A 72089-nucleotide genomic window follows, 5' to 3' on the forward strand; every position below is an offset into this window, starting at 1 on the left:
ATAAATTACTAAAACAAGTTGTTTCTTGCACAATATTTCTATGTTATCCAGATGGCTGTTTTGAGTACTTGAGGTTTACATGGCTTGTTAACAGGCCTAACACAAGTGGGGAGAAGTGGGAACAGTGATTGTGACGGATTTGCAAACTATGATCAGAGAGGGATAACTACTGTCAAAATTTGAAAATAAAATGAGGCCATCTTGCTCAAAATCTTGCTTAAATGATATGCAATCCATATGCTTAAACAAAATATAATAAATAAAAAAATAATAAAAAATGAAAATTGGTACATGCCCGATTTGTTAATCATTTCTGATTGAAAACTAAGAAATGACTGTCTCCCATACTTTAATCTTCACACTCTAGATTCAACATCAGTGGATGTATTACATGACCAATCGATCAAATAAAAATGAGCATCAATCCCAATACATGACATGTTGAGTATTCACGTGTGGTGTTACCGACTGCTTAATGTCACTGAGTAGAGTTCGGCCCTTCTTTTCAAATCACTATGCCTCTACACGCACAGTCACAATGTAGCTGATCTAATCGCCTAAATGTACATATTTCATATGACAGTCATTTTCTTTGCTCATATATCCATCCCTACATGACACGACATGAACTGTGAGAAACTGATACGTTTAGTCAAAGGAGTAGTTTGTGGCATCCTGAAGATGAAAAGTATCACAATTGAAATATAGTTCAGCATTTATGGACTGAAATCACAGGTTTATTGAAAACCACAAGTAGTCAAAATCTTAATCAGAAATTTTAGATGTAGGTCCAGGTCCTAAATTTTAGCCTAAAAAAATAATTTGTTCGAGTGAGAAGGATGGCGTATCTTAAACCTAAAGGTACCAGTGCTGTAGTAGATCTTTTCTGGATTGTGTTAGGTGGACAATAGCTATCCGCAAATTATTATTGCTGCTTACTGGCGCTTTTATACAGGTAAGGTGGTGATCTGTTACTTGAAGTGGTTTGCAAATGGGGCTTACGTGTTTCCAGTTCTCAGTGCTTTAGTTGTTCACAGTCTCTTATTCTAAATTTTATGTTGCTCTTTCACATGTATGTTGAATCTGGGTGGTAGTCACTGAAGGTGAATTGATCTATGTCTGCTCAACTTCAAATAAATTCAGCACAACAAAATGTTTGTAATTTTACTGTTCCAGGTCACCAGAAATCAACTTCAACATGTAAAGCCAAAAATCTGTATATTAATCAATTTTGGATAATGAATGCTAGTTTTGAGTATTTGTAGAAGTGCAAACTGAGCTCTATTAAAAAGCCTGAACCTCACATTACACATGCAGTCATAGGTCAAATAAAATTAGAAGTGGCACTTTGATATTTAACATCTGATGATTACATCTTTCCAATATTTAGGTCTATACCACAATTTGAAAAGTACAATTCCAAAGTTTTTGTGCGATATGTTGCATGTTGCTTATGATGCCAAGAAGACTAATTTTAAAGCTAATACTTTCACTCTTGCGCCTCAAATATTATGAGACACTGTATTAATATCGAATTTTGGAGCTGTGCAAGTGCATTAAAAGACACCATAATATGGTTTGTTTCCTTATTAAAAGCTACAGTCAATCTGAAAATGACACTGCCACCAGAAACCTTGTTACTTTTTTTCTCAAATACACTAAGCAAGTGTTTAAAGAGCATTGAAATTTCTGGTACTAAATCTGATTATCAGAATATACTACCAGTATTGCATTAAGTTTCACCATTTTTAGAATGCTGTGATATCACAAATCAGCCTTTCATCAACTAAATAAGACTTGCTTGCTCACACACACATTTTATTGATTCCTTGTATAATAGAAACATCATTACTTTCACCACGTAAATTAATCATTACATACTCATAACCTCACTGGCAAAATCTTCATACGCCAAAGTCGCATATCCTGCCACTTTAGCATAGTAAACCATGCTCAGAACATGTTTTGGAGCGGTGATGTATCACTGAAGCTATACACTTTCTCATCTTATAATTATGAAAGATGTCAGATACTGTATGTTACCTTCTGATGCTAATTGGTGATGGGAGAAGGAAAGTGGTGTCACGAAGTTACGGTGTTCTTAACTATTGTGGCATGGCATTTCTCTTTTCTTTTCACATACTCATAAAACTTGTCCATAATTCCAATAACTGAGGACCAAGTGTGCAGTACCACATGCGCAAACTAAGTTGACACTCGGCGCCGTGGCCAAAGGGAATGACCATAAAGGCATTTCCCATTTACCGTCACTCCCATCAACATAGAAAGATTCTAACCAAACCTAACCCCTTGACCCCATCAACGACTGATGGAGGAGATCGGATGCACTGTGACCATCAGCTGATGTTATCAGGTGACCTCTGGTAATAGCACCTGATGACCGTTGTCAGTGCCACAGTGACTGCAGCTCTGCTTCAGCACCACTGCTGGCAGTAGTCCACCACTGAGTGTAAGTGCTACAAGTGCAGTGATGCTATAGTCTGAGGGCACACATTTAAAACAATAAAACCATTTAAACCAGCAAAAGTGCCACCCAGAAGCACTCCTCAGTGGCTCCATGTGAAGGAGCAGTATGTCACAAAGCCACTGAAAAGGATGCCAGAGGGCAGAACTGTTGTGTCTGTAAGAGAAACAATAAGGTGGTCACTGCATGACATGCAGGGATAATGTCTCAGATAAAAGATTTCAATGAGGATGCTTTATTACCAAATAGGATAACTAGATTCAACACAGAATACTAAAATGCAAAAACGCTTTCCAGATCAACAATTTCTGTCCCCAGAATGGTAACATTTTCTGAAACGTGAGTCTCATAGAAACTTCTACGCAAAGTATATTCACTTGAAGTTCACAAGCAAGAAGACACTACTATCCCATGAACCTCACCACTGTCCCATCTATTTCTGCACCTGTTTCTTCTGTAACAGTTTACATTAGTTTTGAGGTCTCAGTGGTTTGCTAATTCTTCACTGAAACTGATCCATCCTTGCAATACTGTAAAAATGTTTGTCAATAATATTACTCTCTTTATTGGAATTGCCTGTATTCCTCATCGTGGAATTTTGCATTTGTAGATGTTTCTTCAAACGGCAATGTAATTCATCAAAATTTGCAACATAGCAACATACATCAGATAGAAATTAAAATTAATGGTCTTCAGTACTCCTTAGCTCTTCAAACATGAGCTGAACAGCACCAAACCATTCACTTTTTCTACTGCCGGGTCCTTATAGTTAAACCGATGATGTTCCAAGTGCTGCGGTACAGGCTGTGTACGTTGCAGGAGAGTGAAACATTGTACTTATCTTCATTACTCAGTTCACTCACAAAACACGCAGCAAAAATAATAGTTCCACTTTCTGCCACAATGTGAAAACATGATGATGTAAGCAGTCAGAATGCAGTGTGGGTGCAGCAAAAGGGGAGGAATGATTACACACATGATAATGATGGTTCTGGCACGTTTATTGAGATACAATCCCAAGTTACAACTTGTGTACAATATGGCCTCCTGACTCAGCAACATGCTGCATCCATAACACAGCATGGTCAACTTTTGCTCACAGCATATCCCGTATAATCAAAGCGATATGTCATCGTATGCTATCCCACAGATCAGTAAGAGTCTGAATACATCCCAGATAAACACAATCAAGAGTCACATGGAGTTAGGTCAGGGGCTCAGAAAGCCATACATCTTGAATTTGCCTAGAGATGATGTGGTCTTTACTGAAGGTTTCTCGAAACAAATCTCTCACCTTGCATTAATATAGTGGTACGGACAGAATTGTGTTCTTGCAAAGCTGGAATCATTTGTTGCACAGGGAGGTCTGTACAATGTGCAGATGTCACAGTGCACCTAACAGGCCCAACGAGATGTCATCTCCTTGAAGAAAAATGGGCTGAGAATGAAGAAGCTTTTGAAACCACATCACACAGTTACATAAACTGAGTGCAGTGGCCGTTCCTGTGCAACATGTGGTGGAGTAGAACTCCATATGCAATAGTTCTGTGCATTCATGACACCATGCATAGTAAAATGTGCTTCGTCCCTCCAAAGAATGTTCCCCAGCCATGCCTTCCATTTCCACATGTGCCAGGGTAAAATCATCGCATTGTAGCCTTTCTTGGGGCTTCATTTGTTGCACGTTCTGAATCTTGTAGGGTTACCAGTGTAAAATGCACTGCAAAATCTTTTGAATTGTTGACCAGGGGAGAGAGAATTCCCCTGACACAGGAGGTCGATCACTGGCTGCAGAATTTGAGGCATCTACTGCACAGGCGGATATAGCTACACCAACTTCAACAAATACCATGGGAATGGGCCATCTCCCTCTCACAGCTGCATCAAGCTAATTCAACTGTTTCTTTATATTTATTCAGCATTTTCTTTAGAACATTTATTGACATGGGGCTTCTCAACAGTTATTTCTGCAGTGCAGCCTGTGGCTGCCATCCTGATAAAACAACTTTACCAGAAGTGCATGGTCTTTCTTCTTAATAGCCATTGAATTTCCTGTGGAAAACTTAACCTTCTTAACCCTTGACAACAAGTCACTTCACAAAAGAAATCAACACAGAATGCCAAGTGACGAACAGCGTATTGACGTCAAACAAGAAACATTTCACATTTCAACTGCTTAAGGTGCCATATTTTCATCTGGTGGCACAAAGTGGAACTATTACTTTTTTCAGCATACTCTGCACGCACACCAATTAATGAATGTACTTACGCTGTTTCAGCATTGTCTGATGTATACAGCCCATACTCCAGTAGTCAGATCACTGTCAAGTCCAGTTATAACAACCTGGTATCATTAATTAAATGAACCCAATGGATTCTCTGAGGCTGTTGTCCATAACATATGCACAAAACAAGTAAATGCCTTTGATTGATCTTCATTGAAAGCTCACTACAGTTGTCGCAATAAACAAAAGGCTGTGGAGAGCAGAAGCCAACAGTTGTCATGCAGCTGAGGCTATCCACCTACAGCTTGTGAGGGTGTATGGAACTAATGCTTTTACATCACATGCCCTTTTCATGTATGAGATAGACATCAGTTCGATTTTTTGAAGCTTTGGTTACATTTTGTACATCATAATGTAGGGTCTAAAACGTAGTGACCGGTAAGTTACATGTAATCACATTTTTCCAATATATCATTTACCTACGTTTTAGACAGAACTGAAGTCAGACACTCTCATTTCTAAAAAACTAAACTAAACTCCTCCCAAACAGGCCCTGAAGGCCCAACAGTACTGACTGGCCGCCATGTCATCCTCAGACCATAGGCATCACTGGATGCGGATATGGAGGGGCATGTGGTCAGCACACCGCTCTCCCTGCCATATGTCAGTTTCCAAGACTGAATTACATTTCTAGCTGCTGAAAAAATTACACAGCTGTAATGTGTAAGAAGTGAACAGTACATTAAGGCCAAATGACAGCAACAAAAAGTTATCCTGCTGAAGGGTGTCATTGCTGTAGGGGACCTTCATGTAATCTGCAAAAGTCAGGGTTCTTTCAGTTACCAGCAAAATTGCACAAAAGCCCTGGTGAACTTCTTCCATAACATAATATTACCCTCACTGGCCTCCGTACATGGCACAGTGGATGTTTTGAGCATCCATTCACCTAAATGACAGTGTATGTGGACACAAACATCAACTTGGTGTAACAAGAAGTGTGGTTCATCCTACAGGGCAAAGAGTTTCCGTTTATCCAATCTCTGTGATCTTGTGCCCACTGAAATTGTAATAGATGATACCCTTGAGAGCCCCTGTTCAACAATGTCCACTGAGCAGGTAATCCTAAAATCTTATCCTACACCAGCATTGTGTTCCACAGTCAGATCTGTGACAGACTGCCGCCTATCGTGCGTCCCCTGGGATAGGGCTATAACAATCTGTCCACTGTCAAATTCGCCTATGTCACTAGATTGCCTCATCTGTGGACCATGTAATCACTAGAATAATTTCTCCTTTGTCTCTACCCTGCTTATATACTTTCCTTACAGTGGCAAGAACCTGCAACACCACAAGACTGCATTCAGTCTTGCAGAGAGCAGTGGTCGTAATGCTTTGGCTCATCAGTGTGTGTGTATATATACATAACATTTGCACATTGATTTTCTAAAGGCCCCACCCAAAGATACATTGCACAAGTTTGTGCATGTGCTGCCCCCCCCCCCCCCCCCCACACACACACAAAAAGAATAAAGAATCATAGCACTGCGATTTCATTTTATGACCATGAAATCCACTTAACAATATCATGCATGCTGACAAGACCTGGATGACGCTTTGTCCATATGCGAATTGATCATTGTGATTTGTACTGTTGGTGGGATCATTGGTGGTCCTATGACTATATGCAACTTTTGAGGATGTCAGTAGCATCACTTGGGTTTAAACATATTCAAAGTTCTGCACTTAGTGAACTCAGGAAGTGTATTTGGACACCGAGCTGCTTCTGCAATGGGACCCTGCAGCAGGAAGTCCAGTTAAAACAAAAGACCATGACTCATAAAACTTAACTGCTTCCACCACACTTCATGTAAGCAACCAAAAATTTCAGGACACTTAGGACTGAAGACAGTCTATTGAAACTGGAAGCAAGCCAAATAATATGAGCAGTATGAAGGAAGAAAATCAGACAAGGCTGCAGTCAGGAAATAATTTTCCCATAGAGGCACGGACTAAGAATAAGGTTTAATCATTAACAAGAAAATCCTAGACTGAATTGTTAATATTGAAGGAGTGTCAGAAGAGAATAGCAAGAACAGCATTAAAAATAAATGAATGATATTGACTAGAAATAGTACAAGTTTATGCCCCAACAACTTCACACACTGTTGAAGAAATTGATCTTTATGAGGAGTTGGAAGAACTGTTAAGCAAAGGTAATTAACACTATGCAATAGTAATGGGACACTTTAATGCAGAAATGGGGACAAAGTTGTAACCTACCTCTTTAGTAGGGAACTTCAGATTTAAAACAAAGGAGGACAGAGATATGCTAGTGGAATTTTCTGATAAGAGCCAAATGTGCTTCCACAATAAATTTTTCAATACAAAGCCACATACAAAATGGACACAGAAAGGACCAAACAATATATAATATTTTTACAAAAATCCTTAATAATTTTCTAGAAAAAAGGTTTGGGCTTAACCAATGGAAATAACAAGTGAGCTTTAGAAGTGGGTGTACCACAGTGGACAATCTATAAGTTACCAACGAAGATCCAGAAAGAAGCAGTGATATCAGTTACCAGTCTGTGTGTGGTTTACATACCATGAGAAAGTATTTGTATGGCACAGTAAAATATGTACTGGAGCACTTGAAAACCTAAGAATGGACACCTTCTTACATCAGGTTGTTAAGGCATACATAAAACAGGGCTACAGCTTCCATTTGATTATATAGAGAGACTGAAAAGTTCAAAACTGAATAAATTGGACAAGAAGACTCCGCTTCATCAAAATAGTTTCTGTAGCCTTGGAAGACGTCTTTAAATCATCAAGAAAGAAAATCCATAAATGTGCATCATCTGAACCACTAATTTGCATATGACATTGTCTTGTTTGCTTTGGTTCCAGATGAACTTCAGCAAAGGCTGGAGGATCTCAACAAAGCTAATGTGACAGTAGTCCTGAAGATTAATTTCAGTATGACATCAGTTCACAAATTTGTAGACTTAGACATGTGGAAACAATAAGAGGATAGACACTTAAAGAAATACAGAGATGAGTAAAAATGGCTTGAGTTCATTTGGGACACTGAATGTTGTATTGAGAAGTAAATTCCCAATGCTTACAAACTTACGGAAATAAAGAATGCACACTAAATGTTCGAACATTTCAAAAATTGACGGTTGCCTGTGAGTAATGGAAGGATGGATGTTGGGCATTACAAGGACAGAAAAGAAAACATTTGAGAACCTGATAGTGACTGTTCAAAACTGAAATGGTGTGTGAGGAGGAGGGGTGGGGCTGGGGGGGGGGGGGGGGGGAGGCATAGCAAATTGAAATGATGGGAGATGAGCTAAAGAGATTCTATGTTGTATTCATTGTGATAAGAGGATGACCTAATGGATGACAGATTGACAACATAAAGAAAGAAGCAGGACAAATTTGTGTTCAAAAAGCTAAAGATTGTATTGTATGGATAAGTTTGGACAAGTCGATAGTGGCTGAAAATGATAATATTCCACTCTGTACTAGATATTAAATTCAGAGGTTTAAATTCCTAACAAAATGTTAGCAACTGGCTGTGTGGCTAACCCAGGATTACAGCATCAATTCTGGACAGTTTATGTCAGTCTCAAGTTACCTTCATCACTGACTGTTCACTATTTGTAGTGTAAAAATGATGTTGCATTATAACTGCAGTATTATCTGGAGAGTACTAAACGGCTGAGTCAAGACTTTCCCTGAGGGTATTAACATGCTTACCCTTTCATGCATGAAGGCAATGAAAACATATGTTTACTTTCATTTTAGGTATCCTTTAACAGTTATTAGAAGTTTACATGATGCTTTTAAGTAATGTGATTTTAAATTTTGTGTAGTTGCCAACACTACACACATCCTGCCATGGCATGCACCTTTCCATCCATTTCTGGTATGAGGGCGTCGCCGCTGGTTACATCTGATCACATTCACTTTTCAAACAACAAACAACCAAAAGAGAGACACACACACACACACACACACACACACACACACACACACACACACTGATATGAGTAGCAGTATAACTGGGGTGGGCAGGGGTGGTAGGGAAAAGGCAGGAGGTGGGGAGGGGAAGGTTAGCAGGACAGAGGTGTGGGATGATGGTAGTGCTGCCTGTGAGTGTGTTCAGGGACATGGTGGGGACAGGATGGGACTCATAAGTGCAGTGTCAGTAGGCTGTACTTGAAGGTGGGGAGGGGAGATAAAGAGGAAAGGACTATGTAGATACATTGGTATGACAGAAGATGAGTGATGGTACTGGAGTGGGAGCAGGGAAGGGGCTAGGCAGGTGGAGGTCAGAGACTAGGTTGAGTTGAGGTCAGAGGGGTTACGGGAACAAAGGATATGTTGCAGGGAGAACTCCCACCTGTGCAGTTCAGGAAAGCAAATGCTGGTAGGAAGAATCCCAATAGCACAGGCTGTAAAGCAGTCATTAAAGTGAAGCACATTGTGTTAAGCGGCATGTTTAGCAACTGAGTTATCCAACTATCTTTTGGCTACAGTTTTGTGGTGGCCACTTGTATGTACAAACAGCTTGTTAATTGTCATGAGCACTTAGATAATGGCACACTGACTGCAGTTTAATTTGTAGATCACATGGCTGGTTTACATGTAGCTGCCATTTGTTGGGGCAGAAGATGCCAGTGACAGGACTGGAGTAGGTGGTGATTGGCTGATTTATGGAACCCGTCTTGCATTAAGGCATCTTGCAACAAGACGTCTTGCATGAAGGCCTATTGCAGGGATATGATTTACGACACAAGGCACTGCGAGCAGGTGTGGAATATTGACAGTCAAGGATACTGTACAGATCTGCATGGGCATCAGAATACAATTGTGGGAGGGATGTCTCATCTTTGGGCACAAAGAGAGGTAGTCAAAATCCTGGTGAATAGTGTGGTTCACTTAGTCCAGACCTAGATGGTACTGAAGTCATGAGAGGAGTGCTCCTTTGTGACTGGATAGTGCAGGTGGTAGGTGACTGGAGAGATAAGGCAATTAATGAGTGTGTTGAAATAGTAAGGTGAGCAAGACTGAATAATAGGGAGTCTTATCTCCTAATCAGACCACTTTGTCACCTGATATCATGGTAAAGAACCAGCAGAACATTGCAAGATTGTAGGTTTAGAATCAGTTGGCTGATGTGGAAGGGAGTGTTCAAAATTAGCAAGGCCATGGGCGCTGGCAATGTTCATGTAGAGCAGGACCGACCAGAAATTCTGCACGCGTGCGGTGCTCCTGCACATGTGCAACTTCGGGTCACAGTGTGCACGCCACAGCTGTCAGTGTTCACGAAGTGCATGTTTCTACACACAGATGTCACTTTATCCACTTGCTGGGATACTCTGTACCGGCGCATTCTAGTGCTCTTTCCACAGCTTGCAAGCCAACCATGGCAAGGTATTTCGCGTATTAAACATTTAAAATACTGTCATAGTCTACTCATTGAGACTTCTACTTTTATGTTAACAGTTTAACCCAGTAAGACAAGTAATACAGTTAACAACCGTGGGTTTTTATTAAGGCACCTTGACTGATGGCACGTAAATAGGCGTAATCTTTGTGATCTAGTATTTAAGACAGAGAGCACTTAGCGACTTCCAACGAACCTTATTCATGATTTCAAATACCATTAAACTAATGCAATGTTTCCTATAACTAATTCTCGGTGCCCTCAGTTACATCCGCTTAATTTCTATCTCACTGACCTCTGAACAGAGTAATAACCGCAGACCTCTCAATGATCATCTGTTATTTCAATACCATTATTGCTATATCTTTCATCAGTTCCGTCTGAAATCTGCATAATAACCGACAATTAGATGAATGTTATATTTTATCGACTTCACACATTAAAAAAAACCCTAAATGTAAGTATACATTGGAACAATCAGTTTAATGACCAATTTTCCTGATGATAATGTAACATGGGGCAGAATGAGGCAATAATGCACAGTCAGTAAACAATAATTTTAATTATGAAAGGAATAAATCCAAACAAGTTTAGCCGGCCACTGTGGTCGAGCGGTTCTAGGCGTTTCAGTCCGTAACCACGCGGCTGCTACGATCGCAGGTTCGAATCCTGCCTCGGGCATGGCTGTGTGTGATGTCCTTAGGTTAGTTAGGTTTAAGTAGTTCTAAGTCTAGGGGACTGGTGACCTCAGATGTTAAGTCCCATAGTGCTTAGAGCCATCTGAACCATCTCATCTAAACACGTTTATCACTGGTCATGAGAAATGATATAGTTAATATCAGGCACAAAAGCACAGCTCATTGACAAACGTAAGCAGTTGCGAAGATTTTCATCACTTATGCTTGATCAAAACCTTGATTTATTCATTTTCATCACCGAGAAAAATCTTTCACAAACATATGTTGACCCGAACATGAACATAACTCTCGCTGTTTCTCGGTGCAGGCGTGGAAATTCTTGTTGTGAAAAATTTTTGTAGAATTCTTTTGTACTTCGCACTGCAAAGAACTTGTCCTTCAGTCTTGTATTGCACTGTAGGTCGATCAGTTCCATCTATAGATCATTCGGAGCATCTTCAACTGACGGTGAGAATGGTCGAGCAAAGAGCCAAATGACAGGGGACAAACTCGTAACATCTGCAAATGGTGCTCGAAATTGTTCCTTAATTTTTACAATTATTTACACATATTCTTGAAATCTAGCACTTTCATGGACTAGTCCAAGAGTCGGGATATGTGCAGTGTTTTCTGTCGATAGCTGGCTCTCCCAAAGCGCAAGCTCCCTTTCAAAGGCATTTACTTTTTCCTACATGTCAGAAATTAAATTATTTTCACCTTGGAAACTGACGTTCAGGCTGTTCATGTGAGATGTAATGTCCACGAGAAATGAAAGGTCTGATATCCAACAAGGGTCTTCCAACATAGGTTCACTTTTTCTCTTCTCATGTAAGAATGTTACTACGGCCAAACGTAAATCAAAAAATATTTTCAGCATTTTACCAAGACTGAGCCAGCGTACTTCGGTATAGTAATGTATGTCGCCGTACTCTGCTCCTAATTCCTCCAAGAACCGCAGAAACTGGCAATGCATAAGCCCATGTGTCTTCAGATAGTTTACAGTGTGCACAACAATTTGCATGACGTTTGCCAACGTCACTCATTTTGCACAAAGCGCCTCTCGATGCAGAATGCAGTGAATTCCATACAACGTCTCGTCTGTGCACCCTAGCTTTTTGCGCACCCGTGCTATGAGTCCTCTCTGATGATGGCATTGCATTGATGGTGCTCCATCTGTGGTCACTGAGACTGACTGATTCCAGTCCATACCAACACCATCAATCGCTTGCTCGACAGCTTGGAGTAAATCCGCACCTGTATTAGTCCCTTTCAAAGGTACTAAGTCCAAAACGTCCTCTGTTGCACAAAGTGCGTTATCGAGACCTCGTATGTATATCACAACCTGGGCTGTATCTGTAAGATCTGTTGCTTCATCGAGCGAAACAGAGAAAGCAACAAAGTCTTTAGCCTTATTTATTAGCTGGCCGTGTGCATCGCCAGTCATAGCACTAATACGTCTTGTCACTGTTTGTTTGGATAGACTGATTTCTTGAAATCTGCTAACGTTCATGGAAAACACAAGTTCTGCAGCATCAATCAGACACCCTTTCCCAAACTCCCCTTCGGAAAGGGTTTCCCAGATTGTGCAATTCTTAATGCGATTTTAAAACTTGCTCACAGTGAAGATTTAGTGTGGTTGTCATTCCAGAAAATTGAAAACAGTACATTGTACAGCATACAGTAAAATAGACATAAATGTAACACAAGAAACTAAGAGTTCAAAAACTATCAGTTACTTTGGCCGGCCCTAATATAGAGGGTGCTGACACTGACAAGCAGGGTGCTGTTGGGTAAAAGAACAGGAAATTTGTATCACTTGATCACAACCTTCTCATACGTGAAACTCATAACCTAAATCTAAATGAAGTGGCATTCAATAGAAAGAGAAAGAATGCACAGCAGACTTGCTACAGGAGTAATCACAGGTTTTTATGTGAAGATGGAAATATGGTAAAATAAACATGCATGATAGAACGAAGATTTATACCAACCTCTCCCCTTCTCAGATACAAGTCATATGACCCCCACTTTCTGATTACACACAGTTTTGCCGGTGTCAGCATTTTGTTACTGCTTGCAGTTCTTGTACATTACAATCTTAAATATCATAATGGACGCTACATACGTAAAAAGTTTCTCCTCCACCATCACCGCTCATGGTGGTTACCCCAAATGAGCAGGTTCACCTTTTACTTTGAGGCATGTTACTCAAGATTGGTCAGCTAGCCATGTAATTTGATCTGAGAAGGCTATCCACACAGGAAAGTATATCAGTAACAATGTGGTATTTAGGTTGGTTTGGGGTGTAAAGGGACAAAACTACAGGGTCATCAGTCTCTTTTTCCAGATCCAAACAAGTCTCAAGTTAAAAAAATTCCCAAAAGGAATTGGGGAAAGTAGAAGGGCATAAAACTGATGGGGAACCACACCGAAAGAGAAAACGAAAGAAGTGAACCAAAACATGAATACGTACACAAAAAGGAAAAGTAGAGGAAGGTAACAAAAATCTTATAGCAGATGGCCTGGGCAGGCTGATCACAAGAATAAAAAAGGATGAGCCACCCACTCTGCAACACACTAAAATCTTCAGCTAAAAGATAAGGCCAGATGAACACACGTAGGGAAAAGATGGACACCAAGGCAAACAAAATGCAAAGAAAGAGCGATGAAGAGGTAAAATGGAGGGAAGGTGCAGGCCTGGGAGAGAAGGGCAGACACTCACCCTTAGATTGTATGATAAAAACCTCCCTCATGAATAAAACGTAAAATGAAATCAGCCATTGAGGCACTGTGACCCCACACTTTAGTTAGGGTGCTGGGAAGGTTAAAAGTCTGGCGTAGAGCAGCAAAATTTGGGCAGTCCTACAAGATGGAGACGACAGTCATATGGGAGCCACAGCGACACTGAGGTGAGTCCTTGCGACGGAGGAGGTGAGCATATGTCAGCCAAGTATGGCTGATGGGGAGCCAGCACAGAACAACAGAGTCCCTGAGTGTGGCTCACATAGATAACTGCCACACTTTTCCCATCTCCTTGATAACATGGAGTTTATTTGGTATACTGAATGTGCACCATTCAGCATCCCAGATCACGAAAACTTTACGGCGGAAGAGCAACTGGAGATTATTCTCTGGCAGGCTGATCTCCAGAGTCGGTTTACTGGTAGCCTGTTTGGCTAGGCTGTCGGCAAGTTCATTGCCTGGTATTCTGACATGTCCTGGGCTACAAATGAAGGTCACTGAATGTCCACTGTTGCCGAGGGCATACGCAGACTCCCGTATAGTCATTATCAAAAGATGTCAAGGGAAGCACCAGTCGAGAGCTTGTATGCTGCTTAACGAATCATTACAGATGATGAAGGACTCACTGGCGCAGGAGTGGATATGCGCAAGAGCATGGAAGATGGCTACCAACTCTCCACTGAAAACGCTGCACTCATCTGGCAAGGAGCGCTGTTCAGTCTGTCCAACGTGAGTGTCAGCGAAGCCAACAAGACTGTTGACCATTGATCCATCAGTGTAGACTATTTCTGAGCCCTGGATCTTGCCGGGAAGAAAGAAAAATTGCTGGCAAAGGTGCTCAGGTGGAACTGGGCTTTGTGACAGGTCCAGATGACCGAGGCATGGACCATGGAGGTGTACGTAAGTGGACCCATAGAACAGGTGGTAACGCGTCAAGATTAGTAAGAAATGACCAGGATTCCCAGTTCTGGGCCACCGTTGCGGGAGATGGATCACTGCATTAGGGAAAAGATGTCGGTAATTTGGATGGTGAGGCGAACCAAGAATGTGGGTGGTATAATATGCGATCAGTAGTTTCCACCAGAGCCACAATGGAGGAATGCCAGCTTCCACAAGGAGACTGTTCACTGGGCTCTTTCGGAAAGCTCCCACCACAAGCTGAATTCTACAGTGGTGGATAGGGTCCAGCAGACGTAATGCGGAGAGAGATGCTGAACCATACACCAGGCTCCCATAGTTAATACAGGTCTGTACAAGAGCTTTGTACATCTGCAGCAGTGTAGGATGTGCAGCACCCCCATCAGTGTGGCTCAGGTGTCGAATAATATTAAGATGCCACCAGCAAATGTCCTTAATCTGTCTAAGATGGGGAAGCCAAGTTAAGTGAGCATTGAAAACCAGTCCCAATAAGTGGTAATCCTCCACTAAATCAAGTAACTGGTCATCTTGGTAAAGTTCTGGAGGGAGGTGAACAATACGACAATGACAGAAAGAGAATGACGCAAGCCTTGGTGGCTGAAGACTGAGAGCCGTGACTGAGGGCCCAAGACTGCGCCTTCTGTATGGCTCTCTGCAGCCAACTTTCAGTCACACCAATGAAAGAGGAGCAGAAGGAAATACAAAAATCGTCAGCATATAGGAGGGAAAATACTGAGGACCCTACTGCTAGTTCGAGACCATTGACAGCAATTAAAAATAGTGGGATACTCAGGACAGTGCCCTGAGGGACCCCATTCCCTTGTATATGGGATGCACTGTGAGAAGCACCTACATGAACTCTGAAAGTGTGGAATGACAAGAAGTCCTGTATAAGAATCGGAAACGAGCCTCAGAGACCCCGCTCATGCAGAGTAGTGAGGATACGATGTCACTAAGTGGTATCGTAGGTCTCTGTCAGCCACGAAAAGGCTGATCAAATGGCAGACTCAAGGTGGACCAAGTTGTTGATGGTGGAGCGCCCTTGGCGAAAACCACCCTGGGATGGAGCCAGAAGGCACGGAAACTCAAGGAGCCAACACAGCCGCCAGCTCACGACATGTTTGAGTAGCTTGCACAGAACATTGGTGAGGCTGATAGGACGATAGTTATCCACTTCTAGCGGGTTCTTACCAAGCTTTAGCACTGGGAGCATTTGGGAATGGATGCAGTCTGGGCCATGGGATGCATCAGGGCATTCGGCATGGGCACTGAAGTGAGCATTACATGCCTTAGGGTGGCATGGAGCAAAAGATAGGTGTTGTCATTCCACCCACTGTTTGAGGAGGCAAAAAGCATGGCAGTAGTTCTCAGAATCAGAGGTGTGAGCATAATGCTCGGCAAGAAGCTCTGCAATAACATCTGGATCGGCAGATGCAGCTCCATGTGTAGAAATTCCAGGTACACCTGCATGGGTCCAGTAGCTGTAAAGTCATCGGAGCTTGGTCCAAACCTGAGAAAGAGAGGTTCATGTTCCAGTGATGGAGACATAGCATTCCCAACACTCCTGCTTCCATTATTTGATGAGTAGGCAGACCTGGGCATGGAGCCATTTGAAGGCAGTAGGTTCTCCAGGAATGGGTGATGCTTATGACATTGGAGGGTCAGCCTGTGGTCTCTAATAGCCGCAGCGATTTCTAGTGATCACCAAGGCACTGACTTCTGAGGAACAAGGGATTGCCAATTCAGTTGCGGCAACAATGGTAGTAATGATGGTGTGGATTACCTCATCAATGTTGCCATGCAACGGAGATTCAACTCCGGTAGCAGAGGTGAAAGCATCCCGGGCACCCTTGGGAAGAGCCTTTCTGAGCAAGCATCCAGATGAGGGATGTTGGAGTAGGGACAGGGAGAGCTGAAAGTAGTCACTATCACACTAGTTATTGCGAGCTCTCCAGTGGATAGACAGGAGAAGGCCAGGACTGCAAACCAAGAGATCAGTGGCCAAGTGTGTACCATGTGCCACACTGAAATGTGTGGGGGCACCTGTATTCAGGAGGCAAAGGTCGAGTTGAGTTAGTAGATCCTCGACATTTTACCACAGCCATTAACTTTGGTTCCACCACAGAAAGGATTGTGGGCGTTAAAATCACCCAGAAGCAGAAAAGTGGGGGGAGTTAGGAAATTAGTGTAGCCAATGCATGGAGCGGCACTTCACCATCTGGAGAGAGGTAGATGTTACAGATGATAATTTCCTGCGTTGTTCTCAACCTGACAGCAACAGCTTCGAAAGGTATTTGGAGAGACAGAGGTTCGCTTGACAGTGGTAAGGACATAGATACAAACTCCACCTGAAAGTTTGTTACAGTCAGTACGGTTTCCACAGTACCCCTGACAGCCACAAAGGGCAGGGGTCCACATTGCAGAAAACCAGGTTTCCTGAAACGCAATGCAAAAAACAGGTGTAATGCTTAAGAGTTGTAACTCAGCCAAGTGAGAGGAAAAACCACCACAGTTCCACTGGAGGATGACACTTTCTGGAGTCGGGAAGGGCATGAAGTGACCAAGGAGGCAGTTACACATCACCATCACCAGCTGAGTATTTGTATCCATTGTCATTGTGGGTGAGGTGTCACCGAGATCCAGGTCCTTGGGGGATGCTAAAATACCCACCTCGTCCTCAGACACAGAACTGCTATGGAGTGGTGGTGTTGGAGCCACTGGAGGATCCTGTTTCATAATAGCAGACTACTACTTCATTTGCTTTCTTTCTTTCTTTCTTTCGCTTACACCATAGTCCTGCAGTGACCGCAGGGTCAGCGTGGTTAGAACAGATTTGGCAAGGTTAGGTTTTAGGGGTGGCCGGATGCCCTTCCTGCCGCCACCCCGGACCCCCAGGGAGGGAATCAGTGTACTCCAGCTGTCTGCATCTAATGTAAATCGTGAAACAGTGCAAACGTGCTTCAAATGTCTGCAACGTGTGTAACTGAGACGGAACGTGGGGACCAGCCTGGTATTCAGCTAGTGGGATGGGGAAAACCGCCTTAAAACCACATCCAGGCTGGCCGGCACACCGGCCCTCATCGTTAATCTGCCGGGCGGATTCGATCCGGGGCCGGCGCACTCACCCGAGTCTAGGAAGCAGCGCATTAGTGCTCTCGGCTTCCCTGGCGGGTACTACTACTTCGTTTGCTTGACCTTGCATTTCTCTTTAGGGGCTTGCTGGGAGAACTTCTCCAAAGTAGCTTCAAGCACGGAGGAAGACCATGAAGCCCTTCGTCCAGCAGATTGTGGCTCTTTCAGCCACTGGTGAGTGTCCACTGTGGCATTAGTGGAGACCTTTGAAGGAAGAGCCTCAAGAGACCCCTTCCATGTGATAGGAGCCAGAGGAGGCTGTGATCCTCCGGCTTTGGGAAGAGGACTGATGCCCCCGATGTTTGGCAGGGTTTGCTCCCAAAGCAGGAGCTATGGGAGCAATGGAAGAGGAGATTCCCCAAACCAACAAGTGGGCAGATGTATTCGAGTGGGCCTGGAGAGCCCACTGTATGCGGCAGGCATGTCAGAATTACCATCACTAAGGGCGATGTCGACATAGCTGCACTAAGTGTAGATGTCAAGCAAGTGGGGTGCAACCACCAAATTTACATGTAGCCTCTTGGTACATCAACTGGTCCAGGGTCTTTTACTCTATAATTTTCCACTCCTTTTGGAGTACTGTGCAGTCTGTCAAGCAGGGGAGTGGTGCTCTCCACAGTTGACACAAAGTGGGAGGAGGTGCACATGGAGTATTTGGATGCAGTGGACGTCCGCAGTCTCAATATGTGGTGCTGGAATTGCAGCGGGAAAACATGTCCCTGAATTTCCAGCACTTAAAGCACCACATAGGTGGAGGGATGTATGGTTTTATGGCACATCATAAACCATCACTTTGACCTTTTCAGGCAAAGAATCACCCTCAGGGCTGAGATGAATGCACCGGTAGCAACCCTGTTGTCTTTGGGTCCCCTATAGACACACCGGATGAAGCGAACATGTTGCCATTCTAAATTGATATGGAGCACATCGTCAGACTGCAAGAGAAGGTCATGAAAGAAAATAATTCCCTGGACCATATTGAGGCTTTTATGGGGAGTGACGGAAATGGTAATATCACCCAGCTGATCACAGGCAAGCAATGCCCAGGACTTATCCTCCAGATTTTCAACAAAAAATAAAGGCTTTGTAGCTAGAAAGGAGTCCCCATCTGTTCTGCTGCAGACTAAATACCGAGGTGAATGTGGTTCTCTTCTTTCTGTTGCTCTACGTTCTTCCCATGGTGTAGCGAGGAAGGGGAACGATTTAGGGTCATACCTGTCAGCAATGTATTCTATCTTTCCCTACTTAGAGACTGCTGGCACCATTCAGTCACCAGCAAGAGATGACTTGGTCCGCTTCATTGCGGGTCATCTGGCCTGATGCCACCCACTCCTATCAGAGGCTTTCCCCCAGCCACAGCAAATGCCACCTGACATGCTGGCCATTGCTGGGAGTTCTGATGCTCCAAGAAGATAAGCATCTACTCCTTGGCACAGGTGAGGAGTCTGCAACTCAAGCATCGGCAGTGTGATCCCTGTGTTGTCAGGGAACTACCACTAAATGGGTACATGATGGCCCTACCACAATGTACTGGCTACCATGCTCAATACCGGATGCAGAGAAATCCAATACTGTCATGGGGGCAAAAGAGGACAGCAAAGGTGATGTAACCCGGAAGGCTTCCTTGCCCAAACAGCTGAACTGCAAGTAGAGTCACAGAGCCATGACAATAAGAGGCACAGAAGATCTGATGGCACGATGGATATCTGCTGCATCATGTAAGGCATCCTTTTCCAAATGGCTTGTACTTCTGTAGAATTTTGAAAGTGTGAGGTCAAACCCTTAAAGGGGATCAGAACTTATTGGGCCAAAAAATGGGAGACTCCTTTTACTCACCTCCTACAACAGGCAGGAATACCTCGGGCCTGTTCTAGCCCCCGAACCTGCAGGGGAAGTGGTAGTTACAATACCTCAGGAGTCCTAGTCACATCACAGAGGCAGTTAAAACAATTACGATATTTTGCAACAGTAAATGTGTTACAGTAGGCATAGGTGGGGGTTGCTGCCTGTCAAGAAGGGGTCAAACAGGTTCAAATATGCACCATCATTCTCATTAACGAATCTGGCAGAGGACACCTTTTTCTATCCTCCCAGTCATCTGTGAATCACTAATGTCGATATGGCGTCCACTTGGGAAAAGTGACTAAGATGCTCACCCCAATAGGAGTTAGTTGTTTCTCTAAGTCGCCCATAATATACAAATCAGAATGATTTATAAACCTTCTTATATACAAAGGTACCATTCCTAAGTCTATTTCTTTGTGGTGAATAATTAGTTAATTATTTTTTATTTAATGTTGTCTATTCTATTATAGTTGACCTAATACAAAAATCTGATTGAAAACATTGTGCTCCAGCAGAAAAATGCATTCACTTCTATATATTATTTTCTTTTTCATTTAAAAGTCTGTGGAGTGGTAACATAGATTTAAAATGTGTAAGAAGCAAGTTTGTATGAACAACAATGGTTTGGGGCAAATTCAATTTCCTTTTGAGTAGCCACTTTATCTCCACCTTCCTCCCTGCCCTCCCTCTGAAACATATTCAGAAAGAGTCATGTTGACTAATTGCCAGCCTTGCACTTATTAGGAACTAGTAACCTTACTTAGGTTTTTCTGGCTCCTTAAATCACTTACAAAAAATACTAAGGTAGTTCTTTCAAAAGTGCCATAGCTGACTACTTCCCACATTCTTGTTAACTTACTGTTCTGTCTCTAATAAGCTCAATAACAATAAATGTTAATCTTTTAAAGCTTTCCACTATATTTATGCAACAAAGTTATGTGAGAGTTGTGCTTCACAACATATAAAACTCAATTAACACCTTTATTACCTTCTCACAAAACTGAGGCAGCACCAATGAAAATGAAGGAAAATGCAGTCGAGAAAATGGACAAATGCTGAGACAGAATTGGTGGCCAGGACTTACTTTCAGCAAGTGAAATGTGTAGTAGTGCTGATAGACACACAAAAAAAGTTATTATTACTTAGCTGTTGGGAGTAATATTTCTTCACTGACAAGGGAACCTCTCCATCGCACCCCCCTCAGATTTAGTTATAACTTGGCACAGTGGATAGGCCTTGATAAACTGAACACAGATCAATTGAGAAAACAGGAAGAAGTTGTGTGTAACTGTGAAAAAATAAGCAAAATATACAAACTGGTCATCAGTCTTGGCCACATAGGCAACATGAAGGAGAACGTGAGCTCAGGAGCGCCGTGGTCGCGTGGTAGAGTGAGCAGCTGCAGAATGAGAGGTCCTTGGTTCAAGTCTACCCACGAGCGAAAATTTTACTTTCTTTATTTTTGCATAGTTATTACCTGTCCGTTCGTTCATTGACGTCTCTGTTCACTGTAATACGTTTAGTGTCTGTGTTTTGCGACCGCATCGCAAAACCGTGCGATTAGTAGACGAAAGGACATGCCTCTCCAATCGGAACCGAAAACATTTGATCGCAAGGTCATAGGTTAACCGATTCCTCCACAGGAAAACACATCTGATATATTCTATACGACACTGGTGACGGCATGTGCGTCATATGACAGGAATATGTTGTCGACCCACCTAACTTGTACACTTGGCAAATGGGTGAAAAGATTCTTCTACCTTGCCTGATTTAGGTTTTCTTGTGGATGTGATAATCACTCCCAAAAAAGTGATGAAAACATAAGAGTATGTCACATAAACTGAAAATAAAAAATTAAAGTTTTCACTCGATGGAAGATTTGAACCGGGGACCTTTCGTTCCGCAGTTGCTCACGTTACCACGAGACCACGGCGCTGCTGCGGTCCCAGTGTCCTTAATGTTGCTTATCTTCCCGTGAACTACTCAGTTTGTATATTTAGCTTATTTTTTCACAGTTCCACACAACTTTTTCCTGTTTTCTCAATTGATCTGTGTTCAGTTTTTCAAGGCCTATCCACTGTGCCAACTTATAACTAAATCTGAGGGGGGTGCGATGGGGAGGTTCCCTTGTGAGAAGACAGGAATTAGTGCAGGTCATTCATCTTGGAGTGACGGATAGATCTAGTAACTAATGAGGTGATACTGGGAGGAGGGGAAAGGAGTGGGGGAGGGAGGGGGGTGTAGAGAAATTTATGGCACAACCTCACTGAAAGAAAAGGTTGGTTGATAGGACACATCCTGAGGCATCAAAGGACTGACTCACTGGCACTTAAAGAGGAAAGCATAGAAGATGAAAAATTGTGTGTAAATAAGCCTGAATAAGATTGATTAGTGTGGAGAACTAGTCAGAACCAGTCTTTGGACTCAAGACTGCTGCGACAGCAACAACAACACTGGCTAGTGCATTTGATATGGACAGAGTTTAAAAAACATATATAACTTGTACGATTTTCCCACATTTAGGTGTGCATATGGGCCACTGTCCAAGCCCTGCACTTTGAATAGTTGCCTGCCCATATTTTTTTTAGTAGTTTTACAATAAAATAAAACATACAACAAACATAGTTAATGTGCTCCTCAGTCATAGTTGACACATGGCATCTCCAGTTGAATTCCAAATCATTTTCATGAACTAACATTCTTCTGCAAATAAGTGAAGCGTCTACTGGGAAATTCTCTGCTTTAACATCATGGAGTCTAATATGGATTGGCAGTATCACTGATGATGTATCTAACTTGATCATAAAAAATTGTTTATAAAAGTTAAGTGAACCCTTAAATGTGGGTGGGCATTATGCTGCAACAGAATGATACCAACCATCAACATTTGTGTGCGTTTGGACTTGATGGAGTGCTTCAATTTTTGAAAAGTGCCCATATGCAACCGTGTGTTAATTGTGGCACCTGGTTATGTCAATAAGCAATAGAGAGAGAAAGAGAGAGAGAGAGAGAGAGAGAGAGAGAGAGAGAGAGAGAGAGAGAGAGAGAAAATTCATCATGACTTGTTTCAACCATACTGCAGAAGCTTCACGAGGAAGCTCTTACACGTCCTCCATACAGTCCTGAGCTATCATCATGCAATTTCCATATTTGTGGTGCTCTAAAGACAGGCATTCATGGTTATCAACTTGCTTTGGATGAAAACGTGCATGTCTGAGCACAATCTTAGTTCCACGAGCAACCACAAACATTTTTCCATGAAGGTACTGACGATCTTGTCTCAGTGGGATAAATGCGTTAACAGTTCTGGCAATTACTTTTGAAACAATCAATCAATAGTTTACCTCCTTTTTCCCACATCTCGTTTTCATTTGAATGCCTCTTATATAATAGGTATTCCACGAACTTTCGGGATTGCAGCTGGATGACTAAGACATCCTGTCATGATATTTAAGGTGACAATTATCCAGCTATCTTCAGGTGAGTGGTTTAAGCAGGAGATTGCTAGTACACTTCACAAACATTACACCGAAAACTGGTGCAGATACACATGCACACAGGCAGCCACTACAAGTGCATCCACTGTAGAGTTCAGTGTCTTTTTTGGTTATTGCTATGACAGGCAGGCATGTGTGTAAAGGTGATACCACATGTGTTTCTCTCTGTCTGACTGAGTTCCCAGTTAAAATCCATACGTCAAATTTATAAAACTGTTGACATCTGTTATTAAGCAAAAAAGTTTTCTTTCTGATGATATTAAAGAAATCACTGTGTCCCATGCCTTACCTAGTTGAAACCTTCCATCATGATCAGTAAGATCTTCTGACAAACTCATTTCCACACATTCCTTAATAACTGAATCCCAGAAGGCTCTTGTTGAGGCCAATTTTTCTGTGGAAGACTAATCCATAGAATGTCCTGTGGAGATACAGTGCTCAGCTATGGCTGACTTAGTTGTCTGTGAAATGAAAGGCAATCACGTCTGGTGCTCCTTTCACATGCTGATCTGACCAATGTAGGCATTGCCACATCCTGCCTACTTTCAACAAAATATTGCTGACTTTGCTCGTATGAAAGGTTCACCCATGATTTTAACAGATCCTTGATCTTGTGGCTGGTCATGTTCCCTCCTTCTTAAAGCTAGGCTGATTTTATGTGGAGAATATCCATTATTTTTTAATACAGACTGTACATGTTCCAGCTCCTTTGCAAGGCTGTCTCTATCAGGCACAACATGTGCTGGGTGCACCAAGGTTTGAAGGATGCTTGTAGTTTGTGAATGGTGGTGACAGCTAGATGCCTGCAAACACACATCCTTACCTACAGCTACATAAATAATCTGTAAGCCACTATACGGTGGTTGCCAAAGGGTATCCACGATTTCCTTTTCTGTTCCACTCGCAAATGGAGCAAGGGAGAAACAACTATCTATGTGCCTCCGTGTAAGCCCTAACTTCTCTTATCTTCAGGGTCCTTACACAAAATGTACAGTGACGGCAGGAGAATCGTCCTGCAGTCAGCTTCAAACGCCACTCATCTAAATTTTTTCAATAATGTTCCTCAAAAAGAGTGCTGTCTTCTGTCCATAGATTCTGATTTGAGTTCCCACAGAATCTCAGCAATATTTTTGCGCTGTTCTAACCTAGCAGTAACACATCTAGCAACCCACCTCTGAATTGCTTTGGTGTCTTCCTTCATTTTGACCTGGTGCAGATCCCAAACACTCAAGTAGCACTGAAGAATAGGTTGCACTAATGTCTTATATGTGGCCTTCTTTACCACACTTTCCTATAAATCTCCCAATAAACTGAAGTGGAACATACGCCTTCCCCACTGCAATCCTTACAAGCTCATTCCATTTCATATTGCTTTGCAGCATTACACCTAGATATTTAATCGACATCACTGTGTCAAGCAGCACACTACTAATGCTGCATTCGAACATTAAGGGTTTGTTTTTCCTATTCATCTAACTTACATTTTTCTACATTTGGAACGAGCTGCCATTCGTCACACCAACTAGAAATTTTGTCTAAGTCACCTTGCATTCACCTACAGTCACTCAATGATGACACCTTCCCAAACACCACAGCATCGTCAGCAAACAACAGCAGGATGCCACTCACCCTGTCTGCCAGATCATTTATGTACGTAACAACATTCCTATCATACCTTCCCGGGACACTTCTGACGATACTGTCTCCGATGCACACTCACTAGCAAGGGCAATGTACTGCACTCTATTACTTTAAGAAGCCTTCGAGACTTCAGTCTATTGATACAGTCACCACAGTTGCAAATTTGATACAATCATTTTCCCACAAAAGGACTCAGTATTGAAGCAGTCTCTCTTGCCCAGTTATACATCAGAGCACCGATATTGTTCACGACAGGACATAACGCTAGATTTTCTTTGCAAATGTTTGGAAGGCCACATGTCCTTGGTGGAACACAGCTGCAAGCGCTTAATCTTTTCACACCCAATGTCTTATGGGAGAGAGAGAGTTAATTCAATAACAACGATGTTGTTCTTCCTAGTCTCCCCGTGTGGTCTTTATTGATGTTCTGGTACACTGGTTCACTTGACAAGCTATAAATCTTCTGAACATAGATGTTATGTGGCAACAGCACACTGGCATTTCCCTTATCCACTGGAACGACCACAATTTTTCTCGAGCACCGATAGTGTCCTGTTGTAAAAAACCTTATCCGTACAATACGCCACAAAGTGTCGAAAAGTGACTGCTTGCAGTGATGCAGCTGACACGTGAGCAAACGTCGCCGATTCCCTCGAAGCCGACTCCTTATAGACCCGGTCCACTTGTGCCCAGGTCACACCGTTGACCCACTCCCAGGAGAGGGATGGGATATTGGATGCAATCTCCGTGTGCAGATAAAACAGCTATTTTGAAATGTTATCCAGTTCACAATAAGTAAAACAAATCCTATTCTTCACGAGTGCTAGGTTTGCCTTACACGGGATGAACTTCACTATGGGAGACTTGTAAAATGTGTCACTGATGCAAACTTTGGAATGAGTTCAGTGTGCCAGCACTTCAGTAAGAAACAAAATGCAATCGACAATCTTGTTCGTATGTTCTGTAACTTTTGCAGCATCTCAATGTCTGATGCCATTCTCCTTCCCAAAGAGATATCTGATGTGATTCTTGAATTTTTCCTGGCATTAACCGTATTCCACGAAGTTCTGGGATTTCGACCAGATGACATCAACATCTTGCCACGACACGATTCTTCAGTTTCTCCCAGCATATTTGTTGATCAAATAGTCCACGGGGCCACTGCCGGTTCGTAGAGTCCGACGGGCACAATATTTCGGTGATCAGATATGTTACCGTGCACTAACAAACTGAGCTCCCGAGGGCACACACAGACTTGTAACCCCACTACCTGCCAGCTGTTTCTCCGCAGTCTGCACCCACAGCCGAGCATCGGCAGTCGCAGAGATTCTAGCATCGGCGTCTGTGATGGCACTGACATAGGTGCTCTGTCCGATCTGGTTCCCAGATCGTGTACTTTGCTGAGAGTCTTCTTAATTCAACTCAGTGCTGGTACTCAAGCCTCGTCAAGATTATAGCCACAATCTCAGTTGATGAGATCACCCCTGGTGTGAATTTCTATGGCCTCTGTAACAACAATGTCCAAGTATTTGGAAGTCTGTGCCAAGATTCTAGTACATTTGTACTCCTTTGCGTGACTGTCAGACAAACAATGCTCTGTGACCGCTGACTTGTTGGGATACGATGGTTGAGTTTGCCTCTGGTGTTTCCAACCATAATCTTCTATGTGTGTCCACTATATGTCTTTCCACATTGACACGGAATCTGGAATATGGCAAACGGGTTTCCATTTGGATGTTGCCAGGAGACCGCCAACCTTTTCCAGCATGTCCTGACCTCAAGCTATTTTCTGTTTAATGGACTATGAACAAACAGGAGGAGTTGCAATGGGCAGCCCATTCGTGCCTATGGTCACAAATTTGTATATGGAGTACTTCAATGAGGAAGTCCTTGCATCATCCAAATGGAAAACCAGGTGTTTTTTCCATTATGTGGATGACGTGTTTGTCATCTGGCCCCATGGAAGGGACAAACTCCTTGATTTCCTTACACATTTGAATCCCATACATCCCAACACCAAATTCACTACGAGACCGAAGCAGAAGCAAGATTACCATTCCTAAGTCGAGGTCAAGAGAAGAGCTGATGGCACCCTATGTCATGATGTGTATCAGAAGAAAACATGCACTGACCTGCATTTGAATGCAGACAGCTGCCACCACCCTTCCCAAAGGAAAAGGGTTCTAAAACACTACTAGACAGGGTGCACACCATCTAAAATGCAGAGTGTCTGCGCCAGGAGGTGGAACATCTCAGAACTGTATTAAGAAAAAACGGGCACCCGGAGTGGCAGATTAGGCACACACTCTGCACCACCACAACAGTACAACTCGTGGAGAGGAAGTAGTTCAAAATGGTTCAAATGGCTCTGAGCACTACAGGACTTAACATCTGTGGTCATCAGTCCCCTAGAACTTAGAACTACTTAAACCTAACTAACCTAAGTACATCACACACATCCATGCCCGAGGCAGGATTCGAACCTGCGACCGTAGCAGTTGCGCGGTTCCGGACTGAGTGCCTAGAATCGCTAGACCATCGCAGCCAGCAAGAGGAAATAGTCACTAAGGAAGAGGCAGCCACTGCTTTTATATGGTACACTGGAACACTATCAGGAAAAATCAAATGCATACTGAAGAAGCACTGAATAAAAACTGTCTTTTCGTGCTCTGTGAAACAACATCATTATTAGGAGGCGTCAAGATGATCTCAGTTTGCGGAAGGCCGGCATATAACAGATTCTGTGTCAATGTGCAAAGACATATAGTGGACAGACGTCGAACATTGTTGCCAAGAAACCAGAGGCACACACTAACTAATTCATCCCAACAAGTCAGCAGTCACAGAGCAATGTTTGTCCGAGAATCATGTGATGGAGAACGGACATATCAGGATCTTGGCACAGAGCTGCAAATACTGGGACAGTGTCATTACAGAGGCCCCAGATATTTGCACCAGGGATGATCTCATCAACCAAGACCGTGGCTATAACCTTGTCGAGGCTTAAGTACCAGTACCAAACAAACTGATCTAATGACCAAGACAGGCAGAGCACCTACGTCAACGCCACCACAGACATTAATGCTAGCATCTCCATGACCACCGCCGTGTGGCCACAGAGGAAACGGCTAGTGGGAGGATGGGATATAAGTTGGTTGCATGCCCTCAGGACCTCAGTTCGTCAGTGCCCCTGATGATGGCAACATGTCTGATCACCAAAATATTGTGCCCATTGCACACATTTGTGGACCTTTCAATCATCTTGACACGATATTTCATCCGACAAGTATTCAGCCATCTTCAGGATAGTGTTTTAGACTTGAAATTGCCATTAAGTGTTGCTAATGTGATACCAAAAACTGGTGTCGTGACTAACATACACAGGCAGCCACTACATGCCGAGTTTAGTGCCCACTCCAAATACTGATTGATGTATGGAATACAGCCAAATAGGTAAAGGCAATACTGTATGCCTGTGTGAATGTGGGCATGCAGGAAAAAAATTCAGAAGTCAAATTAATAAAATTACCTGTCGCTAGATGTTTCATTAGGCATAAAATGTTTTCTTTCTACAGGGTGTATACGCAGACAAGGAAAATAAATTCCCACATTATTCCCAGATCTCCCAGTTAAAAACGCACTTTTCCCCACATGAAAATACAAGTCTTCCAAGGTAAAAAATACACTTTCTCCATGATAACCAACAGTGCAGTTTCCCTCGGAGCAGTAAAAACATCAATCCTTTTAATAGTAACGGTTTTATACACCATTGTACAACTTCCCGGCACTTTAGAAAACAAAATTCGGCAAGGGGGGGGGGGGGGGGCGCATTTTAGAAATATCTTTGATGTAGGGCAACATGTACACTGTGTATTTTCATATTACAATACGCTGCATCTCTCTGTATTACAAGAGTATACATTCGAATTCCACCAAATACAGTACATTAATTTCCAAAGCATTGAAATAGATATTGCGATGCGCTTTTGTAAGCTAATCACATCATGTGATATCGCCAGCCAACGACAGCAGGTATTCAGAGCATAGGATACGTGATGTAGTAAGCCAACAGCAACATTACTGTTAAGTTGCATGAACACACAAATTGGAAAAGTTTATGGTTTAAATTAATGTACATAATGTAGCTACAAGAAAAGCTATGCTTTCACATATAATATTGGTCTTTTTAGTGTGTGTTACACTTTAAGATACGTCACACAAATGTGCTGGTAAAATTTTGAACAATGACATTAATATCTAGTCTTCTAGGCTCGAAATAATTCCAAGTAAGTGGTACTCAAAGTGTTAGTTTTAAATGAGACTCAAATGCTCTGTGATTTAAGAAATTCATTGCACATTCTCACACATAACGTAATTCATACTGTGTAAAAGAAAATTTCCTTTGAAAATAATGCTTTTCAAAGAACCATTCGCAATATTTTCCCATGACTTCTTTGAAATGGGTTCATTTCAGCAGATGCCAGAGAGCTTCAGAAAACAGATGTTACCGCGCGTGGGCAGCTACGATGACATAGGAAGCCCGTATGTTCGTACACATATGGCATTAGGAGTTCTTACATGACGGTAAAAAAGAAAGACATCAGAGGATACTCCAAGATCATACGAATTTTGTAAACCATACCAAAATACATAATTCGGCTTGAAAAACCCATTCATATATACAGATCTGCAATGAAGTAGGCCCCAACTTCAAATTAAGGTTTTCAGTGCGCTTTTCAGGACGAAATTTTCTTGGAGTACCAGTAATGTATTGTCTCGTGTTTGGTTCTTTATTGTAGCATAATGCCATACGTACCAGAAGATAAAATGGTGTACTTGAAATTCAGTGAACAGTTGAAACTAGCCAACAGTGTGGAATGTTTCGTTTCTTATAAATTGACTGTATTTGCAGAAAATATAAATGAAAGCCACATTTATTCAGTAAACTAACAAAAAAACAGCATCGTTGTTGTGCAAGACGATTAATGCTTGACTGCCAAAAATGTGGAAATAAAATAAAATCAGAAAACATATTTTAGCCTTCCATAACTATGTGAATGTCTTAATTCCCTTGGTACCTCCCGGCCACAAAAATCCGTTTTGTTTTCATTTGATGTGTGAAGTGTAAACAAAGAAAATGCAGCAAAATCACTACACGTAAACACACGTCACTATCCCCCAACACAGGTCACTATCCCCCCCCACCACACACACACACACACACACACACACACACACACACACACACACACACTCTCTCTCTCTCTCTCTCTCTCTCTCTCTCTCTCTCTCTCTCTCTCTCTCTCTCTCTCTCTCTCTCTACAACCCAAACTGCTCTGTGCATGCAAGAATATGACAGCTTAGGTGCACCAGAAAAAAATTTCTGGGTAGTGTGACTGCTTCTTATATTGCTGCAGGCACAGTTCAAGTAGCCAGAAGCGGAAGGTATTGCTCATATGCACCTCAGCTGTGCACACGCAGGAGCCCGCTGACTACTCAAAATGAACTTAATTGTAAACAATTATTACGTCACGCTCATCGGAAGTAGTTTGCTGATACGAAATATTCTATTGTCTTCATCCTAAAGCCTTTGACACAGTTTGCTTCTGGCTACTTGAACTGTGTTTTGTTGTGGTAAATTGTGCATTTCCTTCGCAACTTAAGTTTTATTTTGGTTTTATTCTGTCGTTTACATTTTATTGCTTTAGTATTATTCTGCAGTAGCGGGATACAGTAAAATTCTTTGTTAGACTATCTGTTCTTACCAGCCAAACTTACAAAAATTTAACTCGAGCCTAAGACAACGAAAAATTCTCTTAATTTTAAAAAAATTTCTGGTTTTCTCCCAGATAAAAAAAAAAGCCCGGATTTCCCAGTTCTCCTGGACCTTATACATCCTGTTTCTAATGATAAAGGAATCATTGGATCCTAATGCCTTATTCAGTTGAAAGGGCATTACATAATTAACAATATCTTCTGCCATATGTATTTCCACAGTAACTGCATCCGAGAAGGATCTCGTCAAAGCCAGTATTTCTGTGGCAGAACAATCCACAGAATGTCCAGTGCAGATACAATCATCTACGGCTGATTTACTGGAATGTGAAAGATGAGTTTGGCAATGAAGTTCAATGCACCTATCACATACTGTGTGTGTGGTATGACCCATGTAGCTTTGCCACACTGGCACTCTGCACCAGTTTTTGGTATAAGATTAGTGACATGAACTAGCAATCTCCAGCATGAAACAATCACCCGAAGATGCCTGAATAGTTGGCAGTCTAAATACTGAGGCAAGATGTCAAAGTCATCCAGTTGACTCAAACATGACTATTTTATACAGGCACAACATAAGTATCACATAAACATAATTTTCATGCAGTATCTTCAGGCTACATAGACTATTTCAAAGCAAAAGATAATATTTAACCCAAATACACAACTTTAAAGCTGAGACCAGTGACAGTGGCAATTATTTCTGGAAGTGCGTTCTAGGACTGCTCCTGGAAAAAAGCCGCCTGATGCTCTCTTCAGATTCTGGGAACAATTTCGTATTCCAGGTGTTTATGACATGTTACTTACCAGTAATTGGGAAGGTGTCCATTTAAACTTAATCATCCTGCTTTCCCAGAAGGGTACAGAAATGTGTCACTGAGTAACTAGAAAGGAATTATTTCACAAAATAACTACATCCGTATTAAATTAATTTATTGTGACCTAGAAAATATTTTCAAAAATCTTGAGCGTCATGTATCACACACAAATATCACAGAAAAATTGACAAACACACTAATAGGTTTTGAATTTTTTTTTCCAGTCTCAGCCTGTCCATCCATAAAGTAAGTTTAAATTATCATTACACACAAATTGCAGATCCAACTCAATAGGAGATACACAACACCAAACCCATTTCTCCAAATAGGAGAGATTTTGTGTACATTTACAAATCATATTTTAGTTATTCTAAGGCATTCATTAGGCCAAAATGTAATACCCTTTTAACATGCAGTGATTTTGATGGTGCAGGTACTTACATCAGTTTACTGAAATTACTGTCCTTAGTGCCACTGCATATACTACAAGTGAGACTGAAGATTTAACAGCACTTTTTGCAGAGACGTTCATTTAGCACACATACTATTCACTGCCTGTTACTTGACCTTTTTTATTTTTATTTACAAATTCTGTCTCAACATTGGTGGAGGCTGTGTGGAAAATATCATACAGAAAGGTTACTCACACCATTTGTTTAAACACAATTTAATCTTTACTACACTTTCTACCTTTGGCTATAATGGCTGGTTTATTGAAATATTAAAAGGGCCATCAATGCCCTTCAATCTGTGAACAAAATACTGCTGACTCAGCAAAAAATTTCTACAACTAGTTTCATCTTCTAATCACTGTAAATAGCAATTCACTACATGTAGAAAACATTTTAAAACACATCAAGTTACTGCAGTCAATCACTGTTTGTAACATCAATATGTACACTTAACTATTAGTTCCTCGTCACTTCCAACTGCTGCTTATTTTACACTTCACTTCATAGTTGATATTTTGTAACTCATTATCAGAATCTCACAGTGATGCTGAGTAGTGGACCAACACACTTAAAAGTACACTTTTGAAGTTTCTTAGCTTCTGACAAAGTCCTTAAAAAAAATAAAACACACACACACACAGACACACACACACACACACACACAATGATATGGTCACTGTCTGTCTCTGGGACATAGGGCAGAAAGAGAGAGAGAGAGAGAGAGAGAGAGAGAGAGAGAGAGTGTGTGTGTGTGTGTGTGTGTGTGTGTGTGTGTGTGTGCACGCGCGTGCTTTTTTTTCTTCATCTGTCAAAAGCACTATGTCTCAATATCACAAAAAGGATGGTTGCAACTCACTGTGTAGCGGAGACGCTGAATCGCATGCAAGCGTTACGAAAAGCTGTAAAAGCTGTCAGAAAGTGAGCTTTCAGCCAACAAGGCATCTGTCAAAAATAGAAACCCCCCCCCCCCCCCCACACACACACACACACACACACACACACACACACACACACACACACACGAAGACACTCTCTGGCAGTTAAAGTGAGACTGAGCAGCAGCACATGACGGGACAGACAACTGGGTGGTGGAGATACGGAGGAGGCTGAGGTGGGGAGAGGGAGGAATAGTAGAGTAGGAGTGGGGGACAGTGAAGTGCTGCTTTTGGGAGCGTACACAGATGAGGTACAGGCAGGAGGCTAGAAGGAGGGGGGGAGAGGGGGCAGTAGTGGAAAAGGAGAGGAGTAAAAATACTGAGGGCGTGTTGTTGGAATATAGAGCTGTATTGGGCTGGAGTGGGAATAGGGAAGGTGCTAGATGGGTAACGACAATGGCTGGATAAGATTGGGGCCAGGAGGGTTATGCGAATATAGGATATATTGCAGGGAGAGCTCCCCCCTGTGCAATTCAGAAAAGCTGGTGTTGGTGGAAAGGATCCAAATGGCCCAAGCCGTGAAGCAGCCATTGAAATGGAGAATTTCCTGCTGGGCGGCTTGCTCAGCAAGAGGGTGGTCCAGCTGTTCCTTGGCCACAGTTTGTTGGTGACCATTCATGCGGACAGATTGTTGGTTGTCATGCTCACGTAGAATGCAGAACGGTGGTTGCAGCTTAACTTTTAGATCACATGACTGGTTTCACAGGTAGGCCTACCTTTGAGAGGGTAGGTAATGTTTGGGACCAGACTGGAGTATATGGTGGGAGGATGTATGGGACAGGTCTTGCATCTAGGTCTATTACAGGGGTATGAGACTTGAGGCAAGGAGTTGGGAGCAGTTGTTGCATAGGGATGGATGAGGATATTGCGTAGGTTTGGTGGATGGCGGAGTATCACTGTGAGAAGGGTGGGAAGGATAGCGAGTACGACATTTCTCATTTCAAGGCACGATGAGAAGTAGTTGAAACTGTGGCCGAGAATGTAATTCAGTTGCTGCAGTCCTGTGTGGTACTGAGTCACAAGGGGAATGCTCCTCTGTAGCTGGACAGTGGGAGGTGTTGGGTGACTGGAAAGGTAAGGCAAGGAAGATCTGTTTTTGTACAAGGTTGGGAGGGTAAGTGTGGTCTGTGAAGGAATACGCACCACAATAGATGTGTCAGCCATGGGCGGCTAAGCAGTATGGAAGGGTCTTCTTGGTATGGAATGGGTGGCAGCTGTCGAAGTGGAGGTATTGCTGGCGGTTGGCAGGTTTGATCTGGATGGTCTACAAGCTAAGCTGCAACCACTGTGCTGCATTCTACGGGGTCATGACAATCGACAAGCTCTCTGTCTGCATGAATGGCCACCGGCACACTGTGGCCACGAAAACCACCTCAATGCTGAGAATGCCATGCAACATGAAGTTCTTCATTTCAATGATTTTTCCACAGCCTGTGCCATCTGGATCCTTACCACTAACTTCTGCTTTTCTGAATTCCACAGGCAGGAACTCTCCCTACAATATATCACGTTTCTGTAACCCTCCTGACTTCCAACTTAATCAGTCACTGTCCTTACCCACCTAGCCCCTTCCCTGTTCCCATTCCAGCACTACACAGCCCTCTATTCCACCAACTCGCCAATAGTCTTTCTATTTCTCTCTTTTTTCACTACCCCCCTCCTGTCACCCTCCCCCGCCAGCCCACCATTTAATCTCCCAACTGCACCTACCTGCCCCGGTATCCTTCCCCCTCACCACCCAGCCTCCTCCGCACCACCTGGCTGACTCTCCTATCATGTGCTGCTGCTTGCAGTCTGGTTTCAGCTGCCAGGGACTGTGGTCATGTGTGCGTGAGTTGGGTTTGCGTGTGTGCATGTATGTTGTCTATTTTCAACAAAGTCCTTGTTGGCCGGAAGCTCACTTTCTGACAGTCTTTTTGGTGTGCCTTTCTGCAACTTAGAATCTCTGCTGTGTGGGAGAGGCAACCATCCTTTTCATAATATTGTTACATTCCATAAAGGATTATGTCTGATAGCTAAGAGAGAGCCAATAGTCAAAGCTCCTACTACAGCTATCAGCCAGAAAAGCTGTGTGAACAGAAAGTACTTCTGCAATTTATAAGGAAACAACACAAGGATTAATCAGTATTATCACAGATATATTCACTACAATGTAAATAAAGAAAACTAAATTGCTACTTTTCATATTAATGCGAACTGTGTTGGAAACATCAGCAATGGTAGTACAATTTTTTTTTTTTTTTTTTTTTTTTTTTTTAATTTCAAGAAATACTGTTCTATGGGACTAATACAGGAAAAAGTGGTGAAAAATGCTATTGCTTGAAACTACTGTGTCACAGTCTATTTCATTCATTCATTTTTAATTCATAAATAATGTTCCAGAATGCAGACACAAAGGAGGTCCTTCAGGAGTGAGGACCGGATCGAGTTACACTCGAACAGGTAGAGACAGCCACTGAAGCCAACTCATTTACGTGTGGTGGTGGTGGTGGTGTTGTTGTTGTTGTTGTTGTTGTTGTTGCCTTCAATCTCATGACTGGTTTAATACAGCTCCCCACTACTCTATCCGGTGCCGGTCTCTGAATAACTCCTGCAATCCACATCCATTCGACCTTGCTTACTGTAGTCACCTCTTCTTCTTCCTCACCAATTTTTAACCTCCATATTTCCCTCCAATAATAAACTGACAATTCCTTGGTGCCTCAGAATATGCCCAATCAACCATTCCCTTCTTTTAGTCAAGTTACACCATAAATTTATTTTCTCCTCAGTTTTATTCAATACCTCCTCATTTTTATGTGATCTACCCATCTAATCTTCAGCATTCTTCTGTAGTGCCACATTTCAAAAACTTTCCTGAAATGCTGGGGCTCTCTTTTTCCTTTCAAAAGACATCTTTTCTTCTATTTATAATCTAAAAGTAACACCACAGTTATCAGCATGAGTCAGTCAGTACTAGTCATGATAAACTGTTAGTATTCAGCTTTTGAGGAAATATAGTTTGACTTATTGAATGATTGCAAAGATTAATTGAAATATGTATGTGTGCACATATGTGTGTGTGTGTGTGTGTGTGTGTGTGTGTGTGTGTGTGTGTGAGGTTGGGGAGGGGGGGGGGGGCTGTGAAGCCAGCACTAGATTTAAATACTTCAACTGAATCACCAGGGGGAGTTAATGCTTTTCAGTGTCCTCATAATTTTTGTGATCTCTCTAACAGTTGATTTGGTGAAACGCGTGTCTGTTCGCAAAGTATCCAATGTCTTTTGATGGTTCAATTTTTGTCTATGTTTTCAGCTATTTTCAGGAAGAATTCGTTAAATTTTGTGGCCAATGATTTGAATTTCAGATCAGCCGCCACACTGTCATTAGTTAGTTGATCATTTAATTAATGAAAAACCATTCCAGTTGGTAATAAGAACTTAAGTCCTTGACTGTTTTCGGCCTTTACACCAGGTCATTTTCACAGAGATCTGAAAAATATGCTGTAAAGAGGCAATGTCAAACAGGTTGTGGGCATCATAACATTCTTATTAGCAACTAGAGCAGATTTTTATTAATTGAACTTACAGTAGCAGAATTAGCACCATCAGAACATGGAGAAACTAATAAAGATCATCATTTGCCTGGCTAAGTTTATTAGTTTCATGCTCAGTATTGTTCCAAATTGTCTTTGCATTGATCTTGGAAATACTTGTGTATGGTCTTTGCTTTTTTGATAATACGGAATCCACGGAGGAATCTATTTCTCCGCAGAATTTTTTAATTCCTTGAATTACTCTACATTCAACTTCTATAGTTCTGAAAATTTCAGAATCCATTTTTTTTATTTTTTTTATCTTGTGGCGACTGATATTATTAAGAACATATTTATTACCAGTCTCTGAGCCAATTTTAAAATGCACCACTATAGCCAATATTTTGTATATTTATAACTAACTTCAAATCTATAGATTATTCTGTACTACAGAAACGTTGCACATTTAACTGAACCAATTCCAGTTTTGTGTGACATTTCAACAGATACCTATTGTACCTAAAGTGTGTGTTAAGATTTGTTTTCTAATTCTATCAAGCACCATAAAGCATTTGAATTGATGTCAAAATTATGCAACTATGTCACTCTCACACTGATACAAACCTCATTCACAATCAATGATTTTGCTTCTGCTGAACACAACATGCTTTTATTAATTGCTGCACACAATTTCGCTACTCAAATACTGCATTAGATTACGGTGTGCATGCAACAATGCATCTATTTCTTGGCAGCTCTGTACACAAAATATTTCATTGCATTTATGATCAGACAATATGTTAAATAAATACTTGAATAATTTAACTGATAAAACACAATTATGTCCTGTTTCCTATAGTCAGATCTTACTGAGATACATACTTTTTAGCTGTAGAATAGATTCATGAAGACTACTAATTATAAAAGCAGAAGACCATACTGAAGTCACAATCCACATTTTCAAACAACCAAATCACAGGAAAATTTGTGTTTTCTTACATAAAGCAAAGAACAACAAAATATAACAACATTGTTTCTACAGAACAAATAAACAAGCTTCATAGCCTGCATAAAACACACACCAACCAGCAAGGTAATATGTCTTATACATCAAACACAGCCTATTTGCCAGTACACGAAGAGGTTAAGATTACAGTCACTGTTGAGAGCGATGGATGTTTGTCTTGAATCAGAAGTTGCCATCATCTTTTTCTGTAAGCTTCTTCATATTTCCCACAAGTGGTCATTTATACACATTGGTATGGGATCTTCTTAGGATTATATGATTTCATCTTCCTGTTATGTAACTTGAAATATCATTGCCTGGACCCATTTAACCATAAATTTCCTCAACATGAATTACTTGCATTTGTAATTTCAACTCATGCATGCACACAGAAACATTACTTCCTTTAAAGAATGGTAAAATTATCTCTTTGTGAAAGAGAAATTATTCCTTCTGGATGTAAAGCTGTTTAAGACATTACTAATACAAATACTGAAGTCTCAAGGTGCTTCACAAAACAAAACTTGGAAGCATCTAATACTGCCGTAATTGTCATGTTCTTCTCCTTTTGTATGGGGGAGGAGTAGGTGCGCTGATCGGACTCGATGACTTGCTGGAACTTACATCATCTGGCTTCAGAGCGCCCCTTGTTGAACGCTTGCTGCTGCTACTACTGCTACCACTACCACCTCCACCAGTGCCACTCCCACTGTTTGCTCCACCACCCCCACCACTGCTACTGTTCCCAACACCACTAGCAATACGTTTTGGGGTATCTTCCTGTCTATGTTCGTGTGAGTCCTTGGAGCGTTCTTTCTTTATGGAAGACGTGGCTGCAGTATCATCCTTGTCTGTATCATCTTTCTTACTCTCCCTTCTTTCTTTTGTGCTTGTTCGGTGTACCTTATGTGACCTGACATCTTTACTCTCCAAAGATTCTACCTTAATTTCTTTCGGTGTTTCCCTAACTTCCTTCTTGTTTTCCTTTTTTCCATCTTTACTGTCTTTACTTTCTCTTCTAAAGTCTTTGTCTTTGCTGATTTTCTTGGGTTCCTTTGTATGTTCCTTGGACTCCCTCTTTATTTCCTTGAATGTGTCTTTGATTTCTTTTCCTTCTTTTTTCACAACAGGTTCCTTTACCTCTTTGTTGTTCACTTCCTTTTTAATCACATCTTTCACAGCTTTTGGCTCTTTCTTGACCTCATTATCAGTGGATGATTGTTCCATACTAGAGCCCGAGTTCACTTTTTCTTCCATCAAATCACCAAACTCTGTTTCAGGAAGACAAAAGTCCTTATCATCATTAGGGAAGGGCAGGTTCTCGGTGTCATCCTTGAAAGATAAAAGGAAGATATGATGAGAAAAGAAACAGTGGCATCAAAAGTATGTACAAAAGAAAATAGCAGAACAAAGTTGCCAACAAAAAATATAAGTAATGTCAATCTTATAAGCAATCTAAAACAACATATTTTCAAACCAAAGTAGAGCACTATTCCAATGATCGGCACTGGCTTTGGACACAAGCATTATTACTTCATATGAAAATGAGAAAATGTCAGGAAATTTTAAGGTACTAGAAAGGAAAGGTTGAAGTTTAACGTGTCACTTACATCACAGCCATTAGAGATAGAGTGTTATCTTAACTGGAGACAGATTGGGGGAGGGCAGTTGCATCTACTGAGAACTCTCTACAGGACCTTTTCCAGCATCACCTCAAATGATTTAGGTATACACAAAGATATCATAATTAAGCAGTCAGTAGGGTGTTTCTCCTTCTGAGAAAACTGATGGCGATTTTTTTCAAAAACCAATGGTTATTGGGGGCTCATTAAAATATTCTGAGAAGAGAATGTGCTGCTTTGAAATTTCCTGGGATTAAAACTGTATGCCACTTGGACTGGACCCAGAAACTTGATACTTATGGATAAGATTAAATGAGCTACCCCGGCATGACTCTCCATCTGTCCTCACAGCTGCTATCTCTCACTCCTACTTTCCATATCTCATGGACACACTCACATACCATGCTGGAACAGGACTGCTGGAAGAAAGAATATTGTGGAGAAATAGCTTAGTCACAGCCTACAATTTTTCTGCAGTATTCTTTCTTCCAGGAGTGTTGTTCCAGCAAGGTACGAAAGACAGTTTCTATAAGGTATGTAAAATAAGACTGATGTCTAGCAGAAGTGAAGCTTTGAGGATGGGTTGTGTGTCTTATTTGGAAATTAAATGGGTTAGAGCCTTGCCCACAGACAGCAAGGTTTTGGATCATAGCCTTAGTGCAGCACACAGCTTTAATTCATATAACATACACCAAGACAAAAAAAGAAAGAAAGAAAGAAAGAAAGATGCAGCATGAAGGAATTATCCACATGAGATGGAAATCAACAAATGTGATCTACATGTACATACAAGCAAACGATTACAATTTTAGAAAAACTGAGTTATTTATTCAAGAGAAAGAGCTTCACAAATTAAGCAAGTCAATAACATGTGAGTCCAGCACTGGCTCCTATGCAAGCAGTTATCCTGCTTGGCATCAATTAGTAGAGTTGTTAGATGTCCTCCTGAAGCATATTGTGCCAAATTCATGAAAATCATGAGATGGTTGGAGGGCCTTGCCCATAATGCTTTACATTTTCTAAATTGGGGAGAGATCCGGCAATCCTGCTGGCCAAGGTCAGGTTTGGCAAGCACAAAGACAAGCAGTAGAAACCTCACCGTGTGCAGGCAGGCATTATCTTACTGAAATGTAAGCCCAGGATGGCTCTCCATGAAGGGGGGAAGGGGTGGAGGTGGAGGGGTCAGGGCATAGAGTGTCACCAACGTACTGCTGTGCTGTAATGATGCCACAGGTGACAACCAAAGGGCCCTTGCTGTAAAAACGAAATGTACATCAGACCATCACTCATTTCTGTATGGTACGTGACAGTCACGTTAGTATCCCACCGCTGTCTGGGATGTCTCCAGACAAGTCTTCAGCCTGGAATGTCATTGAGTGGAGTAAAATAGTCTTCAGTGAGAAGCACCACTTTGAAATGAGTGCTGATGAATAGTAAAGATGTGTCTGGAAATGCCTGACGTGCTTGGAGATGCCCCAGACAGCAGTGGCATACCAACCTGACCATACAGACTGACAACCAGGAGTGATAGTCTGGGGTGCCATTTAGTTTCACAGGAAGATCCCTTTGATGGTCATCCACAGCACCTTCACAGCACAGTGATTTGTCAATGATCTTCTACACTTTTTGTTTATCTTCATAGCAAGCCATCCTGGGGTACATTTCAGCAAGATATTGCCTGCCTGTACATGATGGGAGTTTTTACTGTTTGCCTTTGTGCTTGCCAAAACCCTATCTTTGCCAGAAAGGTCGCCGGATCTCTCCCCAATTGGTCATATTTGGGGTGTTATGTGTAAAGTCCTCCAATCAGCCTGATTTTAATTATCTATTGCACTTATTAGGCAGAATTTGGCATTATATCCCTCAGGAGGGAATCCAACAACTATTATCAATCAATGCCAAGCCAAACTTCTTGCACAAGGGCCAGAGAAGGACCAACACATTATTGACTTGCTTAATCTGTGTAGCTCTTTCCCTTGAATAAATCACCCATTTTTTCCATTTTTTTCTGAAATTGTAATTTGTTTGTCTGTACATGCACATCAATTCTACTGATATCCGTCCCATCTGGATAAATCCTTTGTGATGTGTCAGCTTTTTATATATATTTTTTTATTTTCTTCGAGTTCATCGGCAAAACGAAATCCCATTTATATTTACATCCACACTCTGGCAATCTCACTAATATTAACACTCAATCTTTATCGCATAAAATTAAAAATTATCAACAAATATGTTGTGTTCATTCAGTAATATGAATGCTATTGGATACAGACATGTCCCGTTGCTGGAGAAAGCAACTCCAGATTTTTCCTTAAATATAACTCTTTAGCCACTTTACTTTTTTTCCAGTCAATGGAGTGTTTTTTTTTTTTTTTGGGTTAAGCATAAGTTTCACCCACCTCATCCTAGCAAAGGCTTTCTCCCAAATTAATGAAAATAGCATTAACTCCTTATTCTTTTCAATGTACCTTTCTCCAAGGACTTTGTAAGCCTACAGCATCTCTTGTGACTACCCCTTTTCTGAAACCACATCCTCTTCACCCATGAAGCTATTCAGATTGCTATATATCCTTCTGTTTACCACTCTGAGTAAAACAATGGTCGCATGTGGTGTCAGACTTGAAGTTTTATATTCCTTACATTTTCTTATGTTGTTTTTCTTTTGGAGGGTACCGAGATCGAAGTTGTTAGGCCACTCTCCATTTCAGTATATTCCCGTACTTATTTCTAACAGTTATTCCATTCCTTTTTCATCGAAGGTTTTACATATTTCTGCAGGCAATACAGCAAGCAATGTGTCTTTCCCATTTTTCACCTCCTTATGAGCTAACTCCCACTCACTCAAATAGAATGTTGTTGCCCTACCTACTTCCAGTTCAAACTGCTCTGACTTTTGTCTTCACTGTATTCATATAACAAAGTGACATATTATTTCCATCTCTCCTTTACTTCGTGAGATTCATTAACCATCCTACAATCCTCCATTTCTATCTCCACGACCCTCTTTCATCTCTCCTTTTCGCACATCAACCCCGATGCTTCTTTATAAACTAAGTAATACCTGTCATCTCTAACAAATCATTTGATGTTAATTTCTTCCCAATTCACTTCTATCTAGCTCAACCTATCAGCTTTCTTAATGCTATTATTTATGGTCTTATACAGTATTTATAATTTTCACTTCCTTCTTTCCTCTACTTTACAAATCATTTTGTCTGTTATCCATACTTTCCCCATTCTCTCTAGGTTTTATTCATAGCACTTGTTCCAATAACTCTTTAAAGTTTTTCAGTCAATCAAAAATATTGCCTGGCTCACTGATTCTCAGTTTTCCCGTAAGTAATCTTTTACTTCAGGTTTTCCCTCTTTCTTTATTGTTTGTAAATTTAATGTTACCCTCTTTGTACCTTCCTAGACCATCTTTAGAATAATATGTAGCTTTCCAATAGCTAGATTGTGTTCTGAGCAGATATCTGCTCCTTGGTAACTTTTAGCATTTCTCAAGCTATTCGTAGACCTCTGTTGGTTTCATAAACAGTCATTGAGTTTTGATTTCCAAGTTTACCTCCTACTTGTGTGGTGCTCTAACAAGGTGCCTCCTACCATGATATTGTTCCTTTTATAGAAGTTTACTAACACCTATCCTTTGTTGTTCCTCCAGCCACTACTGTCACTCCAGAAGAAATTTGCCCTATCTCTTCCCTCGCACACAACTGCATTTGTGTTTCCCATAACTATTATGTATGCTCCTATTTCCTCCTCTTCCATTACTTTCCCTATCTACTCATAGCACTCCTCTAACTCTTTGTCAGGATGTCAATTAGCTTTCAGTCTTTCATTTACACTCAAACTCTTATGACATTTCCATTTATTTTCTTGACTATTAGTATTCCAACTCTTATAAGAGCCAGCTCTCTTATAAGTAGCAAAACTTACTCTCTCCACCAGTTCCCCACCTTGCTTCACTCATACCAAGTACAACCCGTTTGATTTGTGCATTTCACTTTTTTTTATTATTATTTGCCTTGTTCTAGAAGTGTCAGCACATTCCATGTTCCAACCATTATGGTTTTTCCTTTCCTTCCTTTTCCTCTACCCCCCCCCCCCCCCCGCCCCTTTTTCACTCTCAGTATACAGCCTTGGTAAATTCCCCTCTGGGAGATCTGAGTAAGTGGAAAATTTAACTCTGGAATCTTTTACACAAAGGTTCATGTTATGTACGTCTAATAAAGTAGTGTGGCAACTTCTCACTTCTTTCCACATAGGCAGGAAGAGTGCTCCAGCTAGGTTCTGATGCTCATTCTGGGTCAGATGCTGTTTGCAGTCACCCACTCTAGATAAGACACTGCAATTCTTGCAATCCTGCAATGCTCTACACTTACATGTATGTCTATACTTCACAAGTCATTTTATGGTGAGTGGTGGGGGTTATTTGGGTGCCAATGACACTTCCCCCTCTGCTGTTGCAGTTGTGAACTGTCTACTCAAAAAATGATTGTTTGTAAGCCTTTATAAGAGCTCAAATATCTCTATAATCTTGGCTGCATGGTCTTCTTCAAGATATGTAGGAGGAAGCAACACATTGTTTGACTCTTCCACAAATTTTAACAGTAATGTACAATGTGTCTTTTGCAGAATCTGCCACAGGAGTTGGCTGAGCATCCCTGTGACTTTTTCTTGCTTACTAAACAAACCTGTGAAAAAACACACTGGTTGTCTTAAGATATTTTCTATTTCTTCTATCAGCGCTGTTTGGTAAGGGTCCCTGCCTGACAAGCAATACTTAAGTACTGTTTGAATGCACATTTTATACGCTACCTACACATGACTCCCAATTTGGCATCTGCCCTCCCTGCAATCGTTCCACCTGAAATCACTCTAAACTCATACACCCACATATTTAATTGATGTGACAGCTTCCAGTGACTGTTCAGTAATTGTGTAATCACGCAATAATGTGTAATCCTGCCTCTTCATGTCCAATACATTACATTTGGTTATACTGAAGGTCAACTGGTAATCCCTGTGTTACGCATCAATCCTCCACGCTCTTCCTACATTTCACCACAATTTTTCAGCACCGTGACTTCTCTGTACATAACAGCATCACCTGATAATAACATTGTGGAGCTTCCCATGTTATGTACTACATTATTTCTACATATTGTGAATAGTAATGGTCCCGTCACACGTCCCTAGGGTGCACTCAACATACTTTTAAATCTGTAGATTGCTCTCCATTAAGAATGCTGCTTCCTTTGCCCTGTCAACAATACAATACTGTTAAAGCAATGAAAAGTTCTTGGAGAATGGTTCTTTGGTCTGAAGATGAACACTTGCTGGTCAAAGCTGGTTATGGCACTGAAAATGCTACTTGATTGTGCCATCTAAAAATATACAAAACTAATACAACAGATGGTTCAGAAGCCCACTCATGCTGCAACTACATCAGATCTAATGACAAATACACCTGACCTCTTTAAGATGTCTGCTTGGAAACTAGTAGTAATGACCACGAGGCAGCTGTGACTAAAAGATGAAGACATTGTTACATGTTCTTCAAACTAGACAAAGAGGCAATAACGTCATAACTCAATTACGAAGTTAAAACATTCAGGTCTCACCAGGAACATTTAGAGTGAGTGTGGTAGGAGTTTAAGTTTAGAAGAACAGGTGACCACGCACTGGATACATACCTGTATGTGTCTAGTGGAACAGTTTTGTGATGGAAGGGACAGTCCATTGTATACAATCTCTGTAAAGATACTTCTAGGGACACAGTGGCTACTGCACAACACGTGTAAAACAAAGCATAAGAGTATAAACAGGGAAATGCTAACCAAAATGCATCTGGCTGTCAGAAGGGTAATGCATGGAGCCTTCAACAACTATAATAGAAGAAGCATATTGAAAGACTTCTCTTGAAGCCCAAATAAATTCTGGTTAAATGTAAAGGGCATCAGTGATACCAAAGTTAATGTCAAGACAGTCACTTATAACACAGGAACTGAAACTGAGGAAAGCAAAGCAAATGCAAAAGTACTAAACTTTGTTTTAAAGTGTTTCTTCACAAAGAAAAATCACGAAGTGTACCACAGTTTAACTCTATCAGAGTAACAAAGAAGAGTGAGACAGATAGTGTCATTGGCACTGAGAAACAGCTGAAGTTGCCAAAGCTGAACAAAATTCAAGCTTGATGGAAACCCTATCACATTCTACACCGAATTTGCACCTGCAGGTGAGTAGCCCCTCTTAAAAATAGTATACCATAGATCTCTTTAACTAAAAACTTTTCCCATTATTTGGAAGAAAGAGCAGGTCACACCTGTCTGTAACGTCAGCAGAAGTGATCCACAAAACTACTATCCCATACCATTGACAATCATCTGTTGTAGACTTTTACACCGTATGATGAGCTCAAATGGGTATTTGAATATAATTACTTCCTCCATTCCAAGCATCAAGGATTTGAAAACACTGACAATGTGAAAACCAGCCTGCACCATTCTTACGTGACATACTGAAAGCCTTTAATCAAAGCAGTCTGTAGATGTAGTATTTCTTGATTTCCGGAAAGCATTTAACTCAGTAAAACACCAACCGTTACTGAAAAAATTATGATCAATCGGGGTAGCAAGTAAAATTTGTGAGTGGATTGTGGATTTCTTTGTCAGGAGAATGTGGCAAGTTATCTTGGATGGAGAGCCAGCAACTAATGCAAAAGTAACTTTCAGTATGCCCAAGGGACCATTCATGTTCATGTGGTATGTTAGTGACTAGGCAGACAATATTAATAGTCAACTCAGATTTTGTGTGGATGAAGCAGTTATCTACAAGGAAGTACTGTCTGAAAAAAGCTACACAAATATTTAGTCAGACTTCAGAACATTCTGCAGTGATGCAATGAGTGGCAATTTTCTTCAAACATTAAAAGTAAGAAATGTAAAATTTTCCAGCTGACAAAACAAAATGTAACTTATCATCTGTTGACTACAATGAGTCACAACTGGAACCTGTCAAGTAATACAAATACATGCATGTAACAGTTTGAGAAGATATAAAGCAGAACATTCACACAGCTCAGTGGTACGTAAACCAAGTGCCAGACCTCAGTTCATTGGCAGGATACTGCGAAAATACGATCAATCTACAAAGGAGATTGCTTACAAAACACTCACATGACCCAGCCTAGGCTTTTGCTCAAGTGTACGGGACACACAATAAATAGGACTGACGGGAGAGTTTGGATCTATACAAAGAAGGATGGCAGGAAAGGTCACAGGTTTGTGAGGGCCATCTCTGAGATGGTGGAAAACCTGAACTGGCGCAGACTTGGAAGACAAATCCAGCCTGTGAAAACCTACATACAAAGTTTAAATGTAATAGGAAGAAACCTTTTAATACAGTAATGGCTTCTCATTGGCTATAGAATAATGACAACTGTGTCCTACAACCTCTCTTCAGTTTATTCTGCAAGTGGCCTCTATGACCAATCTACAGCAGTAGTTCTCTGTAAGATCTGACGTTATCTAACAATTACATCATATATTACATTTTGAAGTTAGGCAGTGCCAGTCAGTTAATTTTCACGAAGTTAATCACTGGTTGAATTGACAAACACCAAAAACAACATGGCGACAACAACGAAATGTTCTTGGCAATTTAAAAGTCTAAGCTATAGATCAGTCTGTCACCGCAACCAGGTATTTTTAGTATCACATTTGTTGGCTTTGCCAACTCACAATTAAACTATTATTTTCCAGTCTAAACTATACCTCACGCTAAGCTACAGATCAATGTGTCACCACAACCTGTTTTCTTTTGCTATAACATTTACTGGCTTCATCAGCAAACAACAAAACTATGAATATGTGCACCAAAAGGTGATGGGACAGCAGCCATTGACATTACATCACTGGCCAAAACTGATGACAAGTACCAAAAATTTCTTCTTGACCCCTGCATTGTTATCTGTGACCCAGAGGACATTATTCACTGTAAAATCTCTGATAAAACGTTCAGTGCTGCACGAGTCCACTAATAGCATGTTGAACTATCTATACTGACTCAGCATGACAGTAACCATCTCTATAATGTTTACGTGATGTGCAAATACTTGTACATGCTCAGACATGGAGCTTGGTGTCACACAGACTATAATCTATGAGATTTTAAGAGACTTTGTCCCTTACTGTATTCACTGTAAAGTACACTGAATAATGTTTGTAGACATACTGAATAACTACTGCAGAAAGACAGTGATTACGCAATACACCAGAAGAACTATTCTCTAAAATCTCAATTTATACTGTGGACAGACTGAAATTGATGACTGATTACAAAGTTCAGATCTTAACAATAATCATCTTCAGACTGACATAGCATGCCATTCGACATCTTACGGCACATGAAAAAACATGCATTGTGAAAGAAAACTACTTTTTCTGATGGGGGATATTTTCTCAACATATGCATTATTACGTGTTACATTTGCTGCTATGTCAGTTTTTGATCTGGAGACTGTTGTTAATAGATAAAAGTAGTAACAGTGAATGAATAAGATTAAAAAGAAAACTGATAAGAAATATTTAATGCCCTCCATGCATTTTTCATAATAGATGTACTGTATCAGCACCAACATACTGACAGGAGATTTACCTGTTTTGTAATAAACCTTTACTGATTTTGCATTTCAATTTCATTTATTTGTTACGAAAATTGAGTTAAATGTCATGCAAACATAGGCATTGGGGTGTGTCACAGATCACCTGGTATTGCAACTTTTATTTCATATTCACAGTCCTTAGCTTTGCCAACTATCAACTAAATTCTATCTTACACAACATAGCCTAGACCTCAAGCTAAGCTATAGATCAGTCTGCAGTACAACAACCAAGGTCTGGAATTCCTCTTCCATGATTAGCAGTACATAACAAAACCTCAATCATATATGTTCACAAGATTTCACCGATAGAAGATTTGGCAGAGCTCTCTCTCTCAAAACGCGCACACACACACACACACACACACACACACGAACGTATAATATGAGAGAGAGAGAGAGAGAGAGAGAGAGAGAGAGAGAGAGAGAGAGATTGAGAGAGAGAGAGAGAGAGAGAGAGAGAGATTCTATTGCTATTTGGTTCATATCAAATAAGCACACATACCAAGGCCTGCATGTCATACATTGTGTCCAAATGATCCCATATAACTTTTGATGAAACGTCTTTATTCAGAGCATTTCTGAACTTCTCAAGGATGCAAGCCATCTGGAAGTGCTTGTTAACACCTGAATAATACACAAAATGAATTAACTGAAAGCCGGAGCAGTGTAATTTGCCTAAGTTACAGTACTATCATTCATTAAAAAAGCGTATGGTTGCCAAACGACAAAATTATACAATTCCATTTCAATTGTTTACATATGTTTAGGTTAGGGAGAATAGATACGTTGAAGACTGGGAAGGATGAAAACTACTCACCAACGGGTTTGTGGCCAATCATAGCATAAAATAACTGCACTTCTGTTTCAACATTCCATTCTATCTGCTCGGAAACTTCTTCTTTGTCTTTCACCACCATTTTTAATGCACTATCCGGCACTACAACACCAGCCTTCTGCTGCGAATCGAATTTTGTATCGAAAGTACAATACTCGATTTAAAAAAGACAAACCTCGAACGCCAATTCAAATTTCACAGAAGACACCTGTAATATACGGCCAGCCGGCAGGTAAGTTTCATTTTAAATATTACTTTTCCTATACTATTAGGATAATAATGACGAAGAATATCCGTGAGTACCCGATGACGTTTTTCAGTGCATCTGGATTATGTGCTTAATCGTGCAATCGAAAAATACAACACTGTTTATATTAAATAGTCAGTCACACGTGCATACCTTTACCTTGCAGGTGGTTCTTACCAACACCGTGCATCAAAATACCACAAACGAAGATAAAAGGGTGTAGCTATTGTAATTTCAGTGCGATTATTAGGATAGTTGTCTGCAGTAGCGTCTTGTATAACTTTCAGGATAATTGTTATTTTATTGTTGATTTTACTGTCTTGAAATATTTGCCCATCAATGTTTTGACATTCAGTGAAATAGTGTTGGAGAAAGGCAGGAAGCTTTATATTGTTTATTTTTGCAGCCTAGAGCCATGGAGCGATTATTTGAACGTAAAATAGGATATTTGTGTATGCTCTGCTGATCTGTCAATAACTATTCCAGATTATGTGAACGTGTCATTGCAGAGACGTAATCTGTAACACTTTTTGAGTTGGTTTCCAAGATTCGTTGAGCACACGTCGACGAAAGATGCGAAATAGCGTCCATTATACCATATGTCATTTCATAGTTTTGCTCGTGTACGAAACTAAGCTTACAAACTGTATGAGTGTAAGAGTAGAAAAGCTCATTACTCTACGAACGCTCCATAAACCTGAGATCGAACACATGCTCACACTTTTCTACAGAACAGTGTTTAACAGCATTGTTTACTTAATGGGCAGTAATTTGAGAAAATTCAATGTCAAGAATGACAGTGGTTAACGTGATAAAAATTTGTCGTCGTCTCTTATGTTTCCAATATATTGTGCAAGGAATTTAGTGAAATCGCAACCGTGGTAGTATGAGGCAGATTTTAATTACATTTTTAAATTTGTGTTCGTTAACAGCTCGAGCGACTGCATTACTGATGTACAGCATTCATGCGTAACATAATTTTCCAATTATTAGAAAATAAAATTTGTGCAGGAGGGGATTACTGGAGTAAATTTGTGAATTGTTGAGGATTCTGTGGACCAAAATCTTGAACCAAATTATTTGAGCTTTAGTACCATTCCGTTAATAGAGGGCTCTTTTTTAAAAAAAATAATACTTTGTGATTATGGTATATTCAAAGTAATTTCCGTTGATAATGAGACCTTTATTAATTTATTCAGGTTGAAAACAAGCAGCTACTACAATGATTTACCTTTTAATGTGCATGAAAGAGATAGATAGACTGCAACAAATAGTGTCATTTCTCAGTACAGTATGTTAAGGATGTGTGGAATAAATTATTTGCTAACTTATACTGTCATATTAGACTGCAAAAAACATGAATGATTTGGTGTTCACTCAGAAGATTGGTTTGATGCAGCTCCCCATGCTAATATAATTTGTTCAAGTATATTTCCATATCTGCATTACTATATACTGGAACCTACTGTCATATTAACCTGCTTACTGTTTTCTCTCTGCAGTTTTTACCAAACTAATTGTTCCTTGATGCTTTAAGAGAGATCCTGTCAGCTGATCCCTCCTTTTATCTAACTTGTGCCACATACTCCTTTTCTCCTCAGTTTTTTTTTAAGAGAGGATAGATGATTTTTTAGATTACTATAGCTGCAGTGATTAACACTTCATGGAGCCATATTTGGTGCCATAGGCCTATTTATTTTGTTTCTAACCTTTCGTGCATCAGAAAAAAAATTTAGGAGCAATGATATTTAATATCTCCAGTTCTATAGTCACCAGAAACATTGTTGCAGGCATGCTCTTGAAAAATTTAGTTTTTGAAATGACATATTGGTTGTGGATCTCATACACATTTTAGATTCCCTCCATGTGAAATTATCATAAAAATTTATATTTATGCCACCTGTCAGTCCCCTGTAAAAAGCAACAGTCTTTCTTCATTTTTGTCTCTTATTTCTGATACATATTAAGTTTGTTGTGAGACTTACTTTGGTGCGTGGCAGTTATCACTTAGTCACAAGTTTATTGTAAGTGAGAAACTGGTAGCTATGAATTTCAGTTTGTGTTCAGATGTGTGAAAAAAGATTCACACTGAATTATTGAGTTATATTTTAGTGTACTATTTATGATAACCTAGATAGTTTGATAATTTGGGACCTCCGCTGAGATATATGGATGCTCTAATGTCATCAGACTCAAAAAGAGAAAAATCTTTGTTTCAGTGAAGCAACAAACGGTTGTGAAGTCTAGTTTGTGAACTCCTTTTCTTGGTTTATATTTCTGTCAACAGTGTTCCAGTTATTCTTGTTTTATTGAAAAATAGAAGACACTTCTGTTACAGCAGTGTTGTATATTTCCTAGTACCCATCTTAGAAATGAACACTAAAATTGACTATAGATGAAATTACAATGAACGAATCACTGTAGTTTGTAAATGGCTTGCTTGGTTAGTTCTTCTGTCTAGTTCAAAATACGGCTAACACTACACTAAAGACTGATATATATGCAAATATTTTTGTAAGTTTGAAGTAAGTAAATGTGGACCTGGTAGATGATAGAAAAATTCGTTTTCCTTCATTTAGGCTAAATGAGACACATAACTTATTATTATCACATACATTTTTCTAATTTTCTTTTTTTTTATTGTCAACTCATTATGTTTGTCTTAGACATTTTTATGATTTACTCACAGATGTTTAAGATGGCTGTGACAGTGATGTGACAGAAGCTGCGCAGTTCCAACTACATGCACCTGCTGAATCGGTCTTATTGCTAACTAGCTGACTGTTTGGTGTTGCCTAGATATTTATTTATTCCAGTCTTGTACTAATCCCTTTCCTCCTCCACCCTCTATATGTGCAACTCCACTGCCCTCTCTCTTTGCCCACATTCTGCACTCCCATCCTCTGTCCATTTACTCCTGCCCCTCTCTATCCATCTGCTCCTCTTCCCTCTCTGCCCATTTCCTCCTCCTCCTCCTCAATCTGTTCATCTCCTCCTCCCCCCTCCACCACCTCTCTGCCTATCTGTTCTCCCTCCCACTCCCATCTCTGTCCATCTCCTCGTATCTGTGCCACTCTCCGCCTTCCCCGTCACTGTCTGTCGATCTCCTCGCCTCCGTTTTCTTTCCACGTTATCACACTCAACTCTGTTGGAGGCTGGTGGTACTTCTCCCTACAGCATTTCTTCCAAATTGTATCCAATATGTGTGCCAAATTTGGGTGAAATTATTTAGGGGTTAAGATGAAATTTTATCACCTGTGGCTTGCATGAATGTGCACATATCGACTATATTAAACACACATTTTCACTCCCATTTGTACACATAGTTGTCTGTATGTCTAGCCAGTTTCACCCAGCAAATGTTTGACATACATCCTAAATGATATGCTGTACAATGATATAATTTTGCAGATACATTCAATGATATGTACCTACTGTCTCCGAAACATGTCATGAATAAAGTTCGTAGTACAGAAGAATTAATTAAAACTTCATGCGTGATCTGGCAGTTTCTCACACATCTCAGTGCTTATCGCCCAAACTGTGTTTTGTACAATTATATATTGTGATACATACATTCAGCGGCAGATGTGGATATGGACTGCAAAAAGTGTAACAAAGTGTAATGAGGTAGTTTTTGACGCATGTCAGTGCTTATGACATCAATCTTCGAAACAGTGTCATATAATGGATGTAATTTCTCTGGTACGTGCAGTGGTGTATGTGTATACTATCTGCAAAATGTTATGAACACAATGATAAAGAAGTAATAAAACCTCATGCTTCATGTAGCAGTTATACTTCATGAACAGCGAAAATGTAATAAGCAATTAACTTTCAACATTTTTGTGGGAGTCATCAGCCAGAAAAGGTTTTGTAAAGGTGTGAAATTATGTGTACAGACTTTTGCAGATCACTTAGTGCTCATAGTGATTCTTTGTAGACAGTAAATCATCTGAGATGTGTACCACGGCATTGAGATCAGTCTGTCATTGTGGCCTTAGAGTTACTGTAAAGTTTTTCGTGAGTATGAAGACTGATTGTGCTATATCTTAAAAAAAAGTTTAGGATAAGAATAATCAGGTGATCGCTGTGTATACGCTCCGGGGAAAACACTTAATTTTTTCATCCGAAAAAATGCGGGAAAAACCCGGGAATTTTTTTGAATTCCGGGGATTTTTCATTGTTTTAATTTTGAGATAAATGTTATTTTGCTGGTAAGATCTGATACTTTAACAAAGAATTTTACTTCAGTCCGCTACTGCGGAATAATACTGTAGCAATAAAACATATCGTGAGAATAATACCAAAATGAAACTTTAGTTGTGAAGAAAACACGCCCTTTACGACAGTAAAAAAATAAATAAATAAAACACAGTCCATATAGAAGCGTCTGCCGACAGCAAAATGCGTCGAAGGCTGCAGGACGAAGACTACTTCGTAGCAACAGATTGTTTTCGATGAGCGTGACGTCCCAACGGTACACATTTCTAACACGTCATGGGAAAATATTGCAGATGGTTATTTAAGAAGCGTTATTTTCAGAACAAATTACGGTTTATGCGAGATGAATTATGTTACTTGTGAGATTGTGCGACGAATGGAATGATTCTCATTCAGAACTTAACGCTGTGAGGACCAGCCACTTAGAGAAATTTCGGGGCCCATTACTTAAAATGTTACTGGCGCATTTGTGTTTGATATATCTTAAAGAGTATGATACATGCTAAAAAAGGCCAAGCTCCATGGTTAGTTTTCATATTTATTTTAGTTCTTTCATAAATTACAAATTATGCAATGGCAATGGCACAAGTATAATTATCGTTCAGAAATAAGAGCTAGGTGAGTTCTTGAGCAGTTTTACACGTAATTGGCTTTTATATGGGTGGAACATTTATTCAGCCAGGTAATACACGAAATGTTCGGTACATAGCAGTGAAATTTAAAATCGTGCTTGTCAAAAATATACAGGTGCTGCAGTTTAAATTGTGCTCTGATCCTGCCTAACCAAACCCTAGGGGGAAAAAAATTGATTACCAATATTAAATGCGAAAGCTTGGGTTTTCGTTGTAACAATACTGTATGTACACTAATTTAAACGATCAAGTTTTGGTATTTGTGTACTTGAATTCACTTAACGTGTCCGGGAAAGAACATCTAAATTCCCTTCTTACAAAACACTGCAGCTTTAATGGCCTTGTTATGGCACAGAAAAAGATTTTCCGCATGCAAACAAACTCCATCCGTGTCCACATGAACAAATGTGCAATCCTCTCTGTTTCTCCACATTCACACTGGTCATCTTCTGAGGGGCCCCATTTAACCATGTGTACTTTGCATTTTGCGACTCCTGTTCTTAAACTATTCACTGCTCACCATGTAGCATCCGGTAGTTGCCGGCCTTGTGTGATTTGCTCTGTGGGGTGCAGGCTGGTGTTACCCGTACTGTCTGGATGAAGTTCTTCTTTGACTTCAAACGAGCTGGAAGTGTTTGGTAGTTATACATTATTTGCCGTGGGGCGATTTGCTGCTTTTTCCCACTTATTTCACGGCGTATATTGCGTCTGATATTTGTGGGTTCGCGCTACTTAACAGTGATGTAGCTATTGGCTGACTACATCACCGCAATACTCTGAATATCTGGTATCATTGGCGAGCAAGATCACGTGACGTGAGCTATGATTGTCTAACAAAAGCGTATTTTAATCTTGATTTCAATGCTTCGGAAGCTACCGTGCTGTATTTGGTGAAATTCTTATTTATACTTTCGTAGTATGAAAATATGCAGTGTACATATTTGAGGCGCATCAAAGATTTTTCTAAAACGCGTAGTTTTTTGCTGGGTTTCAGTTGCTAAAGTACGTGGAAGTTCTATGCCAATGTATAAAACTTTTACGATTCAAAGAATTCCTAAGTATTACAGCTTCGAGGGAAGTATATTGCCCTTTAACCTGGAAAAAATGTACTTTCACCCAGGGTACAGTGTATTTTCACCCAGGAAGAAGTGTATTTTCACCTGGGAAACTGCCCCCAGGGGCTCAGCATTCATTTGCTGAGTACGGGCTTGGCGACTCCGGGGTCCTAAGATGGGGACTGGTCAGCGCCGCCAGTCTCCTGTCACCGTAACCCCCGGACATGCTTCAGCGACCACCGTATGGCGCGGCGGTGGAATGTTGTGTGCTGTGGGGAATGGTAATCTTGGCGTGACCGCCTGGATTGCGAGGAAGGTAAACCTCTATAAAAACTCCTCAATCTTACCGTGTGCTGCGCGCCTATAAGATGCATGGCTGTTGGGGTGGAACAGTAGTAAGCGGGCAACCTCTGGGGCACCTGCCGCACCCCAGTTGTATAAGGCTTACTCAGGCACGCGGGGCTCTGTCTGAGCGGACCTTTAGTTCCCTAGCTGCTCGTGGGACCACATGGACCCTTCGACCTCTACATTTCCCCCTACCAGTGGATTGGGTGGGCCACTGGTAGGAAAACACACCCCATCGAAAAAGCGACTTCGTGCTGCGAGTCCTCCAGCGCCTGGTGTTATTAGAGATTTATCAGACTGTCGTAACAGAGCACATGCTGATAACCAGAATGTTTTTGATTGTCAAACGGAAGGAGGGTAGCTTTGAGAGGGTTTCACCCTTTTACATCCACAAGGGTCTTGAGGCAATTGCAGGAACACTGAAATCTGTGAAGCGACTGCGCATTGGGACTCTGTTAGTTGAAACTTCTAGTTCCCGTCAAGTCACTTCTCTTCGGAAAGCAACCTGTCTCGGAGAGTACGCTATCGAGACCGAGCTCCACTCCACTTTGAACTATAGTAAGGGTGTTGTGACATGTAGGGACTTAGTGAATATCCCCAAGGACGAGTTGAAATCTGAGTGGGCTAAAGGTATTGTCGACGTGCAGCATATTATGAAACGAGTCGATGGGGACCTAGTCAAATCCGACTCGTTTATTCTCATGTTCAACTGCCCGATACTCCCAGAGCATGTTAAAGCGGGTTTCTTACGTTTGCCAGTACAGCCATATTTCCCCAACCCAATGCGCTGTTTTAAATGTCAGCGCTTTGGGCATACTACGTTGGGGTGCAATGGGATAGCCACTTGTGGTAAATGTGGTCAGCCTGCCCATGAAGGAGCCGATTGTTCATCGCCTGTGAAGTGCGTGAATTGCTCTGGGAGTCACTCTGTTTGGAGCCGGGTCTGCCCCATCTATCTCGAGGAACGGAAGATACAGGAGATCAAAACATCTAAGCGCATCCCCTATGGTGAGGCCAAGAAGCTCTTTAAGGCCATGCAGCCTCCTGTGTTTACAACATCTTTTGCTTCCGCTCTGCGGAAACCGACACAGTTGGCCACTGTTGCTACACAAACGGAGGTTGCTAGTGTCAGCACTAATACCTGCGTTTGCCAGTGCACTTGTGCTGCTGCGGCTGTTTTGCAACCTGCAGCTCTCCCCACAACGTCGGACAAGGCCGTGGTTGCTGACATTGGGGTACTTCCTAGTAGGAAAACACACCCCTGCTTCTCCCCAGGCGAGTAAAGCTCCAACTGTTGACAAGGTTCTGCATTCTAAACCCCCCAAGACAGAGACGCTGGAGGTGAAGGTTTTGCCACCTGAGGAGACTAGTCAGGGTCAGTCCGATGACGATGCCATCGTACTGTCGTGACAAATCCCTTGGGTCGCCATCAGAGCTGATGGACATTGATGTCGACCGAGGGCGATATTCTCGCCCCAGGAATAAATCTCCGGCCAGTACGGGCTCTCCTCCAAAGCACAGAGGCAGGCTGGAAGTTCAGCCACCCTGATCACTGGCTCCCATATTACAGTGGAACCTGAATGGGTTCAGGACGCATGTGGCCGAATTACAACTCCTTGTACGAGGGCGCCCCTTGTGCTTATGTCTCCAAGATACACATTTTCAGGCCACTGATGCTCCTTCTTTACGGGGCTATACCGTGTATCGAAAAGATGATCTGATGGGGGAAAGGGCAAAGGGTGGTGTTGCGGTTTTTGTCTGTGACATGCACGACTCATCTGAGCTCCCTCTCGTTACCGACTTGCAAGCAGTTGCAGTTGACCTTCTTGTGGGGCGGAGGCTCACAATCTGTTCCGTTTACTTATCGCCTCAGGATGCAATAGACTCTGAGGCTCTCACAGACCTTATTAGCCAACTCCCCCGCCCATTTCTCCTTCTGGGGGACTTCAATTCTCATAATGTCTTATGGGGCTCTACGACTACTAGCACTAGGGTCGCGTTCTGGAAAGCCACATGGCGTCCGAAGAACTGTGCATCCTCAACTCTGGTGCTCCCACTCATTTCTGTACTGCCTCTGGGTCGTCGTCAGCTATTGACCTTTCCTTTTGCTCTCCAGCACTCGCGGATTCTGCTCTGTGGGAGGTTGCTGGTGACCTCCATTCTAGTGACCATTTCCCCCTTTGGATTCGCCTACTGGATGAGGCTGTGGCATTACCAGTGCCGCCCAGGTGGCACCTCTGTAGAGCTGACTGGACACATTTCAGCCATCTGGCTGTTTTGGAACACCGTGCCAGCGTCCACGAATGGGTCGACCATGTTACAGCCGTGATCTCCCATGCTGCTGAATTGTCGATCACACGGTCCTCAGGTCATCCCAAGAGGCGCCCTATCCCTTGGTGGACCACTGAGTGCCGCTCAGCCATCCGAGCCCGCCGTGCAGCTCTGCGCCGCTTCAAGTGCCGACCCTCAGCTGACAATCTTGCGGCCTTTCGGGTGGCAAGGGCCAAGGCGCGGCGAGTGATTAAAGAGAGCAAACGACAGTCATGGCAATCGTTCTTGAACTCCATCTCCCGCTCCACTAGTTCTACGAAAGTATGGGAAGCCATCAGGAAGATTTCCAGGAAACGCAGCCACCTACCTGTCACGGCATTGCTGCATCAGGGATGTCTCCTCACGTCGCCGAGAGACATTGCCCAGACACTGGCCATGCATTTTGCGGAATCTACTGCCACTATTAACTGTGATCCAGATTTCTGCCGCTACCGCACTGCCATCGAGAGGGATCACTTGGACTTCGGTCTCCAAAATCTGAACCCTACAACTGCCCCTTCACAATGAAAAAAGAACACATTGACACCGGTGTGTCAGACCCACCATACTTGCTCCGGACACTGCGAGAGGGCTGTACAAGCAATGATCACACGCACGGCACAGCGGACACACCAGGAACCGCGGTGTTGGCCGTCGAATGGCGCTAGCTGCGCAGCATTTGTGCACCGCCACCGTCAGTGTCAGCCAGTTTGCCGTGGCATACGGAGCTCCATCGCAGTCTTTAACACTAGTAGCATGCCGCGACAGCGTGGACGTGAACCGTATGTGCAGTTGACGGACTTTGAGCGAGGGCGTATAGTGGGCATGCGGGAGGCCGGGTGGACGTACCGCCGAATTGCTCAACACGTGGGGCTTGAGGTCTCCACAGTACATCGATGTTGTCGCCAGTGGTCGGCGGAAGGTGCACCTGCCCGTCGACCTGGGACCGGACCGCAGCGACGCACGGATGCACGCCAAGACCGGAGGATCCTACGCAGTGCCGTAGGGGACCGCACCGCCACTTCCCAGCAAATTAGGGACACTGTTGCTCCTGGGGTATCGGCGAGGACCATTCGCAACCGTCTCCATGAAGCTGGGCTACGGTCCCGCACACCGTTAGGCCGTCTTCCGCTCACGCCCCAACATCGTGCAGCCCGCCTCCAGTGGTGTCGCGACAGGCGTGAATGGAGGGACGAATGGAGACGTGTCGTCTTCAGCGATGAGAGTCGCTTCTGCCTTGGTGCCAATGGTGGTCGTATGCGTGTTTGGCGCCGTGCAGGTGAGCGCCACAATCAGGACTGCATACGACCGAGGCACACAGGGCCAACACCCGGCATCATGGTGTGGGGAGCGATCTCCTACACTGGCCGTACACCACTGGTGATCGTCGAGGGGACACTGAACAGTGCACGGTACATCCAAACCGTCATCGAACCCATCGTTCTACCATTCCTAGACCGGCAAGGGAACTTGCTGTTCCAACAGGACAATGCACGTCCGCATGTATCCCGTGCCACCCAACGTGCTCTAGAAGGTGTAAGTCAACTACCCTGGCCAGCAAGATCTCTGGATCTGTCCCCCATTGAGCATGTTTGGGACTGGATGAAGCGTCGTCTCACGCGGTCTGCACGTCCAGCACGAACGCTGGTCCAACTGAGGCGCCAGGTGGGAATGGCATGGCAAGCCGTTCCACAGGACTACATCCAGCATCTCTACGATCGTCTCCATGGGAGAATAGCAGCCTGCATTGCTGCGAAAGGTGGATGTACACTGTACTAGTGCCGACATTGTGCATGGTCTGTTGCCTGTGTCTATGTGCCTGTGGTTCTGTCAGTGTGATCATGTGATGTATCTGACCCCAGGAATGTGTCAATAAAGTTTCCCCTTCCTGGGACAATGAATTCACGGTGTTCTTATTTCAATTTCCAGCAGTGTATATGTACACTGTTAACGATAACGTGGAAATGGACGTACAGTCTTAGACAAAAAAACTGACCGCCGGCCGGCCGCCACAGAGACTAAGTCTGAGTCGTTCACTTAAGGTGGCCAATAAAACCGACCGTCCCTGACAACTCTTAAGTCCGGCCTTCTGCACAATCTGGCTACACTGTAAGATGGGGAAGTGTTAGGAGGAAGTGTTGTCTACTTCCGAGTTGATATGGATGGAGTGAGCCTGTGGTCTTGCGGTAACCGTCGTGCATTCTGAACTTGGAGTCGCATGTTCGCATCCAACTGTTTTTTTTTTTTTTTTTATCACATTTCGGTGTAAAGTGAAGAGTCTGATTGAACATCGAAGACAATTCGCGTAACATTCTACGCACCCGCAATAACAAGTATTCCAGAAACAATTCCGCAGGACAGCTCGTGGCTGCGTCGCGATCATAACAGCTTACGCTCGAGCGTTTCCAGGCGCTGCAGCGGCTACCGGCCACCGGCCAGACGCCACCCGCCGCCTGAAATCCGGTGCCGCCCATGTGAAGGCGGCGCCACGCTGTCAGTGTATGTATCAATGCCATTTTCGAATTTGAAGTTCTAGTTATCATCTTGCAGTTAAGCATTGGATTTTGCATACTTGAAAATCATGAACTACAGTTAAGCCTTGTAAAATTGAGTCGCAAGTGGAAAAAGGAGTAACATCTGCAACACAACGTTTACTTTTGGTACAACAGAGGGGTGAATGTAGAGGAGGCAGCTAGAAAGATTTGAACTGTGCGTGGAGCGAGTGCCTTTGGGAAAAATACGCCAGAAAAAGATATTCTTGTTTCAACAAAGATCGTTCTGGCATGAATGATTTTCCACATTAAGGAAGTCTCGACTACTGATATATGTGACTGATTACCATTTTACCATCATGCGACATTTGCATTCAACAGGCAAAGTTCAGAAGTCTGGTGTAGGAGTACTGCATGCTCTAATTCGAAACAACAAAAATCAACGGAGTGACTATTATTGAACGTCATCAGGTCGCTCATTGAGCATTCCTATGCAGTACTGTTACTGGTGACGTGTTATGATGCCTTTATCGTTAACTTCCTAAGAAGAAATGAAAGACTGAGCCCCACCAAAAGACGTAGACTAGAGTAAAGTGTAGTGTGAACATAATATTTTACATTTGATAGCTCCATAAGTGTGTTTTGGACTACGAATTCTGCCCCAAGGGGTGTGTTCAACACAGCTGGAATTTGTTGTCAACAACTGAGACACCTTTCGGTCGCAGTGTAAGAAAGTCGAGCAACAAAAATACGTCACCTGTGCTACTGCATGATACCTCACTCTGTTGATTTCAGAAACAAAACTATCCAGGAGATTGATAGGAAAGTCGCCTCTCAGACACTTGTATTGATAGGGAAGTCCTCTCTCAAGCACTTGTCCCTCTCGTCATATATTCGAAAAATATTACCTTTCCCGCTCTTGATCGATCAACCGTCAAGGCAATTCATTTCTAGACGAAAATACTCGTAAAACTAGACTGGTTTGATGACATCGTTAAAACAAGTAGGTTTCTACGGGCGTAGAATTTGTAAGCAACTGTTGCATTGTCAGATTGTTGTAAATATCGTGAAAGAAAATTCAGCTGCTGATTAATTTTTCTTTGATGATTACTTTTGCGTTTAGTAAACTAATGGAAAATGCAAATAAAATATTCACTTTACTAATACAAATTAAATTCAGCTTACTACAGAAACATCACGACGGCAGTCTATCTTAATAAAGCATTAAGTTTAAAAATGGTTCAAAGGTCTCTGAGCACTATGGGACTTAACTTCTGAGGTCATCAGTCCCCTAGAACTTAGAACTAGTTAAATCTAACTAACCTAAAGACATCACACACATCCATGCCCGAGGCAGGATTCGAACCTGCATCGGTAGTGGTCGCGCGGTTCCAGACTGTAGCGAAGCATTAAGTGTCTGTAAGACGATTGATCCTATTTTAACACGAATTAGTAGGATATTACCGACTTTTGACTTCGAAAAGACCTGTATTTACTTCATTTCCTGTATCATTCGCAAGTATTATGAAAATGTGGCATTTCATAGATAAAATTATGCATTCACAACAACAAAATATATGTCGGCAGAAAACAAAAGTGGCATTATGAAATTGGCAGTACCGAAAGGTTTCCGCTCTGACACTAAGCGCCACTGTAAGTAGCAAGCCGAATTTTGCTCCAGCGTTATCTTACGATTCCCTTATTGAGTTTGTATCTGCCTGCTTGTAGCTCAGCCACAAAAGATTAAAAATCTGGCTTTCAGCGAGTCTCGAAAGGCGAACGAAAGCAGCTTGCACCTGGTTACCTGGGAACTGTTTTTTTTCTAAAGTGGGAAGTCATCCTTTTGTAGTTGAATTGTTGGCAAATGTCAGTCAGACGTGTGCCGTTGGTCTAAGCGTTTCGGTATGTTGAAGTTGTACCAATGATTTTTCTACGGGTTTTTTCTGTTCCAAATAGAGATTTGAAGTCTCCCATTAGTATTTTCACGTCATCTTGGTGAATTTTACTCATAGCATTTTCGAGTGTGTTCCAGAATTTTTCGACATTTTTGGTGTTTTTCTTATTTTCGATGTTGGTGGGGGCATGTGCATTGATGAGTGTATATTTTTTACTGGGGCTCTGAATGAGCATAGTCATAAGTCGATTGTTGATGGGTGTGATTTCTTTGACAGAGTTGATGATAGATCTGTGTTCGAGAGAAGATTGGTACGCCTTTCGCTACCTTTTGTTGTATTTTGCTCTTGAAGATGCAATGGGTTCCGCAATGCAATGTTTCACTGTCAGTGAGTCGTGGTTCGTAAAGGGCAAGGATGAGAATTTTTTGTTGGTCGACTTCTTTTGTGAGATTATTTAGTTTTCGTGCTTGGATCAATGTACCGATGTTTAGTTTTCAAATGCATGTTTTCTGCTTGTAGGGAAATTTACCAGAGATCTTCGATATTCTCTGCCGTGCTAACCTGGCCTCCCCAGAATCCGAAATTCCAACTGCCGCCTGTCGACAGTTTCCACAGTTCATGTTTGCTTGTGTTTCATTGGTTTGGCCTGGGTGATTCCAGGACCGGACAGGACCACAGGGTGTTGAAGCCTTTGGAAGCAAATATTTTCAGCCGAGCTCATTGAGCTAACAGACGGTGACCAGAGTAGCGGTGGTTTTCACTCAGACGTGCGTGGATTTTGAGTTCAACGGATTGAGTAGTCGTTGAGGATTGTGTTAGTATTTGGTTCACCCCAAGTATTTGATTTCCTCGGTACCGCCCATATGGGGGAGGGTTTCCCCTATCGGCGCCACGGGATTATTATTATCATTATTATTATTGTCATTATGTCATCAGCAAATCCGATATGGTGCATCTTCCCATCACTGAAATAAATGTGTATTGTTCAACTCAGTATTTCCATCACATAAATATGGGTTATAATTACGTTACATTGCTGCTAGTAGACATATTTCTCGCTTTTTCTTGGACGGTTGCTACCTGTTACTCCATCATAGGAATTTATGTGCGCAGCATTGTTGCAATACAGACGTTCAAATTATCCGATTTCTGTAATTTCATTTCGATACCAGATCGTTCTGATCGGATTCAGCCAGTCAGGCTAAATGTCGATATCCGAATACGACTCTCATCATTTGATAGACTGGGTAAACCACATTCTTAATCGGACGGTTGAATCTAGATCACTTATTTATGACAGGGCCAGAATTCTTAAACACCGTGAAAAATAATAATACAATGTGCTTATTACTAATATTTTATTTAAATATAAATACATGGACGAGCGAGATAACAGTTTATTTACAGGAGCAGAGCCCCATCCATCATAGCAGAGCAGTGCGAGATTGGTTTCAGGGCCAAGAGAGGATAAAGCTGTTGGCGTTTGTTCCACGATCACCGAACATCAACCAGATAGAGAATATGTCGGCAGAGGTAACAAGGTCATTGCCTTGTGGACCTACAAATGCAAGCGACCTTTGGACGAATATAGAAAACGTATGGTGGGAAGTAAACCACCACGCTACACTGTCGACGACTTAATGAAAACAATGCCCATGAAAACAATGCCCCTACGCCTTCGAGAAATCTTACGTAATGATCGTGGGTGGGTTGGTTACTAAAAATATACTCGTCCACAAAACCCATGTGGACAATTGTCTGCTAGTCGGTCAAGCTTTGCTTTGTCGCAGCTCTTTAGATAGAAGTCCATTTACTTTCAGTCTCCTCCTTACAATTCTTGCAATGCAAGGTAATTGAAAAATGTCATCCACTCGACGCCAACTGAGGAACTGACTGGTGCATGTGTTGTTCAACACACAGTAGTTGTCACCCTCACTGGAATCAATGACTGTGTGTGTGTGTGTGTGTGTGTGTGTGTGTTTTCGTGTTGACGCACATTCTGAATCAATACTATTACCATTAGAGAAACAACCAACAATAAATATTGCATCAAATATGACTGTAAAGTATTTTCATGCGATGGGAAGTTACAAACTGAATTTTTACCCAACTCACGATCTGCATATTACGTTACGTTAAGTAAGATGTATTAACTCCATAGTGTCGTTAGCAGAGACAGTGCGCTCTTGTTGTCGAGGCTCGCGACAAGTGTAGCGATTAGCAGTGCCCAATGCCGCCGCGATTTGTTTATGTTGGCTGAGCGTGGACACTGCAGCAGACGCTTCGACATAAACAGAAAGAAATCACCTTGGCTCTGACTGCAGTGAGCGGATATCACTGCCTGCGTGTTCTTGTAGTAACCAACGTGAGACTCTACTCACAGGTGCCATGGAGCAATTGCAACGGGTATCATGTAATTAGTCATCAGAATATTAACGAGTGATGAAATGTCCACTCTATTTGAATCCCAAGAAAATAGGAACCTTCTCACAAAGGAATGTGAGGTGATATCAAAATTTATCCAACATACAAAAATTAACTGCAGGGCTTTCATGTATGCAGTAGTAGCACACAAGGAAATATTATGTCTTGGAAGCGTATGTTTCATTTCCTCTTCTCATATTAACGCCCTTGTTTTAGTATGAAGTGAGAAAAAAACATGAAAAACTAAAGTTCCTGAGAAGCATATCAGTCATTTCCTCTTCTCATATCATAACTTTTATTTTAGTATGAAGTAAAAAAAAAAAAAAAAAAAAAAAAAAACAGATTAAGTTTGTGAAGCATAATATGACACAAGATTCTTATCGTAGGCGCTATCGGAAACGCAAGAAGCAGGGAGCTGCCCATTCTTTTGTCCAACAGTCTGTCTCCTTACATGCATTACTCCCGCTGGGAGATTCTTATTTAAGGGCTTGTGGGCATCAAGTTCTTCAGCAGAACAAGCCTTATGTTATTGTGCTAATTACGGTATGGAAAAAATGCAACAAAGACGATTTCGCCTAAAGCAGTGGGGATATTTGCAAATGTCTGTATTCAGCAATGACTGCCAGCTGCCATAACACTTCACAGAATCCATGCGGCAGGCAACACGACTGTGCGTGCACTTCAGACTTCATTCAGTAAGACGTCAGGAGATGGATGGAAACGTCAAATTAACGTCGCTTTCCGAGTCGCATTCAGTCCAGAATGAGGTGTTATTAAGGTATTTGAGCGTTCTAGCAATTACACTTTTATAATTCCCATATGAGTATTCCGATAGCCAAAAGAACCTGTTAGTGTGAAACTATCGGGAACTGCATTAATACCAAACTGCAAGAACTTGAGACAATACATGGACTCTTCTCTTCGCTGGGTGACCTATTACTGTTATTTAGGATTCTCTCCGCCCTAGGCGTAATGCAAATGGAACTTCAGAGGCGCTTTCCGCTGTTCTTGACAAACATCAGCAACTTGTAATCACTGCGAATTACAACTGCGTGGTGATATGGCTCAGGTTGTCAGTAGTTGTGGTGGTGTTATGCTGTCAAACTGCTTACAGAAACATTAATGGTGGCACACACAATTTAGGGCTGACTACCTACTTCAGTAAAGATAGTGTTGTGGCGTCGTCGCTTCTCTTTATTTGGTCTCAGCTTGAGTAATCCGATTTAATGGACTCACAGGATATCTCAAACACCAACAGTACGTGATTTTCTTAATGCCTCTCAAGGCGAGCTTAGATTTTTCGAACCACGTCCCTCGTCTAATGGACCGCCACAACCGAACTTTGCTGCAGCGCCATACGAATAACTCGTGAGTACGGTGACGAGATACATTTGTGAAGCGCATATGTTATCACGACATCGAACATACTCGGCAACGAGACCACACATTTGTAAAAAAACAAATCGTGGCCAGCATGCAACGCCCATAGCCTCTCTCAAATCATTCAGGTTCATCGGAACAGATAAATCCATACCTACAAACGAAAATGAGATACTAAAAATTGCCCTAAAATAAGAAACTAATAGCCCAAATTATCTCATACTCAGTAAGAATGAAATTAAATACCGAATGAACTGCAAACAGTCAATTATTTTAAAAAATGCACCCGAAGAATATTTTGAGCAATATGTAGCGATCTCTTTTAAAATCACATTCAATTATTTTAATGTACAATGATAGCGCATATCCGGATCACAGAACTGTTTATCTCTAGCTGAAAGTGAAGACATTACTATCTATGAGTAATGTGTGACGTTATTGGTCAAAGCTGACGGGCTGTATTCCCTGCTTCACTAGACTCGAAATCAGTGTGCAAACTGATATTTTCTTTGTGATCAAAATAGTGGTTCCACTGAGTTGGAGATACAGTGATCGTGTTCTTCCCAGCGTCATGAACAGAATCTTCTTTTCATTGGGTGGTTAGTGAAACATGTTGTACATTTCTGTTAGACACTGACTCCTTGTGCATCTGTTATAAATGGTGGCTTGTAACTTGATGTGTTGAGGTATTTGAGAACAAACTGTTTCTCATTTTCTGATAACTAAACAAGATGATACAATGGTTAACAACCTCTTTTGGTGTTTGGAAGTTCATTGGTCTACAGTGACTTTAGGGCAGTTACAGAGATTGTTTCAGATGAACAAATAAAATGAACCAACCAACCTCCTTAAATAAGGTCACTTGGACTTATGGAGAAGACAGGTGATGTTCAAATCTAAATAAAATGCCTTGGCCACGTATATTACTAGTTTGGATTTTGTAGCCCTCTTGAGATTTTTTTTTAACGAGTTGTTCAGTTTTATCATCTAATCTCAATTATTGTGTTCCTTTCATATATAGTTTTACAGTACCCTTAATACCTTTTAGCATTCAGTTTTGTGGGAGTTGTAAACTCCTATTACCTCCTTACTTAAATCGTCTTAGAAACGAGAATACTGCTCATGTTCAGTGTATTTCATTGTAGAAGAGTAACTACTTCGCTGTTCAGTAGAATGTATTTGTCAAGATTGCACAAGCCACAATTAATAATTTTTGTATTTAATATGCCAACAGATCACTTTGAGCAGAGCAAGTTCACTTGTGGTAGTGTACACATTAGATGCATGTGATAGTCGTTATATCATTCCTCTGGCAGGAATCTAAGTTACTTTGACTTCTTTGACAGGCTGATCTGTAACGTAATTTAAGGTTCGGATTAGGCTGGGAGGCTACAAAGTACTTGTGAACAAATGAAAGTGAAACAAAATAAAGGCTGTGGGAACAAACTAATCGAAAGCATAGATCTAAATCTACGTTCATTCCATATTTAACGCAATTTTCTGTATAAGTACTGGTAGCTAAAACGAAGAATTTAAAGGAAAATATGATTAAAATACCTTTATAAATGAAATTATAATAAAATATAGGGAGGACTTCAATCCACCAATAGGTACAGAACAAAAGAGATCCCACCTGTTAACAGCTGCTACTTCATGAGGCATAAAGAGGTGAAAAGGCTAAAGAAAAGAGACTTATCCCGAAAGTGCATCAGGAGAGTACAGTTGATTTACACCACACCGAGCTCCTGTACAGGTCCACAGTAGTAATCAGCAATAGACGGTTCCTGAAGGGGGACAGCAGCCTTTTCAGTAGTTGCGGGGGCAAAAGTCTGGGTAATTGACTGATCTGGTAGCGCGAACAGCTGAAAGCAAGGGGAAACTGCAGCAGTTTTTCCCGAGGACATGCAGCTCTGCTGTATGGCTAAATGAAAATGGCATCCTCGTGACTACAGTACTCCCCCTTTCAGATCTGTGGGTGGAGGCTACTCAGGAGGATGTCGTCACCACGAAAAACAAAACAGGCATTCTAGGAATCAGAGCATGGAATGTTACCCCCATTAACCATGTATATGGGTTAGAACATTTAAAAAGGCAAGTAGGTTGAAATTAGATATAGTGGGGATTAGGGAGTTTGATGGCAGGATGAAGAGAGCTTTGGGTTATGTGAGTACTGCATTATAAATACTAAATAAAATTGAGGTAATGCAGGAGTAGGTCTAATAATAAATTAGAAAATGGAAATGCAGGTTAGCTACTATAAGCAGCATAGTGAACGTATTATCGTGCACAGGATTTACACAAAGCCAACACCCACCAGTGTAATACAATATTATATGTCAAATAGCTCCACAGATGATAAAGTGATTGAAAGAATGTATGATGAGATGAAATTATTCAGATACGTAAGGGAGAGGAAAACTTAACTGTGATGGATGACGAATTCGGTAGTAGGAAAAGTAGTAGAAGAATATGCAGTGGGAGAAGGGAATGAACGGGGAAAGCCTCCTATAATCCGTTCATCATAGGAATGAACCTGATGTAAACATCGCACCGTGTATTCTTCCGCGTTTGCTGGAACCTCATTGGATTTCCGTTTCACGTGGGACCGCAGCCAAGCTGTCTCGAATACTGTCAAGTACGAAAATAAGGGTACGTTTTGTGCTGTGCGTTACGCGCTCATCGACTTAAACAACAGCTTTATCGGCGCATTTAACTTGGGACATCACCGGCCGGTCAGCTGGTACAATTAGCCTACTGTGACGTCTCCAGCTGCAGTTCACACGTTAGAAGAGACGAGCAGAGGAGCAATACAGCTTCGAATGTCATTTAATTTTTAAGCAGAATGAAATAATACATTGCAAATCACCCACAATACGCCCCTTAGACGACTAGACGAAAACCCCAACACATTATCGTTTTTAGCTAACATACTATTGTAATTAAAAACAAGAATGATGAAAATTCCTGACCTAACCACAGGGTAATTTTTCTGCATAAGCTGTGTGTAACGGTAAGAGAGTATTGAAGGCTGTCACCGTGTAGGTAAATATTGAATCCACTGAAGGCATCACTGTTAGTCATCTGGTAATCTCTTAGCTTCATTCTTATCCGAATCCGAGAAATACATTTCAGTTCTGGAAGTGTCACCTGCTACGTTGATAATGAGCCTGTCAACAACAGAATCCACGAAGCCAACCAGGCGCAGCAATTTTTCTTCTTCTTTTATGACGAGCCGTTCTATATCCCGTCAGCGTTCGGCAGTGACGTGTGAAAAAGCAGCGTGCGTTAGTTCTAGAGATGGGGGATCCGCTCCTGAACTGATTCGTAGAGTTGAATCTTTCAAAGGAGTGAACAATCAGTGATTCAGAAAAAAAGAACGGTAGCTCCAAACGTTTCCCACAGCAGAGAGAGAGAGAGAGAGAGAGAGAGAGAGACGGAGCATATCAGCGGGGCCTCTGCTGGTCAGAGCACATTACACGCCACACAACACAGCCAGCGCCGGCCTCTGCCCTGCTTCTACCTTGGCTGCCTGCATTGTGCAGTGCCCCATTGGATTTTGTGTTTCACATATGCCCTGCCGTCTCTGTGCTTCCTCTGCCGCGTGCAGTGTCTGGCGCAGCTTAACTTAGCATCGCACTCCGTCGGCGATCGTTTCAGTCGCACGTCCTGCCCTCTGGGCAGTTGATGCGAGCAACAGGACAGAGAGCTTCCTAGAGGAGAACATAAGAACTACTTGCAACAACCAGCTCGCTAGAGAACGGACGATTTGTCTCGGAGCGAGTGACTGGTGGCCGTTCACCGCTCCCCCCACCCTCAGAACTCGCCCGCTCAACGCTCACCCCACCGTTCTCGACTCTAGCCAGAGCGTTGAGCAAAGCAACTCAGGTGTCACTCTGGTCTCTGCGGTCTTAGCTCACCGCAGTAATACAACTCGCTGCTCGACCTGCTTGACTCAGCGCCTCTGCATCGGAGTTCGTCTCTACTGGATATTGTTCTTCGTAGTAATACTGCTATGTATATTACATTATTATGTTACGTGTACATCATTTGTTTTTATTTTATTTTTATTTGTTTAAACTGATCAGATTAGGTTCCTGACGACTCCTCTTACTATGGGATTTTTATTATGGACACTCGAATTTATGCTTTAATTACGAGCGAACCGATAAACGTATCGCAAAATGTGATACACCAATATTTTCCTTTTTTTATTCTGCGTAAGGCTATATGCAGCACTTTAGTCTTACAGTCAAATTTTTTTTTTCTTATTCTGGTACGGATTTTGCGATTTTAGGCGTCTTCGGAAGGAAACGTTCACTTTAAAAATATATGGCTTGTGATGTATTTGTACGAGGTTAATGAAATTTTAATACATTATAGCCAAATATATTGTTAATGTAAATCTCAAGTTACAACATTTTCCGATCACCCAAAAAACCACGATAGTGCAAAATAAATCAATAATCAAAAACTTTGTCATATCGTGGAAATTTCAGTAAACAATACAAAGTTATTACTCATTATCTGTGTTACTTCAAAATAGGATCAAATAAGATCAAAATACAGGTATAGTACTGGAATAAACCAAGTTTAAAGGGCAATTTGCCTTCCATTTATTTTCTATTCTGAATGAGTGGTGAGTCATGAAAAAGAGTTAGTTCATTTCAGGGAGTGGACAGTTCTGATCCGATCTCTGAAAAGAACAGTTTTGCCTATCTCTAGTTAGTTCCAATACGTCTGACTGTTAAACAGTCTTGTTACTTCTCGGCCAAATCCCGCAGCTTGGCGCCAAATCAGGTCTGTTGGGTTCTTATTGTAATGGTACAGTAGCAAAGGTAAAAACGCAGCGTTTGTATGATGTACTTGATGCTGTGAAAATGATGGTTTTTCATGTTTCTATGATACTTACATACCTCTGTGGTCTAAACGATGGACATAGTCCAAATAAAGAGAATTTGGTTTTTCATTTTTGCCTTAAAAATTAAACTTATGTTTTCTTAATTTATACAACAGTCTTTCATAAAACATCGATAATTAAGAATTTGTATTTGAAATGGAAACATGAATTTCGCGTTCAGTATGTAATTAGAAACAAAAAGACGTATATTATTCATAAAAAATGATTATGAGTTTTATAATTACGAGATGTAGCTATTTCAAATTGAACGAGAAAAAAACTGATATTGGAGAGTTCGATCCAACACACGTATAAACGCATTTGGTTCACATTCCTTCTCGCTACCAACTGCGCTACACGTTGAATGATGAATGCCTATACAATACTTCAGAGCCAAATTTCTGCGTAAATTTTTGAAGAACATTCAGAACAGGCTATTATTTCTCGGCACTTTCTAACCGTGTCCCACGCGCGTGTTTCACTACGGAATAAAAGCAGCCTCAGCTGTTTTCATGCCGCACATTAACAGCGCGAAAATCAGAGCTCTACGCTGACTGCACGATTATTGAAATAAAAACTACGTAGCTAAAACGTGATTAAGAATAACGTTGATGGCTGTTAATAAATTTGAATATGTTAAAGTTTTATTTAACATAACTTAGTAATAAGATATCTAATACATAAGTAGGACCTACTCCCAAGAGCGTAGCTACACCAGTGTACGTGTGCTTGGACTTCTGACTAATCATCGCGTTTGTGTTTGTTTACATTAGGTTTATTCTTATGATGAACAGATTATAGAACTGGGTGCAGCGCGGGAACTTCCTTACTTTAAAATAATCATAAAACAGTATTCACTGGTGATACCAAATTAAATCTCTTTCTTTGTATGGAGTACATAAGTTTCTTTTAATTTAGTTTTTTAAATGATATTTTGCGGGTGACTACTGTTTTGCTTTGTGCATTTGGAGAGTCGAAGTTTTGGTCCGCTTCGTTTAGCATGTCTTCGTCAATGTTGGTAACAGGCAATACAAATATTGTTTCGCTGATCATCCAGGGTCCGTGGTGTACACCAAGGATTTAAGATAGTGCCATAAGAAAATCTCGCAGGAGCTAAATTGGTGTCCATAGAAGATTCCTTCAAAGAGATCAGACTGTCAGGGAAGTCATCGACGCTCGTGCCGCCATATGAACCGTGGCGCCGCCTTGTTGAAACCAGACAATCCCCACGTCCATTTCTCGAAGCTCAGGAAGAAAAAAATTCCTCAGTCATGTGGACATAACACTCAGAAGTGACTGTAACTGCCCTATCGTCTCTTCGGCAAAGCATCTGGGCCAATAATGCCGGTTTTGGATACAGCACAGCAAATAGTCGCATTTCTGTATCAAATGATTATGTGCCTCATCACTGAAAAACACAAGAGTGTCACGAGGCAAGTTTTCGATCAAGGCTTCACATGCACATCTTCATGAACCCCCCCTCCCTCTGGGCTCACGGCTCTATTGTGAGTTCGCGTGTGGCACGCAGGGGGCCCCGAGCTATTGCGGACCTTTCTTCTTTCCCTAGTTGCATTCCATTTCCCATGCCTCTCGCTCCCTGTCTTCGCTTCTTCCTCTCTGTCCCCATTCCCCTCTCTCTCTGTGTCCTTGCTTACAATGGCGCAACTATCCTCCTGGTTCTGCTACCCCTTACAGTTTTGTTCATTTTGTTTTTATTTCCATCTTTCCTTATTACCGTTCTCGCTTCCCTTTGGTGTTCGATCTCCCCTTCTAAATTTTGTCTCTGTAGCGTGAGCCAACTGGGGAAGTAACAGTACTTAACATCTTTGGCATGTGGCCTTACTACCTCTTCCATCTTTTCTCGATGCCATTGTCCTTTTCATGCTGTATAGTCAGAACAGTAGCCAGCCCCTGTGGTGGTGACGATACGATATGTACCC

The 72089-nt window shown here is 41.6% G+C and overlaps 1 protein-coding gene across 2 annotated transcripts; it reads right to left on the reverse strand.

The window, feature by feature from the left end:
- Positions 1-34868: 34868 nt before the first annotated feature.
- LOC124802841 (chromatin modification-related protein EAF7) lies at positions 34869-48659 on the reverse strand. 2 transcript variants are annotated; one of them, XM_047263860.1, is made up of 4 exons: positions 48552-48659; positions 48231-48456; positions 47916-48037; positions 34869-38455 (listed from the first exon to the last, which is right to left on the reverse strand). In XM_047263860.1, exons 2-4 carry the CDS (start codon positions 48328-48330, stop codon positions 37676-37678), a joined length of 1002 nt encoding a protein of 333 aa, XP_047119816.1. In that variant the 5' UTR covers positions 48331-48456; positions 48552-48659; the 3' UTR covers positions 34869-37675. The 2 variants fall into 2 exon arrangements, with proteins under 2 accessions (XP_047119816.1, XP_047119815.1); XM_047263859.1 differs by having other exon boundaries at positions 48231-48627.
- Positions 48660-72089: the final 23430 nt, after the last annotated feature.

The sequence above is a fragment of the Schistocerca piceifrons genome, chromosome 6 (assembly GCF_021461385.2).
Source record: "Schistocerca piceifrons isolate TAMUIC-IGC-003096 chromosome 6, iqSchPice1.1, whole genome shotgun sequence".
In the NCBI taxonomy this organism is placed as follows: Eukaryota; Metazoa; Arthropoda; class Insecta; order Orthoptera; family Acrididae; genus Schistocerca; species Schistocerca piceifrons.

Excerpts from the sequence above, each read along its gene's own strand:
- LOC124802841 (XM_047263860.1), bottom strand. The coding sequence starts at position 48,330 with ATGGTGGTGAAAGACAAAGAAGAAGTTTCCGAGCAGATAGAATGGAAT. Across the intron at positions 48,038-48,230 it reads GATTGGCCACAAACCCGTTG|GTGTTAACAAGCACTTCCAG; the intron begins GTGAGTAGTTTT and ends TGTATTATTCAG. Across the intron at positions 38,456-47,915 it reads TGTATGACATGCAGGCCTTG|GATGACACCGAGAACCTGCC; the intron begins GTATGTGTGCTT and ends TTATCTTTCAAG.